The sequence below is a fragment of the Somniosus microcephalus genome, chromosome 1 (genome assembly GCF_052327205.1).
Source record: "Somniosus microcephalus isolate GS21.2 chromosome 1, FLI_Smic_1.0, whole genome shotgun sequence".
NCBI lineage: Eukaryota > Metazoa > Chordata > Chondrichthyes > Squaliformes > Somniosidae > Somniosus > Somniosus microcephalus.
The window spans coordinates 234,293,340-234,365,428 of NC_140987.1; positions in this window are offsets into that span (position 1 = coordinate 234,293,340).

A 72,089-nucleotide genomic window follows, 5' to 3' on the forward strand; every position below is an offset into this window, starting at 1 on the left:
AGTAGAAACTGTTCAGACGTCACCTGTGGCGCCGGGGAACAACTCGGTTGGGCAGCAGGAGGGACAAGCAATCTGTAGGGAGGACAGGGAGGAGTGCACACCACCACCACCTGTGGCGCCGGGTTTTGACTCGGTTTGGCAGCAGGGTGAAGTGGGCAAACAAATGCAGGAAAGGTCGTAGCTGGGGCCGATGTGCCCAGCTTGACAGCAAAAGTTTGGCCCACCCGGGGTTGGTGGGGGCCAGGGGCCCCTTGAAAGCCAATTCGTGATTAACCAAGGGACCCAACAGCTTAGGGCTATGGTAAGCCACTTGAGTAAGCTCACCCACAAGGGAGACCCCTCAGTCCACTTTATGGAAGTGGAACAAGCAGCAGGCATTAATAAGTGCGACGACTCAGAAATGGCCAAGATGCTTCTGTTCACCTTAGATGGCAAGCTGTACCAGTCCCTCTCTGCTGAGTGGAAGAAGGGACAGGGAGGGTACGCTGCCATCCGGGATCAAGTTCTGGAGGCGATGGAGATGAATAATGGTAGTCTGTTCTCCCAGGTGGAGAAAACTATCCAGTTAGCAGGGGAGAACCCACAGGCTTTTGCAGACAGGCTGTGGCCTGTGTACAGGAGTGCCTGTAATGGGGATCTCGACCGGGCTAACCTGAACCAGGATGAGCTGGCTCACTGGCTCCGAAGTCTGGTGGCAAACAGTTTGCCACGGATCAGAGCCAAGGCCGAGCTGTGGTTCGACCCAAAAGGCCCCCAAGTCACCGAGGAGACAGTGGTCAGACAACTGACCCTGGCGTTTCGTAACGGTAGAGTGGTGGAAGAACCACACAGTAAAGGGAAGGTTCACGAGTTGAAACCTAGCCAAGGTAAGAAGGAATGGCACCAGGAAGGGGGTATCTCTTCCGATACGAGGCGTAACTGCTTCGGGTGCGGGAAGAGTGGGCATTGAAGAAAGGACTGTAGAAATCCTTGGAAGGATTGTGTGGGGAAGAATTCCCCAGCTCCTGCCCCAAAGGCAGAAACACCGACCTCTCCTCCCACGGTTGATTCGTTAGTAGCTGCACTTCGAGTTTTGTTGGCTGGCCCAGGGAGGGTAGCACAGCCACGGGTGCTTTAACTCCATCTGCCCCCGCAGTTAACACAGACTTATGACTAGAGCCAGCGCAGCCTGTCTCTCTGTGTCCCCTTGAGTAAGATGTATGGAAAAGACCGCTTGTTAAGATGGAAGTGGAAAAGGTAAAAGGGACCTATCTGTTGGACACGGGAGCTTCAAGCACCATAGTCTATTCCGATAACCCCGCTACCTCACCTCTGTCTAACGGGGTCCTGTACAGCTTAGTGGGGTTCACAGGTAACGAGCAGGTTGGCTCGTTCTCTATCTCGCTGTCCATTCATTTAGGAGCACTCCACACCAAGTGGACTTGTGTTTTAATGAATTGGGAGCAGGAAGGGAAGGGGATCCTGGGGGCTGATTTTATTATAGGCCAGAGGATTCTAGTGAATCTCAGGAAATACTGTCTGTGGGGAGCATGCACCGGCAAAGAGAGTGAAGTGGCAGGTATCCCAGAAAAACAGGGAAAGGGTGTAATGTATATACCTTTAAGGGGGGAACTATTTTTTACAGCTCATGTATACTGTAGTACCGGCAGTGACCACACCTGTATATAGCACTGAGTAGTAACCTGTACAGTCAGTTCCACTGTAAGCCACGTTGAGTAAACACCTGTTGTACCGTTTCTCCTGCAGTCTGTGTCTTATTATACACAGACACAACATTGGCGACGAGCCAAGTTCGAACCTACCTGCAACTCTGCAGCACCTCCCGGGGATTCGTTCCTGGAGATCAGTGGATTGGAGGTCAAGGCCAACGACTCGGGCGTCGACCACGGGCAACCGCCCAGTCATCCAGCAGAGACTCGAGAATTGCGGGGGAGGCTGTCGAGAGCCAGGCTTGGCTTTCCAGTCGAGGTGGTCCAGCGAAACGGGCTGGCAACAGGTAGTGTGCAGACACTTCCCGAACAGCGGCGGGCTAGAGCCCGACCGAGCGGCACAGCAAAGGGCCGAGCAACGTCAATGGGGGAGAGAGAGAGAGGGCAGAGCGCACAGGGCGTAGCCGGTGTTCAGCGGCCGAGCAGCGTCGAAGAGAGGGAGTGAGAGACGCGCAGAAACCCGCGAGGCGCCGCCATTGCCACGAGGACCACCGAGAGTGGAGTTGGCAGCAGTGCAGGAGAAGCGCGCGAAACCTACAGGGCGCCGCCATTGCCACAAGAACCGCCGGGAGCGGTGTTGGCAGCAGCGGGGAGGAAGGAAAGCGTGGGAGATGCCATTTTAAGCCATTGGGAGACGCCATTTTAAACCACACACAAAATGCCGAAGAGTGGCAGTATCACCGCATTTGACAATGAAGTCGAAGATTGGACTACATATGTCGAATGCATAGAGGTGTACTGCAAGGCAAATGAGGTGTCAGATGATAAGAAAGCATCGGTATTGTTAAATTTAATGGATGCAAAGGCGTATGGTTTATTACGAAATCTAGTAACCCCAACGAAGCCATGGAAAAGAGTTTTGAAGACATAGTAACGATACCACAGGGACATTTAAACCCCACACCGCTGCTGATAGCAGAAAGATTCCAGTTTCACAAACGGAACCAGCATAAAGATGAAAGTAATGCTGATTATTTAACAGAACTGCACAAACTATCGAAACACTGCCAGTTTGGAGCGGAACTGGCAGATACCTTAAGGGACAAGTTTGTGTGTGGGCTTCAAAGTCAAGGAACCCAGAAATGGCTTTTATCTGAAAAGGACCTTACGCTGAAAAAGGCTTTCAGCATTGCGGTATCATATGAAGCAGCAGCACGGGGCGCTGCAGAGATACAACAGAGACCGCAAGAATATGGCACAAACGAAATGTCATATGGAACAGAGAAATGCTATCGCTGCGGCAGAACAACACACGACCAGAATGATTGCTGGTTCAAAGACAAGTGTGCAGACAGTGTGGAAAAGTGGGACACATAGCACGAGTCTGCAGGTCGGGAAAGAAAACCAGCAATAAGAAACCTACCAAAGGAAAGTACAAGAAGGTACATAAGATGGCGGAGAATAGTTCAGACGAACAAAAGAGTGATAACGACTCCGAAAGCAGGGAACTGAGTTGTCTGAAACTACATAATGTTATCACAATGGAGGATCACTGAACCATTTGGGTCACTCTCAAGATAGCAGGAGTCCAGGTAAAGATGGAATTGGACACAGGATCAGCCCTAACATTCATAAACCGACGGGACTACGAGCAGCTATTCTCACACATACCTTTGAGAGACACAAAAATTATTTTGAAGACATACACGGGGCAAAAAGTCTACCCCAAAGGAAAATAAGGGTTACCGTTATATATAACAGTAAGGAAACACCAAAACTAGACCTGTATGTATTGCAAGATGGAGGACCACCATTACTGGGACGTGAATGGATCCGGAAAATACAACTGGATTGGCATTCCATACAAGCACTGACTGTGGCTGACAAAAAGGATGACGATATCAAACCTGGGTGACTGTCAAAGATCCTAACTGACGTGAAAGAAGTGTTCCAGCAAGGACTCGGAACACTAAAAGACATGACAGCGACGATTAAAATTGAAGAAAACGCAAGTCCAAAATTTTTTAAGGCCAGACCGATACCTTATGCGATCCGCCCAGCCGCCGAAGCAGAGCTGGAGAGTCTGGAATGTTCAGGTGTACTGTCTAAGGTAGACTGGAGCGAGTGGGCTACACCCATCGTCTCTGTGATGAAAAAGTCGTTGAGCAGCACGCCTGGGGAACCAAGGAAGGTTCGCATTTGTGGGGGCTTTAAGGTAACAGTGAACCCGGTCCTTCACACCGTACAATATCCACTTCCGCGGATTGAAGATATTTTCGCCTCGCTATCTGGAGGGAAACGCTTCACTAAGATTGATCTGGCCCAGGCATATCTGCAAATGGAGGTAGAAGAAGCATCAAAAAAAACCTCACAATCAACACCCGTAAAGGTCTCTACCAATACAACTGGCTGGTATTCGGGGTAGCATCGACTCCGGCTATTTGGCAGAGGGCAATGGAACAAATCCTGCAAGGGATCCCAGGGACCCAGTGTTATTAGGACGGCATCCTGGTCACGGGCGAAAATGACAGTGATCACCTTGCCAACCTGAAGCAGGTGCTCACTAGATTGCAGGAATATGGGCTCCGAGCTAACCACCCCAAATGTGAGTTTTTTAGAAAACAGATCTCGTATTGTGGCCACGTTATCAATAAAGAGGGGTTACATAAGTCCACAGAGAAGATTGAGGCAGTAGTCAAGGCTCCAGCACCGGAAAATGTGCCACAACTGAGGTCGTTCCTCGGGCTGGTAAACTACTACCATAAGTTCTTGCCAAATTTGTCTACAATACTACACCCACTGAACACCCTACTGCAAACTGAGGTGCCATGGAAGTGGAGTGACGTATGTAGACGAGCTTTCCAGGAGAGCAAAACACTAATCACATCGAAAGAGGCATTGGCCCATTGCAACCCAGCATTACCAATTCGGTTGGCATGTGATGCGTCACACTACGGCATTGGAGCGGTGCTGTCGCACAAATTCTCGGACGACTCAGAGAGGTCAATAGCCTTTGCGTCACGATCACTAACCTCAGCCGAGCGTAACTACGCCCAGATTGACAGGGAGGCCCTCAGCCTAGTGTGGGGAGTGAAAAAGTTCAATCACTATCTGCACGGGCAGAAATTCACCTTGCTGACTGATCACCAGCCTCTTGTCTCCATTTTTAATCCGAAGAAGGGCATTCCGGTGATGACGGCACAACGTATACTAAGATGGTCACTTTTTCTAGGGGCGCACCACTATGAAATTGAATATAAGGGCACGAAACAGCATGGAAATGCTGATGGGCTATCATGCCTGCCACTGCCTACTGCGGTGGAAGCACCAGCAGTGGATCCTGTCGAAATATTCTGTTCGACTATATTTGAATACCTACCGGTAACTAACGCTTGTATCGAAAAGGAAACCCGAAATGACCCGACACTGTCTCGGGTATATGATTTGATGGTGAAGGGATGGCCAGCACTTGGCGACTCACTGTTGACAGCATTCTCGACAAGGAGAGAACAGCTGTCAGTGTGCCGGGGGACCTTGATGTGTGGATCCCGAGTGGTAATTCCACCCAAGTTAAGGGATAGAGTGCTCAATGAGCTTCATGAGGGTCATATGGGAGGGGTAAAAATGAAAAGCCTAGCCAGGGCTTATGTGTGGTGGCCTGGAATCGATAAACATATCGAGGACCTGACCAAGAGCTGCTCAGGATGCCAGAAAGTCCAAAATGCACCACCACAGGCCCCTCTACACCCATGGGAGTGGCCCTCATCTCCATGGCAACGGGTGCATATTGATTTTGCTGATCCATTCGTGGACTCAATGTTTTTAATAGCCGTGGATGCGCACTCGAAATGGCTTGAGGTCATCAAAATGTCCTCCACCACCATGGAGAAAACTATTGCAGTCCTATGGACCATTTTTGCCAGGAATGGCTTGCCAGAACAGATTTGTTCCGACAACGGACAACAGTTTGTGTCCGAAGAGTTCCGGAGGTTCTTGAAAAAGAATGGGGTAAGGCATTACACATCCGCCCTGTATCATCTAGCCATAAATGGATTGGCTGAGAGGTTCGTACAAACCTTTAAGAAGGCAATAAAGGCTATGTACAATGACAACATTCCGCTGCAGCACAAGGTGGACAATTTCCTGTTCGCCTCACCAACCAGGCCCCAGCCATGATGTTCTTTAACCGAAGGTTAAGATCTCGCCTGGATTTGCTCAGACCAAACGTACGAAGAGATGTTGATAGTAAGCAATTCCAACACATCTATGAGAAGCCAACAAGGAGCTTCAATGTAGGGCAACCAGTCTTGGCCCGCGACTACCAAACAGAAAAATGGCAGCCAGGAACGATATGCACATGGCAGGGCCCACTAATGTACACAGTGGACGTTGGGGAGAGCATCGTGAGACGCCATGCTGACCAGATCCTAGAGTCACAGTACAAGTCAACCCCATGCCTCGCCCATACGTACCTGGTGATGAACCCGACGTACAGGTCGCATCTACCCCAGAAACAGTGGCATCGGAAGCTGATGAACCAATCGACGACAGGGGACCAGAATCGCCTCCGCACCAAGAGCAAGACACTCGGGAAAGGCGCTATCCAGAAAGGATCAGGAAGCCTCCCCAAAGACTGAATATATAAATAGACTATTTTCAGCTAATGTTGCATGTTAAAAGTGTTAATTGTAATTAGTTTGATATTTAATTGTTAAATGATTGTTATGGTACTGTTAATCTAAAAGGGGAGGAATTGTAATGTATATACCTTTAAGGGGGGAACTTCTTTTTACAGCTCATGTATACTGTAGTACCGGCAGTGACCACACCTGTATATAGCACTGAGTAGTAACCTGTACAGTTCCACTATGAGCCACGTTGAGTAAACACCTGTTGTACCGTTTCTCCTGCAGTCTGTGTCTTATTGTACACAGACACAAAAAAGGGGACCTTGTGTACCCTAAAACCCAAGGAGGGTTACGACCTCAAGCAAATGGTCAGTAACACTCCAGTGGAGTACCAGGCATTTGTGCGAGCACACCGCGGCGCATTTGCCACTCACAAGCATGATTATGGGAGGGTGAACGGGGTCGAAGTAAGTGTAGATGTGGACCCCATGACCCAACCACAAAAGCAGTATAATTTCCCCAAAGAGGCGGAGGCAGACATAGAAATGGCCATGACCTCTCTGGTCAAACAGGGGGTATTGAGACCAATAGCCACCCACGTAAGCTCTCCGCTGTGGCCGGTTAGGAAACCGGACAACTCCTGGAGAGCCACGGTGGACTATTGGGCACTCAATAGAAACATCCCCGCCTGTGCACCCACGGTCGCAGCTGTCACCGACCTCATTGGAAGTATTCCAGCCTCCGTGACCACCTTCACGGTGCTGGATATTTCCAACGGGTTTTGGTCCATCCCTCTATGGAGAGAGGACCAGTACAAGTTCGCCTTCACATTTAAAGGCCAACAATACACCTGGAACTGCCTACCACAGGGGTTCCACAATAGCCCCAGCATCTTCCACCAGTGTACGGCAGATTGCTTATAAAGCTTCAGCCGACCCCGACAGTTAGTCTAGTATGTAGGTGACCTGCTCCTATTCACTGATGAAGGAGAGGAACATGGTCCACTACTGGCTGAACTGCTGGAGTATCTCAAGCAGGAAGGTTTCAAGGTAAACCCCAAGAAGGTACAGATCGGCCAAAAGGAAGTAAAGTTCCTAGGGCTGGCTGTACGAGCAGGGGAAAGGGCCATAGAAGGGAAGCAGTGCAGGAGTTATCAGCCCCCAATACATTTACAGGAGTGAGATCTTTTCTAGGGCTAACTGGGTAGTGCCGAGATTTTATTGGGAATTACGCAGCCACTGCAGCCCCTCTGCTCCGGCTCCTACACAAGGGAGTGGAGTGGGATTGGGATGAGGGTTGCGAGGCAGCATTTGTAAGCCTCAAGCAAAATCTGCAGACCTCACCAGCTCTAGGGGCCATTGTTGGGGAGAAAGAGTTTTTCTTGGAGGTAGCAGCCAGCGGGGACAGTCTGAGTGCAGTGCTGCTCCAGGAGCGGCACAGTCAGCTGAGGCCGGTGGTTTACTCCTCCAGGATACTCACGGATGTGGAAAAAGGCTATTCCAACTGTGAGAGGCACCTCCTCGCCACTCACTGGGCTGTGAAAAGATCATTGATCTTCACCGGCACCTCTCCCATCACCCTCCTCACTCATCGCACGCCCACCTAGAAGCTCCTAGATGGGAGAATTAAAGATGGGACAGTGAGCAGTGCCCACATTGCTTGCTGGACCCTACTTCTCTCCCAGATGAACCTAAGGGTGAAAGGTCTCTGCAAGCCCAAGCTCGCAGCCAACATGATTTATCCAGGGACAGCCCACTGTATGGGAGTATGGGAAATCAACATAGGTTTTTGGGCCGGGATACACCCCACAGGCCGCAAAATCTATGTGGTTGGTTCCAGCACAGTATCTGCTGGGAAATGACTCACAGAGTGTAGAGTTTATGACCCAGGGGCAGACATTGCCCTGGCAATTAAACTCCCCAGCACTATGAGCGCCCAGCAGACTGAACTGTCCGCGGTAGTGTACGTGGTTACACACCCAGAGAAATTCCCTACCCCATACATAATTTGCTCGGACAGCATGTTCACGTGCAATTCGTGTACGGAATACCTGGCCATTTGGTCCCGTCGGGGAAACACCTCCGCTGCCGGGAGACCCCTGGCAATCAAGCCTCTGCTGGAGAAAATCATGACAGCTGTAGGGGAGGAAGGGAAGGTCTATATCCATAAGGTTGAGGCCCATTCGAAGACAGAACCCATGAGGGAGGGCAATCAAAGGGCAGATGAATTGGCCAAGCAGGGAGCTAGGGAAGGAGAGTTTTGGGACCCTTACCAGACAAGTTCAGTCGCTGCAATCCGGGACAAGTGAGGTACACAAGGGGTAGCCTTCGTCCCGGACCTAAAGCAGGCCCAGGTACAGGATCCCATCCTCAGAGCCGTCCTGAATGCGCTCACAAAAGGGGATAAAGTAGAGGGCCCATACGGTGCAGCAGCCATTACCGTCAAGCAAGGCATGCTGTTCACGGGGGGGCAATGGGTAGTGCCGCAGCAGCGCCAAAGGGAATTCCTCCAACTGGCCCATGAGGGTCCAGGAGCAGGGCATCCCTGGCCTGAGGCCACCTGGCAGCAGGTGGAGCAGGCAGCATGGTGGCCAGGACTGAGGGAACAGGTCCGCGAGTTCTGTGCCAGCTGTCTGGTGTGTGCTGCCAATAACCCTGACCCCCAGAAAAGGAAGGTATCTTTGGGACACACCAGGATGGCCGAGGGACCGTGGCAGTCGATCCAGATCGATTACATCGGGCCCCTACACACCGCCCAGGGAGGCTATAAGTACTGCCTAGTCCTGGTGGATGTGTTGTCAAAGTGGGTAGAAGCTTTTCCCTGCCGTACAGCTACCGCATTGGGTACAGCTTAGATCCTGGTCAGGGAAGTTTTCTCATGATGGGGACTCCCACATGTAAGATTTGCAAAATTTGTGCATCTACCCGAAGGTTATTATCCATAAAAGGGACCCTGCATGGACATTTTTGAAATTATAAAGGGTACCCAAGATAGCGTCCGTGCCTCGTGGCAGAAAGCCTACAGGTCTCCAAAATGGATTCTGCAGCACAGACAGTTTGGGAAAATCAAAACTAAGGCTGCAGGTTTCCTGTGAAAAGAACTTTTTGTTTTGGGACCCAGACAAAACTGTGAATTATGTATTAGGCCGAATTGGAGGCAGATCTAAATTCAATGAGGCCTACAGTTAAAGCCATCAAACAGTCTGCATACATAATTGTAAACAGATTAAACACACCCATCGAGGCTGGACAAGTCCATCAAGGATTTTCAGGACAATATGAGTCAATTATTGGGCCGGTAGATGTAATTACCGGCCATCTAAAAATCGTCAGTACAGATTGCTATCATTATTTTAACTAGCCCGCCAAAATTAAAACAAAGAACTAACCTGATTTGGCGCGCAGATAAGGGTTTTTCGACGAAGGTATAACTGAAGGGCCCCAGGTAGCAATCGGAAAAAAGAGAAGAAGGAACTCCTGCTCTGCTCTCCTGCCGCTCTGCTGCTGTCGGTACTGCCATTCCCCGGTTCTTCGGCCACTTGCCCTCGTGGCTGCCGCTCTTCCCCCGTCCCGCGCTTACCCCCTGGCCTTTGCCCGTGCCCTCTCCTACTCTATCTGGACTCACCCCGACACCGGGTCGGGCGAACACGGGAAATTCAGGCCAGGCGAAGCGGGACGTGATGAGGGAAGGAGGAGGGAAGACCACCCGGGGAAGGCCAACTGAGGGTAGGCTTCGAATCATCGGGCCTTCAGCCTCAGCCGACCTGCGACTGTCTTCATGCAAACTCAAGCTGTCGGCGAATAACCATCGCTGCAAGGTAAAGTACCCAAGCAGAGACTGTAACTTTGGGGTACTCTAACCTGGACAACGTCCTTGCAGCACCCGGAACCCACGTGATGACGGCAGGCTCCAGAGAGCACCAAGAGCGAACCCCGAACCCAACCGCTGTTTTGAGTCTAACAAACCCTTTTATTGGTGAGCATGAATTCTGACCCCTCATAGATTAACCTAGTTAGGTATAGGGGGTGGGATAAGGATAAGGGGATTGTTAAGATAGTTGTTTTCCCTCGATGTGCCGTGTGTTCCCCATTCCCTGTATAAGTATAGTATTATTATGACTCTCTTGTAATTTTTGCCTGTAGAAGTGTACACTAATAATTTTCCATAAGATTGTATTAAGTTTTCCTCTTCAATAAAAATCTTGGTTTTGTTTGCATCCAACCACCTGTCTACTCGAGTCTTCTCTGTATCGTTGCCTGTATCTAAGTCCGGTGTCCAGAACCCAGGGGGCGAGCGATTCGAACCGCTCAAAGAAGGTAGTCAGAGGCAAAGCTGACTGACCCGAACACGCCTGTGCAAAACCCCCTACACACAGTATGTGGGGTCTTACCAAGGGAGTCACTTTACCGGACAGGTCATGCAAGAGACCCTCATGGTACTCGGCATTGAAGGGAAATGGCACGTCGCCTACAACCCACAGTCACCGGGTCCTGTAGAGCGTTTAAACCATACTATAAAAGAAAAGCTGTGCAAGGAGATGGGAGACTCATCCAAGAAGTGGGTAGAAGTCTTACCATTGGTCCTAATGGGGATCCGAGCCAGCCAGTCAAAAGGCACGGGGTATTCCCCACACGAGCTGATGACTGGCAGGGTTATGCATACCCCCACCCATGTGCTAGCCCCAGAAGGCCAGCTCAGAGATTTGAACCGGGACAGCTTTGTCAGGAATCTGTTTGAACACCTTAAACGGGTTCACTGGCAGGCTGCTAGCAACATGGGAAAACAGCATCGAGTAACCGATTGCTGCTAGAACCCAACAGGCACCATGAGTGGGTGATAGGGGATCAGGTCATGGTAAGGAACTTTGCCCGGTTGGGAAGTTTCGAACCATTGTATATGGGGCCGTACAGCATTGTGGACCATATACAATGGTTCGAAACATTCCCACCAGGGCAAAGTTCCCTTACCATGACCTGATCCCCTATCACCCACTCATGGTGCCTGTAGGGTTCTAGCAGCAATCGGTTACTCGATGCTGTTTTCCCATGTTAGCTAGCAGCCTGCAGCTGTGGCAGACTCACAGACCACAAAGGTGGGGGCAGTGACATGTGTGACTGGAGAGGCCCTCCCACCAATTAAGTGGGACTCAGGTACACCCCCAGTAGCCAGAGCCTTAAGAAGGTCTCCTCGCACACCACAGCCTAGACTACCGTGGTCACCCAAGTATCATTTGAAACGGTCCAGCCTCAGGAGAACCCTTAACAGAAAGGGAAAAACCAAGGTCAGGGACAAGTCTAAGGATATGGATCCCCAGCCTGCCACCTTCAAAGGTGAGGGACTCACAGGAGAGGTAGTGTTGGGCAGAGAAAGAGACAAGGGTCCCCAGCCTGCGGCATCAGGCTGCGGGGAACCCACAGGACAGGATAAGGACTCGGCAGCCACACAGAAAGGGGTAGTGTGCTGTAGCACTGGAGGGCACACTCCCCCGATGAACTGGGATTCAGGGAAACTCCCAGGTCTTTTAAAGAGGACACTCCGAGTCCGGTGGCACAGGTCACCTTCCGTCCAGGCATACAAGCTGCCCAGATTCCACAAAAGGCAGAGGCCTTTCAGGAATTAGCCTGGCCGTCCGGAGATGGGCGGCGGATGTATATAGCTTTCTGAAGTATTTTAAGTGTGTTTTACAGTTTGGAAGTTTGGAAATGAAGGCCTAGAAATTCAGTGCCCTTAGCGCCGATTTTGCGGCGCTAGAGGGCCTAGCGCTGCAATTGGCGCCGGCGCCTAAATTGCCTGGGGCCCTTCCGCCGCGGTAGACCGGTAGCGCTGTGCCGGCACCGATGACGTCATCGGTGTGCGCAGCGTCCCGGTTGCCATGCCGACGGGCCCCAGCGCCGAAATTCAGTTGCGGCCGCCTCGCCCGTGGCAGCCGCAACTAAGACTCTGGCAACAGAGTCCAACATGTTTTTGCGCCGGCGCATTAAAGGCCCCGCGGCGGCCGGCCGCTTTCCCGCCGGCCGCCTGGCCGCAGCTCCCTCCCCGGACTTCCCCCCCCCGCCCCCCCCCCCGGAACAGAAGCAAGCCCGGCACTTGTCCGAGGTGCCGGGCTCATTTTTAAAAAGATTTTCGCGGGCCGCGGCCGGGTGCAGGCAGCTCCTCCTTAAGGGAAGGAGGAGGCCTGCACTTCCCGAACCTGCCGCACCGCAGCGGGCGCTGCAGCGCCGGAATAGCGCCGAAATTCAGCGCGTTGCGCCAGTTTTCAGGCGCAAACAGCTCTCAGCAGCGCCGGCAGCCGTTTGGGCGCAGAACTATTGAATTTTGGGCCCGACCAGCGCGACTTAGCTCCGGCACTAACTTCCGGCGCTAAAGCCCTGGCTGCGCCAAAACTCAATTTCTAGGCCGAATAGTTTAATTTTAGTTTAGGATAAGTTTAAGTTTTGGAAATTTTTGAAACTGTCAGGCCAGAGAACCTTTTCGGGACATGGCTATTTTGTTTGTGTGTCCCTACAGAGAGGAAATCGGGATGAGGAAGGTTCTGCTCCTGCTCACCCTGGTAGGGGTGAGCATCGGTGATTGAGGAGACGTGGAGGACTCCCAAATCTATGGGTGCTCAGGAGAGAGAGCAGCGATCGCTACCGCAGGGGGTGGCGAATGGGGTGAGGAGGAGCTCGCCATTTACTTCCATAAGGGAAGGTGGCCAGGGAGGCTGGGGTCTAACTCGACTCAGTACTCCAGCCAAACCTATTTCACGTACGGGGAGGCCTCCATCCCCTGCCCCAGAGTAGAGATCATTGCTACAGGGGTCAGTGTCACCGAGGGAAAACGTGTGTGTTTGACATGTAAGGGACAGATTCCTTTGGCTAGGTGGTGGTGGCTCAGAAAGCTGAGCAAAGATATAGGAAACCCCGCAGTCGATTGGGAATGATTGGGGAACAATACCCATCAGACGAATAGGGACACGAGGGGGAATGAGTGTGTGCTGGGGCAAGTGGTGGGAGCCGGATCAGGGGATTTATGTTTGTATGTGGGTGTTAGAGAAAGTCTGCCCCACAGGCGTATCCATCATTTTCCACCGGCAATGGCAAGAAGCCAGGGAGGGGATGGAGTGGGATTCCAGCCTGCATGCATGCGCGATCCCACACTCCCCGATCCCAGTCAATGCCACCAAACTCGTTACCTGCCCCCGGAAGCCCCTGCCCACAACCACGACATCACGGACTATAGTCCAGAGGTGTCCTACCACCACCAAGGGACCAGGGAATGGTTTAGTCCTTGTGCCTACCAACAAGTTACTGTACCGGGGGTACACTATGCAGTGGACTCAGTGATCCCGAACCTGACCGAGGTGCACTTACCTGAGTAGTGCCCTAAGGAGCCAGAACATTTGTACCAAGCCCTGCTGAAGGAAATGTTTAGAAAATTTTATGAATTTGACTTTGCCAGGGTAGACAAAGTGGAACTGTACAGTTTACATCCTGAGCATAATATGGACGCGGGGAGACAAAGAAGGGGGACCTGGAATGATATTTTCACTGCTTATAGTACAGGATCCTCAGTAATAAACAGCCTAGATGATATAGAGCTGCAAACACAGATAAATGGTTTAAAGACCCTGTAAAGAAAACTCCTAACAGAGGAGAACACAGTGGTAGGCTCAGAGCTACATAAGGACCAGGCTATGACGGTCCATTTAAAAGAAATATTAGCTGAGCTGGAGAGACACACCAAAAGAGTAAATGCACTCATACGGGAGGAACGGAATGCTTCAGATCAAGCTGCACAGAATGAGGTGTGCGTGCTTTACGGGGCATGGATGCTGGGCGAGGGCCGCAGAAACCTGGAGGATTTAAAACAAGGTTTAGTCCCCTCCTGGACTGGCAACAAGCACCTTGCAGCCCTCCACCCTGTGGGGAAACATGGTCTTGTGCCATTACCTCCATGGTACAGTTCACAGAATTTAGTAATTTGCTGAGCCTGTGTCAGCTCCACGTAGCCTCTGAAGCCTACCCTGTCGCCAGTGGATTGTGGACGTTCCAATCACACTATCATGGGGATAGTAGTGAGGATGCCGTTCATGGGTGGGACAGCCCGACCCACCCCGGTATACAGGGTGGAGAACATTGGGATCATTTAAGGGGGTGCACACGTCCGTTTCGCAGAGGTCCCACCTTATGTCATAAAGTGGGAGCACGCTATGACAGGTACAGACCTCTCCGGGTGCCGGAGCCAGGGAGCACACATAATACTGTGTCCCCAGCACTTGAATGCCTATTTGAGACCACAGTGCGGGTTTAAAGCTGCTGGCGCACAACCTGTGAACTGTACCATGGAGGTAATAGCACAAGACCATGTTTCCCCACAGGTAGCATTCATAGGGGGTGGGAAATATTGTGTCACCACAAGTGCACTCCACTACCGGCATGGACAGCACATCTGGTGTCCGGTGAGTGACAGCAGTTTCTGTTTTAAACCCGAGGCAGAAGTTCAAGTGGCCCAGGAACGGATTGTACCCATCCCTGAACCCTCAACTGTTCACCTCACTGTCAGGGAAAACATCACCAACCTGCAAAATTACGTAATGCTTTTCGGCTATGAAATCCCCCCTCTACCAGAACATCTTACTGCCCTATTAAAAGCAGTGGTCATCTCACAGAAACATTTCTATACATTAGAGCAGAAGACAGTCGAGATAGGGGCCAAAATCTTGGATATTGTAGTTCCACCCTGGTGGGATATTTTTGAAAATATAGAGGTCCCTTCTTGGATTCGACTGGCTTCACACATTTTAGTGGTTTGCCAGCTCGGTATAGTTTTCTACTTGCTGTGTACAAAGTGCAAGGGAAGGGATAGGATGCTCCACTCTCAACATGAGGGAGCATGGGCAAAAATAAAGTCTCTGACCAGGTATTAAACCAACCTTGACCGTTATTAAAATTAAAGTTTGATGAGTGTGTGTGTGTCATTATTTTTCCTATGTGTGTAATAATTTTTCCAAGTGGAGCAGGGGTGTTGGGCCCCCTCCGTGCTTGGATGTGAATGTAATAAAAAAATTTGTACCTTGCATATATCTGTTAAACACTACACCTAAATGGAACAGGAGAGTGTTTTTTTGGGGGGGTTTTTAATTTAGATAATACAGGGGAAGGTTGGCTCCCGAGGATCAGAACATTTTGCTCACAACTGCATGATACTATAGTATTTAAAGTATCACAGGGGTGTTTGTAAGGCTCGCAAAATTATCCAAATTCCCCCAAAGCAAGAAAAGAAGACTGTTTGAAATAATATTGGGCCAAAGGGGACCAAAAATCTAAACCCCAGGGTTTTGCTCATTTAAAAGGCATGTTCAGGCCTGCGGAAAAAGCTGCCACAAAAGGAGGTGGGATGTGTAGTGTATGTACCTTTAAGAGGAACTATGTTTTTGAAGCCCCTGTATACTGTAGTACCAGTAGTGACCACTCGGGTATATAAGCCTGTGTAGCGTCTTGTGTTGTTAGTTCACCTCCAGACTTTGTTCAGTAAACACTTGTTAAATCAACTCCTGCATTCCGTGTCTCCATTAACACACGGATCTAACAGGATGGGCCCCCGAAACACAGACAGTTTGAGTATTGGAAAGGCCAGATCATCTGGGAATGTTCTGGGCCATCCCAGCCATTCTACATAAAGACAATAAGCCCACGGAAAAGACTGTTCCTGCCGAAACCCACAAGTCCATTAAGAACATGAATAATATAATACATGCCAACAACCAACAATAAAGAACCGGGCACCAGCAGGAAGAAGACAATCAAACAACAGTTTAAAACCAATCAGAAAGATTTCCAAAACATTTTACACATTTTAAACTGATTTCAAGGCAATCCCAAAACCAGTTAAAAGCCAATTAAAAATAGATGGGACCATCTCCGAAACTCGATGAGAATTGAAACATATTAAAAATAACGAGCCCGCCAAAATTAACAAAGGACCAGAGATTTGGCAGTCAGATAAGCCAGGCCTCAAAACAGTATAATTGAGGTCTACTTGTGCAGTGAAACAGATCAGATCAGAAAGACATTGAAGATAGTTCGATTTGAGAGAGTCAGTTCAGGACACAGCTCAAGAAGGCTCAAGTTCAGTACAGGAGAGAAAGTACAGTTCAGAAAAAGATAACATCATCACCGTACTTAGTCAGAGGATCGGAGCCTTGAAGAAAGAAGAATGAAATGGAAGGAAAAGGAAATCACGGCAACCAAAGGCCTCAAGAAACCAACATCTAATAATATTACCACCAACTAGGTAATATTGGGCCACCACGACTAACAAGAAACCAACCAGCAAGAAGTCGAAAATTCACAAACCTGTTTCCACTCTACAGGCTAGTTTGACTTACCCCTGGGTAAGATTTGACAAAAAAAACTCTAAAACCTATACCTAACCAAAGAAAATTGGGCAATCACCTGATAAATCCAACTACGCATCTAACCGCATCAGTGGACAGGCGAAGACTGAAAACCCAACGCAGGTGCAGTCTTCCACCACGTCCGGGGTACGGCAGGCCCCAACCACCACAACTAGAGAGAACCCCGAAATCATGAACCTCTACAATCTGTCAAGAAAGTCGTTTGGTGAGCATTTCCTGGTCCTCTGGAATTCAGCCTAGATAGGATAGTGGGATTGGGAGGGTAAGGTATTTTGTCTATTGTAATTCTCCCTCGCATATTCCGAAGTGTTCCCACTTTTAGAGTATAAGATTTATTGTATTGTATATTTTCCTGTCTCAAAAATATAAATCCTAATTCTTTTGACCAACTCAGGTGTCTGTTGCAATTTCATTACAATCCCCAAATAGGTCCAAAGTCCAGAACCAAGGGAATGGGAGCGATTCGAACTGCTCAGGGAATCAGAGGTGAAGCTGACCACACACACCACCCCTTACACCTCCGAGCAATTTTCCCACATGCGTGTTTTCTGACCCCGTTTCCATCCCAAATCCAAGAGGCGAGACAGGCCCTTAAGGCCCTTAACAACCACTTAATTGTCTCTAATATCCTATTTTGAGAGGCCTTTCCGGTTTTTAGACATTTCCCCCATCCTGCACACCTCCTCTGGAACATGCCAGGTAATCCTGGTGGCCTCACATTTGGATTGCGTACTAACAGCTGCAGCTCCACCATTACAAAGTTGTTTTCACCGATGATCATTTGCAGGTGGCAGAACTTTGTTGTCTCAGGTCTGGGTGAATTTTTAGCAGGCCTACCCATTGTTGTGGAAGTTTGGAGCCTGACACCCATCTCCAGTTTGACCTGCTGGGAAACCCCTCTCCCCACCTTGACTGAGTGCTTCCTCAACTGAGGCATATACCAGAAGCATGGCGACCATTCAATTCCTTTCCTCCTGGACATCAGATTCGGACGAAGACCAGCCGCGGCAGCAGCAGAACCATGAACAACAGCAGCACCAACAACAGGAGCGCCAAGCTGCTAGTCACCCACCTGAAGCTGCACAGGCCAGAAGGCGCCAGCGTGCGACCACATTGCTGCCCGGGATGCAAGGAATGCACTCATCTTGGCCAGATTTGCTTAGCCTGCACAATCAAACACTTTTGTCTCACACCTTCTTACCAGAGCATCGACAATGGACAAGAACCTACGGATTCCTATCGCTCTGACCACCATACTGACAATTGCAAGGCACCCTAAGCCCTCAATGTGAATGTCCCATTTGCAAAATGACATAGGCCACAACTTCAACAGTTTGCCATCAAATCTGTTTATAATACAATGAAAATGATGGTTGGTCCAACTGCAAAACATCACAGCACCCAGGTGACTACCATTGTGACTACTTGTGCTTTATCTTCCTCTTACGCGTGCTCCTACGAGGTGCATCCCTGTGGCTTCAGCAGATGTGGAGGCCCCTTGCTCACTTTCTTGCTGCTCCTGTCTCGATGCCGTTGGCGGCCGTCCTCTGGGGTGGCGAACCTTTGCGGGCTCACCAACAGTCTGCTGCTCCTACGGCTGTGCAGGGGCTGAGACGCCCATCTCAGTTGGGTGAGGACTCTGGTGGGGCTCTGACCGAGGGCTCTGCAGCGGCATGGTTGTTTGAGTGCTTGGAGAGGAGCTCCCACTTCCTTGTTGTCTGCCACCAACATCCCTCTCATGGGTCAGCCCCACTTCAGAGTTAGCAAGTGGCTTGACAGCACCTTGCTGCACTTCAGGGGGGCCATGAGGACCCGTTTCTGCACTGGAAGTCCTACTCCAGAGGACTTCCATGAAGGTCTGGTTTCTATGCTCAATAGCTAGCCATCGCTCCTCAAGTGATGTCATTCTATTCTGAACAATGACCATGTTTTCCATACCCTGGTGATTAAGCTCCTCCATGGCCGTAGCCATCCTCTCCTCTACTGTAGCCATCCTCTCCTCTACGGTAGCCAGCTTTACCATGGAGTTATCCATCCTTTCCACAGAGGTTGTCATCCTTTCCGCGGTGATGCGTTCATCCGCCAATGCCTCCACAAAGGCTCTGCTCATGTTCGCGATGGACTCCTCCATTCGCTCCACACTCGTAGCGACCCTGGAGACAAAACCTGCTGGAGACTCCTGCACCTGTTCCTGGAGTTCCAGCACTGCTCTCCTTTTGGATGGACCCGGAGACACAGCTGTGCCGAGCTGGCAGAGTCCTGCGCCTTCCGACGAGGACTCTCCACTGTTGACCCTGTCTCCACCATCTGCTGATGCTCACTTGTGAGCTGTGATACACCAGGTACCAACACTACTCTATCTCGAGAAGGTCCCACTGAGGTGTGAGTGTCTGCGCTGGTGCTGGGTGCACTTAATTCTGCTGACGCTGTGCCCTCAGAAGTTGCAGCTTCCTCTGAGGAGTCTGGAGGCTGTTCCTCCTGGACAGTGGGGACAGGGGCTTTCGATGGTCCTGTGGGGAAGTAAAGGAAAGAGTTAGAGATGTGAGGTCAAGGTTACATGCACATTGCATAGTGCAGATGATCATAAGCCAATCTGTTAGAGCATCAGATTCATTATCAGTGACTCATGCAATGTCAATGAGAGAGATGCCAAACTATTCTGTCACCAGCTTGCTGTGATGCGCCCATCTGTCTGTCCCACACTTGGGAATGGTCCTCGATCCCGGCGATTTCCAGGCCGCCTCCTCCCAGGCGGTGAGCTGGGCTACTGAGGGTTGTCCTCCTCCTGTCATGGCTCTTTCCCTCTTATTGTGGGCTCTGTTTTCCGGCAATGAGGGACACATGTGGGGTTTGAGTGAGAATGAAGGAGTGAGTGTAGAGAATCCATAGCATAGATGCTTAGAAGGAGACAAAGGATCATCCCTGTGTGTTGTAAGTTGTTGTCATTGCATCACAGTGATAGATAGTGTGAGGGCTGCATGATCGAATAGTTAAGTGAATGTCACCATAGAGAGCGAGGGAATGGGTAAGGGTGCAGGGATGTAAGTGTCAAGTGGGATGTGGAGGAAGAGGTTGGCAAAGCAGAGTGTTGGTGAGGAGAGGCGATGGGGATCAGATTGAGGGTGATGGGAAAGTCATACTCACTTTTCCTGTGCGGAGAAGTTCATGAAACCTCTTCCTGCATTGCAGCCAGGTTCTGCGGCTCATTGATATGGAGTTGACCTCCTGGGCCACTTGCAGCCACACAGCTTTAGTCTGCTGGGGTGGTTTTTTCTCCCTGAGGAAAGGGAGAGCATCTCCTTATTAGATCTTGCTCCCTCCACCAGTGCTTGGAGGGAGGGTTCATCAAAGTGAGGTGCGCACTTGCTGGTGGACATAGTCGGTAAATTAAGTCCTTCATACAATTTCCAAAGCGGTTCCAGTCTCTAGACGAAGCAAGGCTGCTTGCAGGCCTTAAATCCAGCAGCATTGATGATGTCATCGGAGGCGACTTTCTGTATGAGAAGACTCATTGGGCCAGGGGTTGCCACATGCTGGAAATCAATTGCCTAATTAGGGGAAAATCACAATTTTTCAAAACTTCACTTCGGATTCAGGGTCCTGACATGAATCCCACCTGACATGTCCCAGCCTGCCCACTCTGGCAAAATCGAATGGGTGAGCATTACTCGCTTGGCATTAAGGAGACAGAAATGGGTGGAAAGTTGTGTCTGTGTGATGCTTCACAGGGATGTCAGAATGACAGTGCAGTTGCTCAGTCAGTAACCTGCCACCTGCAAGATGCTGCCAATGTCACTATTTCCCAATGTAAGAGCTGAGTGCCTCCCCACAAGCTCCATGGCCTTCTCCTTGAAGGGGGTGAGTTAGTTAAGGTTGGTAAGCTGCCACCGGTGTCCTGCTAGTGGCAGGCACTCTCTACCAATTTGTCCTGCAAGATGATACACCGTGAATGATGTAGGTTTTCAGTCTGTTACCTTGCCTGTCTTCCTTATGATGTGGAACTTTTTGCGTCACTTCTGCAGTCTGGGAGCGAGGGAGTTGGCACTCATCCTCCAGGTAGCATGTGTGATATTTTTGTGTGGCTTGGTGGTACCCACACTCAGAAGTCTGTTCTTCCTGCCTAAATTGCCTCTAGGAGGGCTTGCAGGTTGGAATGAGTGATGTTCTGCATTCCACTGCATTGCCCTTGTGCACTCTGTTACTTCTTCAAATAACTCATTCAGAATGGTTAAACATGACCTAATTTTAGAGATTCATGCTATTTTTATATTATATTCTCTGGGCTTGAAATTCATTATAGCCCAGGAATGGGCGGTATCTTTGAGAATTAGCGCCAGGTGCTAATGCTTTAGACTGCACGCAAAATTCATTCTCACTGCTCAAAGAAATGATTGGCGCACTAATTCAAGTCTTAAAGGCCTAGCTCAGTGGTGTTACACTCAAAGAGTGGACCAATATCGGGCGCAGTCTAATCGCAACTCATCATTGCCACAGGCTTTTCCCAGTACTTAAAGGGGAGTTTCATTGATACTGCAGCACCTCATTCTCAGCATTGCTGGCTGTGCAGCGACCTCAGCAAGGAGAAACACAACAAGGAGAAGGAGCCGGAGGACTGAAGCAGGTGTGCTCATGGCAGATCCACCTCAGTCGGGTGGTCATGAAATGCTTCAACAAATGCTACATACTACCATCTGTACCACAAGCTTCACACACCGTCCAAAGCACCACACCCCCAGCACTCACCCACCAACAATCTCTACCTACCAACACTCACAGCCACATCTCACACCACACACACAATGACAGCTATTCAACAACGGCAGGCACAAGTATCATTAGTTATTAGAATGAATGTGATATGTGTGATATGTTTATGTATAAATTTATTAATTAAGTTTAAAATATTTTGTGGTCTCTCTCATTTCACCTTTGCACCCAGGAGTATGCTATGATATGGCATGACACATGATGGGCATGTGGTGAGCAAAAGTGATCTGGGGTTTAAGTCACCCTGGTGTGAGGCTGGAGGTCTGTTTGGAGGAGGTGGCAGAGTTCTGTGACCACCTCCTTGGTAATGCGGAGACATCTAATACACTGCTCCTCGCTTAATTGAAGGTAGGTGAAGTGCTATCGGAATACCCTTGGCAGGTATAAGGCCTTCTGGTGAGAGGTCTGATGTCCCTCCTCATCCCTCTGTGCACATGTTCCCGTATTTTTGGCTGCCTATGCTCCCTCTGCTGTAGATCCTGGAGGGCGAGGTGGCGTCAGTACAGCCCCCATTAATGTTGCCAAGTGTAGCAGTTTGAATCTTTGAACAATAAATGTGGCACTTTGCACTTGCTAGAACACTGCTAATAAAAAAGAACTTTGAAATTACTGATACAAAATGATCCACTTGCTGAAACTGACAAGAAACCACTGAAACTAACCTGCCCTGACAGCTGTGAGTGATTAATGTGGATGCCTTTAAATAACATCCCTGGAGCTGGCGTCCTGCAGCTGTGCGCCTCCTCTCCCTGTCGCTGTCTGGTCGAGGTGTAAAGGTAAGTGACGAAAATCAATTCTGCAGATCGGGACACCCAGTGACATCATGATCTGCCTGGTGTTGAAGTCCTTGGTTGTACCTCGTTCCAGTGGCGCAATGGGAGGACTGGATTTGCCTTGCGGCGCTGGATTCACCTCACCCCAGCACTACTGCATCAGCACCCCGTTAACGCTAATGGGAGAAGCTGACCAAGTGAATTTTTCCCCCTTAATCTCTAGATGTTTTGTTATCTCATCTTTTAGCAAAGATTCTAATATCTATCCGACCACTGATGTCTAGCTATCTGGTGTAAGTTGCCCTGAGTTAGTTCTATCTCCCTTAGAGTTTGCCAGTCCTCTGGCACTATTCTTTTCTCTACTGAATTTTTATGTATGCATGCTAGTGCCTCTGCTACCTCTTCCTTAGTTTCTTTCAGTATCCACAGGTGCAATTCATCTGGAACCTAGGGAGAAAAATTTGGCACCTTAGCACCTCCCGTTAGCTCCAGCAGATGGCACTAATGGGGTGCTAGAGCATTATCGCTGGGGCGGGGTGAATCCAACATAGCATGCCAAATCCCACCCCCACCCACAGTGCCACCACAAACAGATATCACCAGGAGCCTCAATGCCAGGTGGATCATGACATCAGTGAGTGTGCAATGCTCACTGACCGCCTGATCTGCAAAATTAATTGTCGCCACCTAATTTAGCGCTTGGAGTATACAGCAACAGGGAGAGCTGGCATGAAGCAATGGGAAGCCAGCTCCAGAGACGTTATTAAAAGGGATCATCAGTAATGAGTCGCAGCTGTAGGTTAGTGGAGTTTCAGTGCTTTCTTGTCAGTTTCACATAGTGCAACAGTCTCATTCCATAATTTCAATGTTAAGTAGTATCAGGAGCAATATGGAAACCAAAATGTAGCTACATTTATTCTTTTAAAAATCAAACTGCTACACTTGATCACATTAATGGGGGCAGTCGACCCCACCCTCCAAGATCTACGGTAGAGGAAGCAGATGCAGCGAGAAAGACAGGAACATGTGGCCAGAAGGAGGGGGAGAGCCATCAGGGCTCTCAACAGGAAGCTTTACCCCCTGAGGGTATTCCAAGAGTACTTCTCCTAAGTTCAATTAAGCAAGGAGCAGTGTATTAGAAGACTGCACTTCACCAAGGAGGTGGTCACCGAATTCTGCCACCTCCTGCAACCAGACCTCCAGCCTCAGCTCAGGATGACCACAGCTCTTTCAGTGGCAGTCAAGGTCACCGTGGCCCTCAATTTCTTCGCCAGTGGATCCTTCCAGTCTGCAATAGGAGACATAGCTAATATCTCACAGTTTGCCGTCCACTGGGAGGTCACAGAGGCTCTCTACATTAGGAGAAGGGACTACATTTCCTTCCCCAACACCAGAGAGAAGCAGGACGAGCATGCATGTGGCTTTGCCAGGATAGCAGGATTCACCATGGTGCAGGGCGCCATTGTTTGCATCCAAAATAACAACAGAAAATGCTGGAAAAACTCAGCAGGCCAGGCAACATCCGTGGAGAGAAATTAGAGTCGACATTTCGGGTCAAACCCTTTTTCAAAACTGGAAAGGAAATGAAATAAATCGAAAGGCAGGGCTGGGGAGGGAATAAAAGAAGTGAATAGACATTAAGAGGTATTCAAAACGAGACGAGATGGTGATAGGACTAGTAAAGAGACAAAAGACGGCTCAGATTAGGTGTGACATGCGCTGGCAGAATGAGAGACAGTTGCCATGTGGGAGAGAGAAAAAAAAAAGGAAAGAAGGGGAGGGAAAACCCAAAACAAAGGGTGGGGAAAAAAATGAGTAAAAATGTAATAGGGGCCGAGGTTATGATCTGAAATTGTTGAACTCGATATTGAGTCCGGAAGACTGCAAAGGGCCTAATCGGAAGATGAGGTGCTGCACCCACATGGCTTTGCAGGCACTGCATAACAATCCTTAGATCATCAGGAACCGCAAAGGCTACCATTCATTTAATGTGCAGTTGGTGTGCAACCATAGAAAGCTAATCTTCAATGTGAATGCCAACTATCCTGGCAGCAGCCACAATGCCTTCATCCAGTGCTAGACCGATGTGCCAGCACTCTTCCAGCCAACACGTCGAGCTCGCAGTTGGCTGGTCGGAGACAAGGACTATCCGCTCTCCACATGGCTCATGAGTCCCCTCTGCAACCCCAACACTCCTGCTGTAAGATTTGCAAAATTTCTACATTTCCCCAAAGCTTATTATTAATAAAAGTGACCCTGCGTGGACATTTTAAATCAAAAAGGGTACACAAGATGGCGTCCACGCCTCTTGGCAGAAAGCCTGTGAGATTTTACAACTTGGACTCTGCGACGCAGGCAGCTTGTGGAGAAATCGAAACCAAAGCTACAGTTTCTATGAAGAGAGACTTTGCATTTTGAAAACCAGACAGGAGTTTGAATTATGTATTAGATCAAATTGGAGACAAATCTAAACCCAGTTAGGCCTATAGTTAAGGCCATCAAGCAGTTTGCATAAATAATCGGCAACAGATTAAGGAAGCCATTGAGGCTGGACAGGCCCATCAAGGTGCATTCATAACAAAACAAGTCAATTATCAGGCCGGTAGATGCGATTGATGGTCATCTAAAAACAGTTAGTATAGATTGCTGCCATTATTTAAAATAGCCCGCCAAGATTAAGACAAAGAACTAACCTGATTTGGCGCGCAGATAAGGGTTTTCAAAAGGAGTATAATTGAATGCCCCGGGTAGCAATCGCTCTCTTCTCTTCTCTCTGGCCTCTCCTTGCTCCTTGCCCTCATGGCTGTTGCTCTTCCCCCGTACCGCGCTTACCCTCTGGCCTTTACCCATGCTTTTCCCCACTCCATCTGGAATCGCCCAGGCACTACATCGGGCGGACAGGGACAATCCAGGCCAGGTGAGGCGGTACGCGACGAGGCGAGGAGGCAAGACGAACTGAGGAAGACAACTGAGGAGACGAACTGAGGAAGACAACTGAGGAGATGAACTGAGGAAGACGATTGAAGACAAGCTTCGAATAATCGGGCCTTCAGTCTCAGCTAACCTGTGACTATCTTCATATAAACTTCAACTGCCGACCGAGGAAGAGGAACCATCATTCCTGCAAGGCAAAGTACCCAATCAGAGACTTTAACTTTGGGGTACTCGAACCTGGACAACGCCCTTGCAGCACCCGGAGACCACGTGACGACAGCAGGCTCCAGAGAGCACCAATAGCGAACCCCGAAGCCCACCACTGTTTTGCGTTCAGTAGACCCTTTTGATTGGTGAGCATAAATTCTGGCCCCTCATAGCTTAATCTAGTTAGGTATCGGGGGTGGGATAAGGACAAGGGGATTGTTAATATAGTTGTTTTCCCTCGATGTGCCATATGTTCCCCATTCCCTGTATAAGTATATAGTTATTTGTATTTGCCTGTAATTTTTATACTGGTAACTTCTCGTAAGACCATGTTAATTCTTCTGTTTAATAAAATATGGAGTTTTGCTTACATCCAAACCACCTGTCTACTCGAGTCTTTTCTGTATCGCCGCCTGTGCCTAAGTCATAAACATTCAGAGGTATAACTGACTGGGCATACGCGCCAAACACCACCACACACCACCCCCTACAGAAATGGCAACCACGGCAGGACACCGGCAACAGGGTTGCGATACAGTAGACAATGGTTCGGATGAGCAAACCATGATGGAGGAAAAGATTTCTGATTATGTGTTTAGCAAGGTGAATATCACTAAGAAGTGGATCACCACTCTGTAAAAGGCTGGGCGTCCGATAGATGCAGCAGCTAAGTGGACAGAGGGAAAGGAACACAAGAAGTCCTTAGAGAAGGCAGTTTGGCTGATGTGTTTTAAAAAGCAGGTCCAGCTTTTGGACAGGCTCGTTGCAGCACAGGCAGTCGAGTTAAGGGAGTCAGCCCTGGAGATCCAGGATAAGGCTCTCGCAGGGGAGAAGTTATTAGTAGATTTGCAGGCTTTGAATCAGGGGAGAGTGCATTTAGTGTGAGAACACAAGGCCCAGTTGGAATACCTACGGTGCCAAGTCACCGAGGCCAAGGGAAATGAGTTAAGGTTGCGGAAGAAAAACGCCCGCTTGACAAGGCAGATTAGGGAACAGGAAGAGAAAATACAGGAGGTAAAAGCCGCTTTCAAGCTAGCGAGCGAACAGGGGTTTGAGGAGGCAGACCACGGCCCCTGCAAAGAGAGGATAGAAAATCTGAGCCGGGCCCTCCGGAAGGCAAAAGGCATGGTATGCCTCATAAGCACAAAGGCAGGCCAGGCAGATTTTATGGGGAACGAGGGGAGGACAGATCCAACATCACCGGTAGTGCTTAGGGACGGCCTGGTCGAGAGAGTGGAGACCTCACGGCCACCACCCGTAGCGCCAAGTTTCAGCGAGGTTTGGCAGCAAGGGGGGTGGAACCTGGAGTGGAGCCAGAGGTGGAGGCGGAGGTAGAGCAAACCCCGCCAGAGAGGTCGGAACTGTGGCCGATGTGCCCAGCACGGCATCAGATGTTCGGCCCACCCGTCAATGGCGACAATGAGGGACCCCTCCAAAACCAATTCGTATTACCCTTTAACACCCAACAGCTTAGGGTTATGGTCAACCATATCCCGAGGCTCTCCGAAAAGGGAGACCCCTCGATCCACTTCAGGGAAGTAGAGCAGGCAGCCAGCATCAACGACTGCGATGACGCTGAGAAGGCCACAATGCTGCTATTCTCCCTGGAGAGTAGTCTCCTCCAATCCCTCTCTGACGAGTGTAAAAGGGGGCAGAGCGGGTACGAGGAGCTTAGAGATGCGGTTCTGGAGGCCATGGGGATGGATGAGGGAAGTCCTTTCTCCCACGTGGAGAAGACGATCCAGCTCCCAGGGGAAACCCCACAGGTTTTTGCGGACCAGCTGTGGCCGGTGTACTGGAGGCCCTGCCCGGGTACGCCGGACCGAGCGTTCCTGAACAGGGATTCCCTGGCCCATTGGCTCCGTTGCCTGGTGGCGAACAGGTTGCCACAGGTCCGGGCCAAGGCAGAAGCCTGGTTCGACCCCAAAAATCCCCAGACCACCGAACTCACGGTGATTAGGCAGCTCACTCTGGCCTATAAAAACGGTAGGGGAGCCGATGCTCACCCACCCAAGGGAAAGGTGCATGAGATAAAACCCGGACCGGGTAGGAAAGAGTGGCACCAGGAAGGGAATAACCCCCCCAACCCAAAGGCGAATTGTTACGGGTGTGGGAAGGATGGTTACTGGCAGAAGGAGTGCAAATACCCTTGGAAAGATAACAAGGGAAAGAATTCCACAGCCCCAGTCCAAAAGGCGGGGACAGGAATCCCTCCCGCAGAGATCTAATCATTTTTGGACGCCATGAGGTCCATTTTGACTGGCCAAGGGAGGATAGCAGCCACCACCGGTGCTCTGACCCCGTTAGCCCCATCCAACCCACAGCCCTGACTAGAACCAGCGCAGCCTGTCGACCTGTGTCCCTTTGAAAACAACGAGGGGAGCAGGCCCTGTGTTAAGATGCGGGTGGAGACGGTGCAGGGGAGATATTCAGTGGACACTGGAGCTTCCAGCACAGTGGTCCATTCGGAAAACCCGACCAATCCACCTGAATCTAACGAGGTCCCATTTCGCCTAATGGGAGCCACAGGGAACGAGTAGGCTGGGGAAATGGCCAAACCTTTGGCCATAGTTTTAGGATCCCTCCCTACCACGTGGGAGGGTAACCAAAGGACCAACGAGGTGGCCGAGCAGAGGGCCAGGGAAGGAAAGTTATGGGATCCCTGTAGAGCAGGCCCAGTAGCCGCAGTCCGGGACAAGGGAGGCACACAGGGGGTAGCTTTGGCCCCGGACCTAAAGCATGTCCAAGCCCAAGATCCCATCTGTAGGGCCGTCCCGGTAAGGGAAGAGAACGGGGAGTCCCTAGAAGGCCCGTTCGGGGCAGTGGGCGAGGTTTTAAAACAGGCTGCTGGTTACATCAACCAGTGCAAGCTGTTTACCCCTGAAAGGGGAAAACAGCCAGTTGGGGTAAGGTCTGAGGATAAAGTGTTGTGTATGTACCTTTAAGGGAATAATTGGTCTCAGACTGCAGCACCGGCAGTGACCACCCCTGTATAAAAGACCCTAGCAGGCTTCTGTAGTTTCAGTTTCCAGGTTGTCTCCATTCAGTAAAGGCTTGTTATAATCAACTCCTGCAGTCCGTGTCTCAATTATACACAGACATAATACTGGCGACGAGTAATAAACAAACTTACCTGCAACTCGGCAGCAACTCAGACGACGTTATTGAAGGTCGAAGCCAGAAGAAAGAAAAAAAAATAATCCAAAGGAACTCGAGAAACGGGCGTCGACCGTGGGCAACCGCCCTCCAAATCATCGAAATGAAAAGTTGCAGGAGAGACTGTCGAGAGCCAGGCTTGGTTCTCCAGTCTGTGGTTTCCCAGCTAATCGGGCTGGTGGCAGGTAGTGCACTGATCCTTCCTGGGCTGCGGCAGGCTAGAGCTCGATCGGGTGGCTCTGCAACGGGGCCGGGCAGCGAGTCGGGAAGCAAAGAGAGAGAGAGAGGGTGCAGCACACAGGGCACGGCCGGTGCTTCGAAGCCGGGCAGCGTTCGGACCTAAGAAGAGGGAGGAAAGTGTCCCAGAGGGTCCGCTCCACAACGGGAACGGTTCTTCAATTAACGGAGCAAATATTGAAGCGCGATAGAAAAAGAAAAATACCGCGGAGAGCGGCGTTGGCAGCAGCAATCGGGGAGGCGCGAAGACCATAGGGCGTCGCCATTACAGGAGAGTAAAATAAATATAATCGCCAGCAACAGCGTTGGCAGCAGCGGCAGCGGCGGGAAAGTGTGGGAGGCGCCATCTTAACTCGGCGGGGAAGAAGGAAAAGCGCGGGAGGCGCCATTTTGATCCATCGGGGACGAAGGAAAAGCGCGGGAGGCACCATCTTAGATTTTCAAGATGCCAAAGACTGGTGATATCACTGCCTTCGATAATGCAATAGAAGACTGGACCACGTATGTGGAAAGAGTTGAGGTATATTGCGAGGCAAACAAAATAGCCGATGAGAAAAAGGCATTGGTATTGCTAAATTTAATGGGCGCAAGAACGTATGGCCTATTGCGGGACCTGATTACTCCAGCCAAACCGAAGGCGAAGAGTTTTAACGAAATTGTTGCTATCCTACAGGAACACCTAAATCCTACATCGCTGCTGATAGCAGAAAGAGTTAAATTCCACATGAGAAATCAGCATAAAAATGAGAGCAATGCTGATTACCTTACGGAACTACGCAAGCTATCAAAGCACTGCCAGTTTGGAGCAGGACTGGCAGATACCTTATGGGACAAATTTGTCTGTGGACTCCTGAGTGAAAGAATCCAGAAGAGGTTACTCTCAGAGAAAGAGCTGACGCTAGATAAGGCTTTCAGCGTGGCAGTATCATACGAAGCAGCAGCAAGGGGAGCTGCAGAAATACAAGAAAAGCCACAGGAATACGGCACCCACGAAATGACACGGGGATTTGCAAAATGTTATCGCTGCGGCAGAACAAACCATGTCCAGAAGGACTGCTGGTCCAAGGACAAAATATGCAGGCAATGCGGAAAGATGGGACACATTGCACGAGTTTGCAGGTCTGGGAAGAAGACCAACGACAACAAAAAGGCTACTAAGGAACCGTACAGGAAAGTACAAAAGATGACGGACAGTAGTTCCGAAGACCAGATGAGCGATAGTGAATCCGGGAACAAGAGACTAAGCTGTCTCAAACTTCACAACGTAATCGCAAAAGAGGATCACCGAACCATTTGGGTCACCCTCACGATAGCAGGATCCCAAGTCAAAATGGAATTGGATACAGGATCAGCTCTAACCGTCATGAATCGACGAGACTATGAGCGGCTATTCTCACACATAACCTTGAGAGAGACATCCATTGTCTTGAGGACGTATACGGGGCAAAAAGTATACCCCAGAGGAAAAATAAGGGTGCCTGTTGAATACAACGGCAAGAAAATACGGAAATTGTATCTCTACATTCTGCAAGATGGTGGACCACCGTTATTGGGACGTGAATGGATCAGAAAGATAAGTTTAGACTGGCACTCCATTCAGGCACTGATGGTGGCTGGTAAAAAGGATGACGACGTCACTCCTGGACGATTGTCAACAATCTTAGCTGACGCCAAAGTGGTATTTCAACAAGAACTGGGCACTCTTAAAGGCGTAACCGCCTCGATAAAAATAGAGGAGAATGCAATTCCCAAGCTTTTCAAAGCAAGACCGGTACCATATGCAATTCGCCCAGCCGTCGAGGCAGAGCTGGAGAATCTGGAGAATGCAGGCGTGTTATCTAAGGTAGACTGGAGCGAGTGAGCGACACCCATCATTCCTGTCATGAAGAAAACGTTAAACAATAAGTCTGAGGAGCCAAGGAAGGTTCGCATCTGTGGGGACTTCAAGGTGACAGTGAACCCAGTCCTTCACACAGTACAATATCCTCTTCCAAGGATAGAAGATATCTTCGCCCCACTATCTGGAGGGAAGCGTTTTACAAAAATTGACCAAGCACAAGCATATTTGCAGATGGAGGTTGAAGAATCCTCTAGGAAGCATCTCAGGATAAACACTCACAAAGGTCTTTACTAGTATAATCGACTGGTATTCGGAATAGCAGCAGCTCCGGCGATATGGCAAAGAGCAATGGAACAAGTCCTGCAAGGGATTCCGGGGACTCAGTGTTACTTGGACGACATCCTAGTGACAGGTGAAGATGACAGTGAACACCTTGCCAACCGAGAGCAGGTGCTCACTAGACTACGTGAACATGGGCTACGAGCCAATCGCCCCAAGTGCGAGTTTTTTAAGAAACGGATATCGTATTGTGGCCACGTGATTGATGAAGAGGGGTTGCATAAGTCCCCTGACAAAATTGAAGCGGTAGTTAAGGCTCCAGCGCCTGAAAATGTGTCGCAACTGAGGTCATTCCTCGGATTGGTGAATTACTACCATAAGTTTTTGCCGAATTTGTCCACAATTCTGCATCCGCTGAACGCCCTACTACGAACGAGAGTAGCATGGAAATGGAGCGATGAATGTAAGCGGGCCTTTCAGAAGAGTAAGGACCTAATCACTTCAAGAGAAGTATTGGCTCACTACAACCCATCACTACCGATAAGACTGGCGTGTGATGCGTCTCCCTACGGCATTAGGGCGGTACTGTCACATAAATTCCTTGATGGTTCAGAGAGGCCGATAGCTTTTGCGTCACGCTCATTAACTTCAGCCGGGCGTAACTACGCCCAGATTGACAGAGAGGCCCTCAGCCTGGTGTCGGGGGGGGGTAAAGAAGTTCAATCACTACCTGCACGGTCAGAAATTTACTCTACTAACTGATCATCAACCTCGCGTCTCCATTTTCAACCCTCAGAAGGGCGTACCGACAATGACGGCACAACGGCTACAGAGGTGGTCCCTTTTCCTAGGGGCACACCAATATGACATCGAGTACAAAGGAACTAAAAAGCATGGGAATGCTGATGGATTATCGCACCTACCGTTGCTGATGGTGGAAGAAGAACTGGCAGTGGATCCGGTGGAGTTAGTCCACTCGACTATAGTCGAATGTCTCCCTGTGACGAATGCAAACATAGAAAAGGAAACACGAAATGACCCGGCACTCTCCTGGGTCTATGATTTAACGGTGAAGGGATGGCCAGCACATGGCGAACCACTGCTGCCAGCATTCTCGCCGAGAAGAGAACAGCTGTCAGTGTGCAGAGGAACCTTGATGTGTGGATCCAGAGTAGTAATTCCACCCAAATTGAAGGATAGAGTGCTCAATGAGCTTCATGAGGGTCATCTGGGAGGGGTAAAAATGAAGAACTTAGCCAGAGCGTTTGTGTGGTGGCTGGGAATCGATAGAGAAATCGAAGAGATGACCAAGAGCTGTACAGGATGCCAGAAGGTCCAAAACGCCCCACCACAAGCCCCTCTACATCCATGGGAGTGGCCCTCATCTCCATGGCAAAGGGTGCACATTGATTTTGCTGGTCCCCTTATGGACTCGATGTTTTTAATTGCGGTGGATGCACATTCAAAGTGGCCAGAGGTAATAAAAATGTCCTCAACCACCACAGAAAAAACTATCACAGTCTTACGAACCATATTCGCCAGGAATGGGCTGTCTGAACTGATTTGCTCTGACAATGGACCACAGTTTGTGTCTGAAGAGTTCCGGAGGTTCTTAAAGAACAATGGTGTTAAGCATTACACATCCGCCCCATATCATCCAGCCACTAATGGATTGGCCGAGAGGTTTGTTCAAACATTCAAGAAGGCTATCAAGGCAACGTGTAATGAAGATATACCCCTACAACACAAGGTGGATAACTTCTTGTTTGCCTACCGGAATGCGACACATGCGGTTACCAACCAAACTCCAGCCATGATGTTCTTCAATCGAAGACTACGATGCCACTTGGATTTGGTTAAGCCAAACGTCAGAAGAGATGTGGAGAATAGGCAGTTTCAGAATATGAATGAAAGGCCGACCAGGAGTTTTATGATAGGTCAACCAGTTTTGGCCCGGGACTACCGCACAGAGAAATGGAAGCCAGGAACGATCTGTACACGGCAAGGACCTCTAATGTATACCGTGGACATTGGAGAGAGCATTGTAAGATGCCATGCTGACCAGATTCTAGAGTCACTGGAAAACGTCAACTCCACACCACGATCTGATACACCTGGCGATGAAACCGAAGTACCAATTGCATCTACCGCAGAATCGGTGATATTGGAAGCAGACGAACCAAACAACGACATTGATCCCGACTCAACCTTGCCAGAAGAACCTGATATCCCAAAGAGGCATTATCCAGACAGAATCAGGAAGCCTCCTCAAAGACTGAACTTATAATTGCTTAACTTCAACCAATGTATCTAGCAACCGTAATTGTAATTGTAATTAGTTATTATTTAGTTGTTAAATGAATGTTATGTACTGTTTATCTAAAAGGGGAGGAATTGTTGTGTATGTACCTTTAAGGGAATAACTGATCTCAGACTGCAGTACCGGCAGTGACCACCCCTGTATAAAAGGCCCTAGCAGGCTTCTGTAGTTTCAGTTTCCAGGCTGTCTCCATTCAGTAAAGACTTGTTATAATCAACTCCTGCAGTCCGTGTCTCAATTATACATGGACATAATATAAAGATCCTCAGCCTGCAGCAGGAGCGAGTTCACAGACTGCACAGGCAGGCGCTGTGGCTTGCTTGAAGGGAGGGGCCATCCCGCCCATCGATTGGGGCACTCCCCCGCTCTTCTGGGATCCAGACGAGGGGGAGGGACCTGAGGGCGAAAACCCCACCCCTAACACAGGTGTAGAGAAGGAGGGACCTGAGGTCGAAAACCCCGCCCCGGACCCAGCCATAGGACCTAGGGGTGGAGACTCTCAGCTCGCAGCAGCAGGCTGGGAAAAGTTACCTGCACCCAGCCCAATTTTGGGAAGTGTCAAACCTGAGGGAGCAGAGGTTCGGGTTAAAGGCCCAGCGGCCAAGAAAGCACCACCCGTGGAGGCCCCCAGAAGGTCCCCACGGATGCCCCAGCCGAGAAAGTCATGGTCACCAGCCCTCCAGTTACCAAGGGCCGCCCCTCGAGTCAGGGAGAGGTCCAAGGACAAAGGTCCTCAGCCAGCAGCCACGGGCTGCGAGGGACCAACAGTGAAGGACGGTGCGGTCACGCTGGGGGTGGCGGTGAGCCGCAGTCCAATCAGGGATTAGCCTGGCTGCACGGAGACGGGCGGCGGATGTATATAGTTTTAGTTTAAGTTTTAGTTTAAGTAAAGCTTAATTATTTAGCTTAAGTTTGGGTGTTTTTATTTTAAGTTAAATAAGGTGATGGGTAGTTTTGAGTAAGTAATCTGCTAAGAGTGTGTATATTTGGGGTTGAGGTCGCGGGACCCAACCATGCTTCACCAAGCCAGAGAATCTCTTGGGGACCTGGCTGCCTCTTTTTGTATCTTTTTGCAGAAAGACTTTCAGGATGAAGGGGGTCGTGATCCTATTCGCCCTGATTGGGATGAGTGTGGGAAGACGAGGCGACGCCCAGGATTCCCACATCTATGGGTGCTTGGGAGACAGGGCGCCCATAGCGATCGATGGAAGCGGTGAACGGGATGCGGAGGAAACCGCCGTCTACGTCCACGAGGGAAGGTGGCCAGGATGGCTGGGGTCCAATTCATCTCAGTACTCCAGCCAAACCGGATTCACGTACGGGGAAGCCTCCCTCCTGTGCCCCAGGGTACGGGTCGTTACAATGAGGTTCAGCGTCGCTGTTGGAAAGCGAATATGTTTAACATGCAAAGGACACATTCCACTGGATAGGTGGTGGTGGCTCAGAAAGCTGAGCAAGGACATGAGGAACCCCGAAGTCGAGTGGGAACGTTTGGGGAACAACACCCACCGGATGATTACAGGGGCTCATGGGGTATTAAGCGTGTGTTGGGACAAGTGGTGGGAACCGGACCAAGGGATTTTTATCTGTATGTGGGGGTCAGAGAAGGTCTGCCCCGCAGGCATATCCATTATTTTCCACCGGCAGTGGCACGACACCGGGGAGGGGATGAGGTGGGATACCAGCCTGAAGGCGTGCACAGTCCCATTCTCCCTGATCCCAGTCAATGCCACTGAGCTGGTAACCCGCCCCTGTAAGTCCCTGCCCACAGCGCAGGCGGCGAGGTTATCCAGGGAAGGTTGCCCCACCGCCACCAAGGGACCAGGGAATGGGTTGGTACTAATCCCCACCGATCAGATGCTGTACCTGGGGGTACATTACGCGGTAGCCTCCGTGATTTTAAATCTCACCGAGGCACATTTACCGGAGTGGTGTCCCAAAGAAACAGAGCAGCTATACCAGGACCTATTAAAGGACATGTTCAAGAAGTTTTACGAGTTTGATTTTGCCCACGTGGACAAAACCGAACTGTACATCACACACCGAGAATCTTTGGGTAACCCAGGGAGGCAAAGGAGGGGAGTATGGAATGATGATTTTACTGCGTTTAATACTGGGTCCTCTGTCATCAACAGTTTGGATGACATAGAGCGGCAGACCCAGATAAACGGTTTAAAAACACAGTTAAAGAAAATACTACTGGATGAGAACAAGGTAGTGGGCTCGGAGTTGCATAAGGACCAGGCCATGATGGTCCATTTAAAGGAAATCATTGCGGAGTTGGAAAAGCATGCAAAGACGGTAAATGCTCTCATAAGGGAGGACAGAAATGCTTCTGACCAGGCTGCGCAGAATGAGGTGTACGTGTTATACGGGGCGTGGTTACTGGGCGAGGGCCGCAGTAATCTGGAGAATTTAAAACAGGGTTTGGTCCCCTCCTGGATTAGCAACAAGCATCTTGCAGCCCTCCACCCTTTTGAGAATGCATTGAGCCTGTGCCAACTCCGGCTAGCCTCCGAAGCCTACCCAGTCCCCGTGGATTGTGGGCGGTCCACGCACAGAATCATGGGAGTAGTAGTTAGGATGCCGGTCATGGGTAGGACAGACCGACCCGCACCGGTATACAGGGTGGAGAACATTGGAGTCATTCAAGGGGGTGCACACACATTCGTTTCACAGCGGTCCCGCCTTACGTCATTAAGTGGGAGCACACTATGACAGGTACTGACCTCTCAGGGTGCCGGAGCCGGGGAGCACACTTCATCAGACTGCAGGTCCAATGAATTAAACCCCAGATTCCCGTTGCTCACCACATCCCCATCATTCCATCTCTGTGGCAGGCCACATCACAGTGCAAAGCTGAAATGAGACACACCACTAAAGAATCCAAACTGAATTCATACATTTATCAAAAATCACTGAACATGTATTTACAACAAAAGTATTAACTATTCACCCTTGTGCAATCCCTTAGTGCCTCTCATCACTGTAGCTTTGCTTATTCTAGTGCTCCTATTAAGGCTGCTGAGTGTCCATGAGGGAGACTTCAGATGGCCTTGCAGGATGCCCTCGACCAGCTCTGGGACTGGAAAGCCTGGCTGTAGACTGCACCACCTCAGCATGGGTGGCAGCAGTCTGTGTAGTGTATGTAACCTGTACTACCTTAAGAGGACACCTTAAGGTGATGGACTACTTTTTGATGGCTCCTGTACATTGTAGTACCGGTGGTGACCGCACCGGTATATAAACCCTGCGGAGCAAAGTGTATCTCAGTTCAACCCTGACCCTCAATCACTAAAGACCTGTTTACTTACTTCTGTAGTCTGTGTTCTGTTATTCAGTATAACTGCATTTGAAAACACAGACTCAACAGTGGCGACGAGTCTGATCTTACCTAGCGGCAGTTTTGCATCAAAGGAAGCTTCGTCCTCAGAAACGGGCGTCGAAAAAGGGCATCCGCCCTCAACATCCTGCTGAGCACTGCATCGCACGGGAGGCCATCGGGAACCCGGGTTGGTTTTCTGGCCAAGAAGTCAAACATCAGGAGCATCCCTTCTACAACAGCGGCGGGTAAGCCCGATCGAGCGGCATGGGGGGGAAGTCGGCCGAGTTGTCAGTGGGAGAAGGGAAGGGAAAACGACGAAAAGGGTGGAGAACATGACCGCAGCCGGTGTCAGGGGCCGGACTGCAATCGGGGCAGAGACGCGCAGCAGCCAGAAAAGCGTTTATGGCCACAAGGACCGCGGGAGCGGTGGGGAACAAGAGCAGCAGTGCAGGGGAAAATAAAGGACTGCTGGGAGGCGTGGACGGCAACAGTGCGGGAATCGCCATTTTGACTCGGCGGGGGAAGAAGACAAGCGCGGGAAAAGCCGCCAAGCGCGGGAAAAGCCGCCATCTTAAATTTTAAAAAAATTTAAAAAACTAATAATATCCGAAGGGAAAGGAGAAACTCAGCAAGGATGCCAAAAACGGGTAACATCACTGCTTTTGATAACGATGTGGAAGATTGGGTCACTTATGTGGAACGCATCAAAGTTTACTGTACAACGAATGAGGTACCGGATGATAAGAAAGCACTAACCCTATTAAACTCGATGGGTGCGAAGACGTACGGGTTATTAAGTAACCTTGTAACCCCAGACAAACCGGTAGGGAAGAGTTTCGCGGATATTGTTATTATCCTGCAAGAGCATTTAAACCCCACGCCACTGCTGATAGCGGAACGATTTAAATTCTACAAAAGAATTCAACTTAGAAGAAAGCAACGCTGAATTCCGAACAGAACTGCGCAAGTTATCAAAGTACTGCCAGTTTGGAACAGGACTAGCAGACGCACTGAGAGATAAGTTTGTGTGTGGGCTCCTAAGGGAAGGAACCCAGAAGCGACTGCTAGAGGAAAAGGACCTTATGCTGGACAAAGCTTTCAGCATTGCAGCATCCCACGAGGCAGCAGCACGGGGCGCTGCTGAGATACAGCAAAGGCCATTGGAATTCAGCACCAATGAAATGGCATTGGGCGCAGTAAAGTGCTATCGTTGCGGAAGGACAACGCATGACCAGAACCATCAAAGACAAAGAATGCAGGCAATGTGGCAAACTTGGTCACATAGCGAGAGTATGCCGGTCAGGAAAGAAGACCAGCAGCAAAAAGTCACCGCAGGAGAAGTACAAAAAAGTACACAAGGTGACAGAGAACAGTTCGGATGAACAGAAGACGGATTCAGACTCCAGCAGTAAGGAACTGGGTTGTCTGAAAATACATAATGTGGGTAACACAGCAGACCACCAAACTATCTGGGTCATGCTTCGGATAGCAGGAGTCCAAGTGAAGATGGAATTGAACACTGGGTCGGCATTAACGGTCATGAATAAGCAAGATTACAAAAGATTATTCTCGGACATTCCCCTGAGGGATACGGAGATTGTATTGAAAACATACACGGGGCAAATAGTATACCTCAAAGGAAAGATAAAAGTAAATGTGGTCTACAATGGTAAAGAAAGTCAGAAAATGGACTTGTATGTGTTACCTGATGGAGGTCCGCCACGACTGGGATGGGAATGGATCCGGAGAATAAATGTGGACTGGCATTCCATACAAGCACTGACTGTAGATGCCTGTAAGGAGGACGACGTCAAACCTAAACGACTGTCCAAAATATTAGATGATGCTAAGGAGGTGTTCCAACAGGGACTTGGAACACTGAAAGGAATTACAGCAACCATCAAGGTTGAAGAACATGCAAACCCAAAATTTTTCAAAGCCAGACAGGTGCCTTATGCGATACGACCTGCTGTGGAAGCAGAACTGGAAGGGCTAGAACGTTCAGGGGTACTTTACAAGGTGGACTGGAGCGAATGGGCTACACCCATTGTTCCTGTCATGAAGCGTTCGTTGAGCAACAAGCTGGGGGAACATGGGAAGGTTCGCTGCTGTGGCGATTTCAAGATCACTGTTAATCCGGTTCCTCACACGGTGCAATATCCGCTTCCGCGGATTGAAGATATCTTCGCTTCGCTGTCTGGCGGGAAACACTTCACCAAGATAGACCTGGCGCAGGCGTACCTACAGATGGAAGTTGATGAAGCGTCACGTCAGTATCTCACGATCAACACACATAAAGGCTTATATCGGTATAATAGACTGGTTTTTGGAGTGGCATCGGCTCCAGCGATTTGGCAAAGAGCCATGGAGCAGGTATTGCAGGGAACCCCAGGCACACAATGCTACCTGGATGACATCCTGATTACAGGAGATAACGATAAGGATCACCTTGCGAATTTGGAGCAGGTGCTCATCAGATTGAAAGAATATGGGCTCAGAGTTAATCGCCAGAAATGCGAGTTCTTTCAAAAGCGAATCTCGTACTGCGGCCACGTCATTGACCAGGAGGGGCTCCATAAGTCACCTGACAAGATCGAAGCTGTTGTCAAAGCTCCTGCACCGGAAAATGTAGCCCAGTTGAGGTCGTTCCTCGGGTTGGTTAACTATTACCACAAGTTTCTTCCAAATTTATCCACGGTGTTACACCCACTAAACACTCTTTTGCAAATTGGAATGCCATGGAAGTGGAGCGATGATTGTAAGCGGGCTTTTCAAAAGAGCAAGGCACTGATCACCTCTAAGGAAGTGTTGGCTCACTTTAACCCAACGCTGCCTATTCACTTAGCTTGTGATGCTTCTCCATATGGTATCGGGGCAGTGCTCTCACATAAGTTTCCAGATGGCTCGGAAAGGCCAGTCGCTTTCGCATCCAGATCATTGACCTCTGCTGAGCGCAACTATGCTCAGATAGAGAGGGAGGCTGTCAGCCTCGTGTGGGGAGTTAAGAAATTTAACCATTACCTGCAAGGCCAAAAGTTTACGCTGTTGACAGATCACCAGCCGTTGGTTTCCATTTTCAACCCTAAGAAGGGTGTTCCGGTAATGACGGCGCAGAGGCTTCAGAGATGGTCCCTTTTCCTAGGGGCACATCAACATGATATCGAATTCAAAGGTACAAAGCAACATGGTAATGCTGATGGGCTGTCACGCCTGCCACTACCTACAGCGGAAGAGGCACCAGCAGTTCACCCTGTCGAGATATTTCACTCGACCATCATCGAATGCTTACCAGTCACCAATGCGGGTATTGAGAGAGAGACCCGAAATGGCCCGACACTGTCTCGGGTCTACGACTTGACACTGAAGGGATGGCCAGCACATGGCGAACCACTGTTACCAGCATTCTCAGCCAGACGAGAACAGCTGTCCGTATGTCAAGGAACATTGATGTATGGAACAAGGGTGATTATTCCTCCTAAATTAAGGGAGAGAGTTCTGAAAGAATTGCACGAAGGTCATCTGGGGGAGTCAAGATGAAAAGCCTTGCTAGGGCTTATGTGTGGTGGCCAGGTATCGACAAACAAATAGAGGATCTGACTAAAAGCTGCTCAGGGTGCCAAAAAGTTCAAAATGCACCTCCAATTGCACCGCTGCATCCGTGGGAATGGCCTTCAGCTCCATGGCAACGTGTGCATATCGACTTTGCAGGTCCATTCATGGATTCCATGTTTTTGATAGCAGTAGACGCATATTCTAAATGGCCAGAAGTGATTAAGATGTCGAACACTACCTCTGAGAAGACGATCGCAGTTCTAAGAACCATATTTGCAAGGAATGGGTTGCCGGAGCAAATATGTTCAGACAACGGACCACAGTTCGTGTCAGAAGAATTCCAGAAATTCATGAAAAAGAATGGGGTGAAACACTATACATCTGCCCCATATCATCCGGCTACAAATGGGTTGGCCGAGAGATTTGTACAAACGTTCAAAAAGGCGATAAAGGCCATGAGTGAAGATCATATTCCACTACAACACAAGGTGGACAATTTCCTAATGGCGTATCGAAACGCCACGCATGCAGTGACAAATCAAAGCCCTGCCATAATGTTCTATAACAGAAGGTTGCGGTCCCGGTTGGATTTGTTAAAACCCAATGTGCGACGGGAAGTCGAAAACAAGCAATTCCAGCATGTAAATAAAAAGGCCACTCGTAGTTTTGAAATAGGACAACCAGTGTTGGCCAGGGACTATAGGGATGATAAATGGCAACCTGGAACAATTCGTGCACGACAAGGACCCTTGATGTACACGGTAGACGTTGGAGAGAATGTAAGATGACGTCATGCTGACCAACTTGTGGAATCGAGAACAAGGGTCGACCCCATGTCTACGGCAGAGACACCAGTTGAAGAACTTATTGAGCCTGTAGCATCTACCTCAGACTCGAACGTATTGGATGATGTTAAATCCATAGGAGATCAAGTGGATGAGTCACCCCAGCAACGAGAACCAGAGACCCCTGAAAGGCGTTATCCGGGCCGGATCAGGAGGCCTCCTCAGAGACTGAATCTTTGAACAGTTCTTGTGTGTAAATTGTATATATGTTATCCATGTAATGTTTTAATTTGGGGTGTACACTGTTAAGCTAAAAAGGGAGGAATTGTAGTGTATGTAACCTGAACTACCTTAAGAGGATACCTTAAGGTGATGGACTACTTTTTGATGGCTCCTGTACATTGTAGTACCGGTGGTGACCACACCGGTATATAAACCCTGCGGAGCAAAGTGTATCTCAGTTCAGCCCTGACCCTCAATCACTAAAGACCTGTTTACTTACTTCTGTAGTCTGTGTCCTGTTATTCAGTATAACTGCATTTGAAAACACAGACTCAACAGTCTGGGCTGGCTGGATATCAGGCAGTGACAAGAGCAATGGCGGAGTGCCAGTGGTAGGAGCAGGAATGCAGTCATCCTGAGAGAGGACAGCAGGTTCCTGCTCCCCTGAACCACTGTCACTCCCCCGGGGCAGCATCTCAGCATCCCTAGCAATCTACTGGAGCATAGATTACTGGCCTGCTGCGACACCGTGAAAGCCCTGGTCAATGGTGTTAGATCCAGCTACAATGGCAGCTGTCAGAGCTTGCTTGGCATCAAGCTGAGACTGCATGGGAGCAGTCTGAGATTGGAGGCCATCAAGCATAGACTGCATTACAGCACTAAAACGTTGCATCGCTTTCGCTTGTGCTGCAATGGAAGCTGACAGATTGCCCATCACATGTGGCATCATGTCTGGGTCGCTACGGTGTCTCTGGGAGTCTTTTGCAGACTGGAAATGATGGCATCCATGGTGTGCGCAGAGCCTTGTGCAATGCTGGAGGTGGACTCCTCCATGCTCCTTACCATTGCCAAGAGGCTCTCGAGCACCATTGCCATTGCATCTATCATCTCAGTGTGCATGTCCATCACCCTTCTTCTAAAGGCCTCCCCATCAAGGTCTTCATCTGAGTCCTGTGCAGCAGAATTTGTACGCAAACTCGCCCTCTGGGGAGCTGGCCCCCGAGCTACCCTTTCCCCCTGGCCTTGCTGCAGCCTTTTTGTCCCTGGTGCCTCACCCTGTGCAGATCCCGCTACTATTCCAGCCTCTAAAGAACGTGTAGTGCCAGTATCTGAGCTGGTGCCTGTGGGTGAGACGTGCAGTGACGTGGTGTGTTCTTCCTCCTCCTCTTCTCCCGCCTCGCTCTCAATGGTGCCTTCAGGGACAGGCTACTCAGGTGCTTGCTCATTATCTGAAAGCATAAAAGCACAAGAGTCGGGTTAAGTTGAGGGGACCGAGGGAGGGGGCGAGGAAGGGAGAAATGCATGCATACATCATGATTAGTTGTAAAGTGCAAAACTCTTGTGGGGTGAGGGGGAAGTGGAATGTGAGAAGAAGGAGTAGGGATGCATACCATTGCTGTCCCTAAGGGGGTCGACCTTGCCAGTGGCCACTGCGCCCACCACCTGGCGCCCAATGATTTGCAGCACTCTATTTTCCAGCGCAGACAGTGTTTGGGTGTTGGTTTGTCCCCAGCCTGTGCGCTCCTGCTCCCTCCTGTTGTGAGCCACCTTGGCCTGCAAGAGAAAGGAAAGTGTGTGAGTGAATGTGGAGCAATGTGTTTTTTGGTGATGTGCCTGCCATAGTTGAATAGCTGTCATTGTGTGCAAGGTGTGAGATGTGGGTGTGAGTGTTGGTAGGTACAGATGGTTGGGTGAGTGCTGGGGGTGTGGTGCTTTGGGCAGTGTGTGAAGCTTGTGGATCAGATGGTGGTATGTAGCATTTGTTGAAGCATTCACCCACCATGACGACCCGATTGAGTTTATTAAATTTCTTCCTGCACTGTGTGTAGGTCCTGGGGACCACAGTGCTGTCCCAAGACATGCTGCGCTATCTCCCTCCACATGGTGCGGAAGACTTGCGGTGAGGGCCTCCTGCCACTTGCCAGGTAGAGCACCGCCCTCCGTCTCTCCACAGCGAACACCAACGCCGCCAATGCTTGGTTGCAGAATCTGCGGGCTCTTTCCCTGGGGCATGGATCTGCCATGAGTACAGCTGCTTCAGTCCTCCGCCTCCTTCTCCTTGACCTGCTGCTACTTGCTGAGGCAGCTGTACCGATAGCAATGCTGGGCATGAGGTTCTGCAGCATCAATGAATCTCCCTTTTAAGAACTGAAAACAGCCTGTGGCAAACATGACTTGTGATTAGACTGCACCTGATATTGGTCCACCCTCTGAGTGTAACATCAATGAGCTTGGGCTTAAAATCTTGATTTAGTGCCCTAATCATTTCTTTCAGCGGTGAGAATTAATTTTGCATGCAATCTAAAGCATTAGCACCTGGCACTAATTCTCCAACTTTTCTAATGATACCGCCCATTCCTGGGCTATAATGAATTTCTAGCCCCTAGAGTCTTGTCCTCCTTAGTGGTCCTCTCCCTCTCTTAATTCTCCTTTTGTTACTTATATGCCTATAGAAGACTATTCTTTTCATATATTTTGATATTTTCATTTCATATTTAGTCTTTGCCTTCCTAATTGTCATTTTCACCTCCTTCCTAAGCTCACCATATTCCTTTTTGTCATCCTCAGCATCATTGTTTCTGTATTTTGCGCATATATTCAATTTTATTTTCACCTCTTTATTTATGCATGGCATCTCATTCTTAGCTAGTTTGTTCTTACTTTTTATATTTCTCCTGAACTCTAGTGATCTTGCCTATACATATTGCCCACTGATTTGCTCATCCTTTGTTAATATTTTTCTCCAATTTATCTTCTTTAGTTCCAGCATCATTCCCTCATAGTTGGCTTTTCTCCAATCTATTATCTTGATCTTTGCACTATCTATATCTCTCTCAATCATTACCTTAAACCTTATTAAATAGTGATCACTACTCCCTAGATGTTTGACTGAGTTTGGCTCAAAGCCTGTATCTATCTTCATATATAAATGGAAAAAAAACTTTGAGAAAAACACTCCATATACCCTTTGTTCCCTCATTTATGCATGAAATCATGTACTAAAAAGATTGTCATTTTTGGTTTCATTATGGGTGAGAAATGGTTTCTATATCTGTTTTTGAGATAGCTTCATTTTATGTTTTACTTGGCTGATTTTAGGAAGTAATTGAAGATGCTCTAGAGGTAAGTCATTATCTGTTGCAGTCTGTGATAGTTCTCCTCTTTTAGTTCTGCAGCGAATATAGTTTCTAACAAGTCAACGTCAAAATCAAAGGAAACAGAATTTCTTCCCAGTTCTGTGGTGATTATCTATGGAGTTACAGTGTTTATTTTTCTATATAGTCTGCATTTTGTTGCTGCTATCAGAAAGTAAAATTAGATTTAAAAAAGAATAGTTTGATACAATTGAAGTGAGGGGGCAGCAGGACTGACAGCATTTTTGAATTTGGAAGGTAATTGCTGATATCGCGTTCTGAGGGTGTTTGCAAATGATAGCTGGTACCCTTTTACAGTGTATCTGGGGCAATTGTTTGTGTTTCACTAAGGGAATGTTTGTCAGTCACAGCTGTCGATGAAGAAGCTTTTACTGGTGGACACATTTTGCCGTACTAGGGACTCATGGTTGAGATGTTATTAAAAAAATGAATAATAAAAACATATTGGGCTTGAATTTGCTGTCAAAGTAAAGGTGATGCTAATGGCGTGCATCATTATTTATGTGCAAATGCCACAGCAACTTCAAGGGAGGAGCAGATGCAAGATTAAACGTGGTGCGTGGGTCAGGGGGAGATCGGAGTGTTGGGAATGGAGAGATCGGAGTGTGGATCGGGTGGGGGGTGTGGGGGGTAACCGCCAGTTGGGGCGATTGAAGCTTGAATTTGGGGGGCTGATTGTGGGTCAGGGGATATCACGGGTCGGGGGATGATATGAGCGTTGGTCGGAGGGAGATTGCAGGTCGGGGGGGGATGATCAGAGCATGGATCGGGAAGCAGGTTTGCTTGAGGGGCCAAGAGAAAGCACTCCTGCTCCTCCTTGTCCACAAACAGTGCTGGAAAGGCACTTACCTTTTGGATCCGACCCTTCTAGCCTCCCTTCAGCTTTTGGTTTTCCTGATGCCTGGGAAACCCGGCCCTCAGACATTCAACTTAACCACCTGTTAAAATTTGTGGCACACAGCCTCATTAACAGTTAAATAACAGACCCGCATCTCAAGAGCCACCTGCCCCCCAACCTGCCTGCGTTAAAACAGGTAGTGGGCGCGTTGAAGGCGGGTTGGTGTCAGGTTTCAGATTTCTGATATTTTAACCTACCCCCTGCCTCTCTCCCGCCCATATGGGGGGTTAAAGTTACCCCCCTAAGTATTACTCTGTGGCCTCTTTAGAATGGATCCAGGGTACTACACATTTTTACGCTATATAAAGATCGCCATCGGCTGCACTCCATAATGGAAACAAGCCTAGCTCCCGTATCACACTAGCATTGCAGGAATTTACTATTCTGCTGTTGAGATAAGGGAGCTAACCACAGATCAGTAAATGTAGGGATCGAGCACTTAATCGCCCACAACTGAATTCTGGCTGTATTGCCATAAATAGGGGGCATTGATGCACTGCATAGGACTGAGAATGCAACAACAAGGAAGATTCAGAGCTATGTGAGTCAAAGAACTGAATTGATTGTCCTTGGGAAGTGGCATGATCTGCATTTTTAAAATGCTGAGATGAATGGCTAATGTAAATGCAAGTTATGTAATTTGGTATGTTTCTGCAAAACTAGACAATAGGAATATAAGATCAATAATCCGTGAGCCAGATCTTGCTGGAGCGGGATACTTCAAGGCATATGCCATTAGTTAGAATTCTTCCTGCATCCTTCAGCTCGAATATAACTGTGCGCTGCAAAAGCTCCTTGGGATGTTTTACTACGTTAAAGGTGCTATATAAATACAAGATGTTGTTGTTGCATTAACAACTATCACGTCGTTAAGAAGGTACTTACGCAGATAAGTATGAACCCTAACTTTCTGCGACAAGTTTAATGGGCAATTAAGGTGCAAATCCAGCAAGTTCTTAAAAATAATGGGGAGGTTGATGATGAGCTGCCGTTCATGTGAGGCAAACTGCGGCGTTGCCTAAATCAGACAGCAATAATTGGACATTCGCAACTCACTATTTCTTCTTCCCTTGAACTTGCTGGCCATTTTGTACATTACCAATGGTGTGCTTCGTGAACCTGCCATTATTTGTTCAGGAAGATTTGGCCCATAAAGTCACGTCTGAGATTGCAGAATAATGGGCATATGGCAAGATTCTCAACTAAAACAATTAATACAGTTTTGACAGATTCCTTTAAGATAAAGCTGGTTATAATGATAAGTAAAGATAGGCATTATTGAATGTTAATTGGAAGAGGATGGAGATAATATAGGATGCACAACAATTAGTACATAGTTGGTGTACATTTCACATTTCAGTTATGCTTATGTCCTTACAATACTGTAAGTCTATATAACTACAAGTTGTTGTTGTAGGCTGATTTAAAGCTGTGCACTTTGGTGGACTAAAAAGTTGCAAATGACTATATTTGTTATTCTATTCAACAGTCTGTTGATCTAAGAATTGAATGGTGATCTGAATTTTTCAAAGAAAATATAAAACATCAAAGATGAAAAACTAAGGTTTTGTCAGATTTGCTGTCTTTGAAATGGACTCTTCCAAACACCACAGGTGTAAATACTAACTCATGAAAACAGTGTGCAAGTTTCGGAAGTTGTTCTGCTCCATCTGCTTTCATGAACCAACAGTGAAGACAGAGAAAAGGGACGGAATTTTACCAGCACAGAGAGGATGGGATCAGAGGCGAATCCGCTGTGAAATTTGAAATGATTGACAGTGGGTCGGAAATCCGCTGTCAACCCACTTTCACGCTAGTCTCCCAGGTGTCGGGTCTGTCAGCGCTGACACCAAGCGGCGGGGAGGCTATTTAGATCATTAGCTGGATTGTTAAGGGGCAATTAAGCATTATTTTAAGCTCACCTTTAGATTTTTAGAGCTCGCCAACAGCTTCCCCGCTGCTCGGGGATCACGTCAGATAAGGAGGTCGGATGTTGTGTCAGCATAGGATGATTTACTAACTTGACAGCTGCAAATGGTCTATAAAAGCTTTCATTTCATAGGTCTTCACTTTCCAAGCTCAGAAGCTGTTGCTTACTGCATTTAGAAGATAGATTCAGCTTAAGGCAACTTGCAAGTGTTTGGAGCAAACTATCAATCCAGTGTCGCCTCATTGGAACAACCTCTCTCACCATTGACAGATTGCTTTTGTCATCTCAACATCACCTGCCATCTATTCCATCAGCATTGGTGCCCTTGAAAAAATGTCACCTTTGTCCTCAGAATCCCACCACGATCAGCCGACACACCAGCAGCACCAGGCACACCAACAGCACCAACAACAACACCAACCTTCTCTGCAATCATTTGATGCTGCACAGCACAGACGGCATCAGCACCCGAGCAAATTGCTCCCCGGGAAGCCAGGGATGGCCTCACGATGGCCGATTTACTTCACTTGATGCTGCACACCCTGGCTGCCACATGATCACAGAATCACAGAATCACAGAAACCCCACAGTGCAGATAGAGGCCATTTCGGCCCATCGAGCCTGCACCGACACATATCCCACCTGATCCCCGTAACCCCTACACCAACACATATCCCACCCTATCCCCGTAACCCCATGTATTTAATCCCCCTAACACTAAGGGTCAATTTATCATAGCCAATCAACCTAACCCGCACATCTTTGGACTGTGGGAGGAAACCGGAGCACCCGGAGGAAACCCACGCAAACACGGGGAGAATGTGCAAACTCCACACAGACAGTCACCCGAGGCCAGATTCGAACCCGGGTCCCTGGCGCTGTGAGGTAACAGTGCTAACCACTATGCCACCGTGCGCCAGGTTGCACCACCCCACACCAATGCCATGAAGCATCCCAACAATGCCCAAGCCATTCCTTTCACACTCGTCACCATTATCCTTAAGTCTCACCATTTACTGCAACTCACTAAGCCACTTCCAAAGGTGCCCAAATTTGTCCAAGAATGCAGTGTTGAAAATGAAGATTTCAATGTTTGACAACACATTAACAGAAACTTTACATGAACATTGGTGAAAACACCCAAGTGCCTACCCTTGTGTGTTGTTAGTTAGCATGATTGCACTAGGATGAGTGTGCGTGTGAGATGGGGAAGTGATAATGTAGATAGAGAGGGATGGGTGGAGGTGCAAGGTAAGTTGTGAGTAAGGATGTGCAGGAGTAGGGTAGAGAAGGCAGAGTGATACGGATGTGATGAGTGGCACAGCAGGATGAGTTTGAGTGGCTTTGCAGTAACGTTTCATGATCTACGGAGATCATTGCAGCCTGGTCCCCCTGATGACATCCCTGCTTGTGTCCTCCTATGCAATGTGCAACCAGGCTGCGTTGGTCTCCTGGGGAGGTCTTTTCCACCCATTGCGTGCTGTGACTCCCTCCATAAGCATATGCCATGCACCTTTGTGCAGTGCTTGTCAGTGTTTGCAGCACTTCAATGCTGTAGAACACTGACAGTACAACTGTCAAATTAAATTTGGACATGGCCCCTTTAAGGAAACTGGCTGATGATGTGTCATCAAATTACTTCATCAGACCCGCTTCTTTTTAATTGGCTGAGAGCCTCATAGGGCGAGCTTAGCAAGCCCAATCATCGTAACTTCACTTCAACAGAGCAGGATGGAGCCAGCAGCGGGGTCAAGACCTGCCTCAGTAGGTGTATCTGCGGCCAAAGAAACAGAAAATGCTGGAAATACTGAGCACATCAGGCAGCTTTTGTGGAGAGAGATACAGAGTTAACATTTCAGGTCATTGACCTATCATCAGAACTGACAAGGGTTAACGATGTAACAGGTTTTAAGCAAGCACAGGTGCAGGGAAAGCCGGGAGGCGAGGAAAGAACAAAAGGGAAGGTCTGTGATAGGGTGGAAGGCAGGAGTGAATAAATGACAGAAGGGATGATGGGTCAAGGAAAAAGGGGATGCTAATGGAACAAGTAAAGAAACAAAAGGTGGGTCTGCAGGAGGTGTAAATGGCAACAGCAGAACCAATTCCAGAACCTGCTGTCCAAAAAAATGGGAGCAATGGTCATTCTGTCCAGTTCATTCTTGAGCCGGTCACGCAGGGGTGCTGGAACTCTTCGTGGAGCATGTACCACTGGCTGAGCATCCTCCTTTAGCTGGATCTTGTAAGTGAATGGTAGAACTCCAAATCCTTTGAACACATCCTGGATATTATTCACTACAGAATCCACCGAGTCATTCCAGAATGACAGGTTACTGATCATTACACCACCCACTTCCAGTTTTAACAGAGGTGCAATGTGGGGGGTGGGGTCGCCCATTTAACTATTATAATGAGGCTGGCATGCCTCATTGTGATCCACCATTCTAAATTTAACTCTGGCTGGTTGGGTTTGACGGGCCTTTGATACCCCCTGCCCCTACCGAGCTCCCCACGACCTCCTCCGGAGGCCTCTGATCTCTCCCTGACCTTCCCCCATGAGGCCTCCGATAATCCCTCAACCTACCCCCACGAGGCCGCCGAATCCCCTCCGGCCCAGATTGCCTTCCCAGCCTACTCCCTCTGGCTCCAATCCTCCTCCAGCCCCGACCACCCCCACAAGCCTCATCCAGCCCCAATCCTCCTCTAGCCCTGATCCTCTTCCTACTTTGATTCACCCCCGATCCTCCTCTGGCCCCAAAACACCAGCCCCACCCCTCCCTCCCTCATCTGTGCAGCCTGGTGTCGCAGGCCTACCTACCCGACAGCCAGCCAGCTGCTCCATCTAGCTGACTGCAGGTGGAAACAAAGCTTTGAAATGTTAATCAGGCTCTGACATTGAATTTGGCAGGGCCTGTGGGAAACCTATTCCCCTGGGTTTCCCGATAACTTTCTAGCCCCCACACTCACTACCCACCTCCAGATTAAAATTCTGATCAATGAATGGAATGAAAAGTAAAGGGGGCAAATTCAACGGTAACCAATTTAGCAGAGCAGAGGCCCATGCCAGATCTACACGGGTGTTGAGGCCACTGTTAAATTGTCTGGGGCCTTTTTTTTAGGCAGCTCTGTTGTCTGCCTGAAATGAGGCTCCTGCACCCATTTCTAAACCGGATTCTTCAATTCGAATGGAACAGTTGGAGTTTGTGTTGTGCCAGAACTTTGAGCAGCTTAACCATCAGTTAAAAGCCACAAAACTTTGAGAAATCTCATTTCCTGTTGAGTCAGTAGCAGCAGGACTGCTCTTCCTGGCTCCACAAAACAATTTCTGGCCACTGCAGGCCCACGTTTGCCCCCTCCTGAACTTCTCCCCGCCCCCCAACTTAACTGGAGCCTCGGCATTGGCCGAAATTGGTTAGACTAAAAGAGTTGTGTCGGCATGCCTGACTGATGCCTGCAGATTGCCAGAATTATGATGTTGAGGCCCAAGGATGAATTTAAGATGGTTTACGGGCCTCTTTCATCTGGCACGTGAGTCCAACATATCAGCCAGCTAGCAGACACTATCGAATATAGGCTGCTCCAGGATGCTGCTGGGCAAAACTCTGAACATGCACACCCATGCAAGTAGCTCACTGTCAGTCTCATCATCAAATATGAGGGACCCAGCAGCACGAATGGTGAGGCCCTAAAGAGATCCTAAGCAGTCAGATTGGATCAATTGCAAGCACTCTCACTTCAGAGTCAAAAGGTTGTGCTTCCAGCCCCACTCTGAGATTTAAGCACACAGTCTAAGCTATTCTGAAGGAGCACTGCATTGTTAGGGACAGCTGGCCGCAAAATTCAGCTCCTTAACGCCTGTTTTTTCAATGTTAGGAGTGCCCTTTTGGCTCCAAAATAATGTCTGTGGCGCGCAGACTTCTGGTGTGAGTCGCGCCGGATGCCATATTGGTGAGGCCGTTAGCATGCGTGCAGTGAGCATCAAACCGGAAGTATGCAAAGTAGGCAGATCATGACGTCAATCAGTGTGTCACCCTGATTTGACGTCAGCACTGTCACTTTGGAGTTCAACACTCCAGCTATCATCCTCACTTGAACTCGCACAGCTGAACACACGTTCAGCAGCAGGAAGGACCCCCAGCCTGCGCTATTTAAAGGGATCAGCAACTATTTACAGGTTAGTTGCTGATTGATTTCTGCTGGCTGTTGCTATGATTGTAGTAGTGTTTGGTGCTTTCTAGAATTCCTTAACATTGCTAAAATCTACAGGGAGTCCTGTGGGGTGTGGGAGGTGCTGAAGAACTTTGTCCTGACTTCAAGGCTTCTGGACAAAGCACCTGCTGCCAGACATGAGTGCAGTAGTCGGTCTTCCCCTTAGACTATAGCATGAGTGGGAGAATGAGCAGAGGCGACACAGAGCAGGGCAAGCTGCTAGAAGAGGGAGGAGGGGGGAAAGGGCTCTCAACAGGTGGCAATATCAGCCCAGGGTGTTCAGGGAGCAATGTCCCTACCTGAACCTCAGCGAGGAATTGTGTCAGGCACCTATGTTTCAGTAAAGAGATAATCATTGAAATCTGCCACCTGCTGCAGCCACAACTGCAACCTCAGAGCAGATCAAGGGCAGCATTGCCAGTGGCTGTGAGAGTGAGCGTGGCCATGAACTTTTATGCATCTGGTTCCTTCCGGACTGGAACAGGAGATATTTGCAACATCTCCCAGTTTGTTGTTCACTATTGCATAAGGGAAGTCACTGAGGCTCTCTATTCCAAGAGAACTGATGGCATTTCATTCTCCCTTGCCAGAGAGCAGCAGGCAGAGTGATCATGCAGTTTTGCGAGGATTGCAAGCTTCCCCATGGTGCAGGGTGTCCTTGACTGCACGTATGTCACTTTGCAGGCGCTGTGGTCAAATCTGAGATGCACAGCAACCGAAAGGGATTCCACTCCCTCAATGTTCAGCTGGTGTGCGACCATACCCAGTGAATTATGCACATCAATGCCTGGTATTGTTGGCGGCAGTCATAATGCTTTCATTCTGTGGCAGTCACTGTGCCATCTGCATTTGATCCACTACGGCAAACCAAAGGGTGGCTACTTGTCAGCAAGGACTACCATTGACAACATGGCTCTTGACTCCAGTGCACAATCCACACAAATGTGGGCAGCATGCAGATAACTAAATGTCATAGAGCACATCAATTTGCGTGCGGAAACAATACTTATGTTGCCTCTAAGGGATAATTACAAGTTGTGGTGATTATTCCTTGTTTAGTAAAAGTATTGTGATTGGTTGTTTGTTAACTGCCTTGGGATATATGTTGTAATCTCATTGGTAGTTGATGATCACATGCTGTGTTGTGGCCACCTTACATTCAGTTCTTTTCCAGCTTTGGTTGGGACCGGATGTGGGAAGATGTGCTGCAGATTTTAAAGTTAATAAAGCCTAGCTTTGGAAGGCAAATCTATTCTTTATTTCAAGTTATTAACTTTATGTTAGAATGGAGCGATATCTTCAACCAGAACGATTCAAGGCTGACCCCAATTCTGCTGGAGTGGATGATAAATGGAAACATTGGTATTGTACATTTAAAAACTTTTTGGGCGTGTTGGATCAAGAGTCTCTAAATAAGCTGAATATGCTGATCAACTACATTGCTCCGGATGTATATAAATATATTTTGGACTGTAAAACTTATGAAGTGGCTATTTCTACATTGGAAAAGATTTTTGTTAAACCAAAGAATGAGGTATTTGCACGTCACCTTCTATCTGCCCGTAGGCAGCAGGTGGGAGAATCTTTGGATACTTATTTACAAGCACTTCAGTGCCTTAGTGTTAACTGTAATTATAAGGCCGTGACGGCTGAAGAATATAAGGAAGAATCGGTACGGGATGCTTTTATTAATGGATTACTGTCTAGATCAATTCGTCAGCGGTTGTTAGAAAATAAGACTTTGGATCATAAAAGTGCTTTTGAGCAAGCTTCTACATTGGATGTGGCTCAGAGAAGTTCGGATTCTTATGCTCTTTTTAATCTGCCTGCGACTATGGTTTCGGCAGTTTCGGATGAAAAGGAATTATGTGGACATAATGGGAGTGGTTTACTAGATTCTGAAACAGTTTCTACTTCGGCGGCTGTTGCCTCTAGGATTCAGAAGTGTTATTTTTGTGGGAATATCCGGCACCCTCGTCTGAAGTGTCCTGCTCGGGAGGCTGTGTGTAGTAAATGCGGCAAGAGAGGTCATTATGCACGCGTGTGCAAATCATCAGGTTCAATTACCTCCTCCTCTCCTGGTGTGGGAGGGCCCTCCTCCACTACCTCCTCTGTGACTATTCAGCCTTTAGATAGGGCGTTTATTGCATCAATTTCTGCTGCATTTGCTCATGGCCTAAACAAAGCTATAGTTACGGCTCAAGTTAATGGGTTGGAAGTGAAGGCCCTTATAGATACGGGCAGTACTGAGAGTTTTATAAGTCTTCAGTTTGCGAAGGAGAAGCATTTGAAAATTTTGCCTGTTACGTATCAGGTGTGTATGGCTCAGACGACCCTTACTTCACAAATATCTGGTTGTTGCTTTGTGAAAATGATTCTTCTAGGTAATATGTATACTGATATACGCCTATATGTTTTGCCTAATCTCTGTGCGGATATTTTGATTGGACATGATGTGCTTCAGTTACACGAGTCTCTTAGTCTTTCATTTGGAGGGACTAAGCCACCTTTATCTATTTGTGGATTAACCTCTTTATCTATTTCTCCATTATCACTTTTTTCCAATTTGATGTTGGATTGTAAGCCAATTGCTACCAAGTCAAGAAGATATAGTAGTCAGGATAGAGAATTTATTAATTCTGAAGTTCAACGTCTCTTATTGGAAGGAATCATTGAACCTAGTTGTTTGCCTTGGCGAGCACAGGTAGTTGTCACGACTAACGAGAGACACAAGAAACGAATGGTGATAGACTATTCCCAAACTATTAATAGTTATACTCAATTAGATGCGTACCCTTTGCCTAAGATTGATGAGCTTATCAACAAAGTATCTCAGTATAAGGTTTTTGCACTATTGATTTAAAGAGTGCTTATCATCAGATTCCTATTGTTAAGAAGGATCAACCATATACGGCCTTTGAGGCTGGTGGAAAGCTGTATCGGTTTTGCCGAATACCATTTGGTGTTACTAATGGTGTTGCTTGTTTTCAACAGGCAATGGATGCTTTTACTAAGTGATAACTCCCTCTCTGACACCTTTTCATACTTAGATGACATCACAGTGTGTGGCAAATCAAGGGTGGAGCATGATTCTAATTTAAAAAGATTCCTTCAAGCTGCGGAAAAAGTTGGTTTAACTTTTAACAAAGAGAAATGTATCTTTTCGACTACTGAGGTAAATCTATTGGCGTATATTATCTCAGGAAACAAGATTAAACCAGATCCAGAACGTCTGCGACCATTGATTGATTTACCTTGTCCTACTAATTCTAAGGCTTTGCAACGAGTTGTTGGACTGTTTTCTTATTATTCTAATTGGATTGCAAATTTTTCACGGAAGATCTGGCCTCTTATTCGGGTTACGACATATCCTCTATCATGGGAGGCCAGGACATGTTTTGAGAATTTTAAAAAGGATATTTTAGGAGCAGTTGTGCATTCTATTGATGAGCAGGTTCCCTTTGTGATCGAGACGGATGCTTCGGATTTTGCAATTGGGGCTACTCTGAACCAAAATGGAAGACCTGTGGCCTTTTTCTCACGTACTTTGAACAATAGTGAAAAAAGACATTCTTCAATAGAGAAAGAGGCATACGCAATAGTAGAAGCATTGCGTAAATGGAGACATTATTTATCGGGGCGACATTTCACATTGGTAACTGATCAAAAACCTGTGTCCTTTATGTTTGATGTTAAACATTTTGGAAAGATCAAAAATGATAAAATAATGAGATGGAGGATTGAGTTGGCATGTTATCATTTTGACATAGTTTATCGTCCGGGGAAGGATAATGTTGCTGCTGATGCACTGTCGAGGGCTTATTGTTCTGTGATTCATGGAGATACGCTTATTAATCTTCACAATGCCTTATGTCATCCTGGTTTTACGAGGATGATACACTTTGTACGCAGTAAGAACTTGCCTTTTTCAGTTGAAGACGTCAAGCGGATGATTTCATCATGTTCTATCCGTGCTCGGTGTAAACCAAATTTCTTTAAGCCTCAACGAGCGCATCTTATAAAGGCTACATCTCCTTTTGAACGTTTGAGCGTCAATTTTAAGGGGCCTCTTCCTTCAACTACTCAAAACCGTTATATATTTACTGTTGTGGATGAGTTTTCAAGGTTCCCTTTTGCTTTTCCTTGTGCAGATGTATCAGCTGCTACAGTTATTAAATGTCTGACTCAACTTTTTGTCATCTTTGGGATGCCTGCGTATATCCATTCAGATCAGGGAAGTTCTTTTATGTCTTCCCAGTTGAAGGAATACCTTCAGAGTCGGGGAATTTCTACTAGTAGAACTACCCCGTATAATCCCCAGGGTAATGGACAGTGCGAATGATAAAATGGGGTGATCTGGAAGGCAGTTATGTTGGCTTTGACATCCCGGAACCTTAAGAATACACAGTGGGAAATGGTACTGCCTGATGCCCTGCATTCCATTAGATCATTGCTTTCAACGGCTACTAATGTGACCCCCCATGAAAGGCTCTTTAACTATCCGCGGCGATCTACTACGGGATATTCGGTACCTTCATGGCTTACTATGCAGGGACCTGTGCTGCTTCGACGCCATGTTAGATTGTCAAAATATGATCCTTTGGTGGAGGAGGTGGAGCTGTTGGAGGCAAATTCCCAATATGCTCATATTCGATTCCAAGATGGGAAAGAAAGTACTGTTTCAATTAAAGACTTGGCTCCTTGTGGGGGCCAGCCCTCTTCTGAGGATTTTAACAATAGTCATGATTCAGATAATGTGGATGCTGTTACAGATACTACGAATATTTCCAATCCGATTGCAGATAATTATACTTCTATTAGTCAGCCCTTGATAGATGTTTATGACCGTCCCAGTTTACCTTCTGATGGGATTTCTAATCCGGAAACCGTTGAAAATCGGGATATGGATAGCCTTCCTGCTGAAGATACTTCTGTGCCTTCTGGTGTGGGAGGGCAAGGAATTTCACCAAGGTTAAGAAGGTCGACACGAACAAGATATCCGGTTGACCAATTGAAAATGGACTTTTAAATTGATAGTAATGTTTTAAAATTGTTGAAATATTATAGTATATTGTTTTAGTTGAGAGATACTTAATACTTATGTGCAATGTTACTATTTGTTGTTGTTCACTTAGTATTGTGTCATGTGAACAGTTTTATTCTTGTTGTGCATAGTTTTAGTTGTAAATAATTAATTATAAATTGTAAAGGTTATTTAGGTTGGAGTATATTTTAAAAGGAGGGGTGAATGTGGTGATTATTCCTTGTTTAGTAAAAGTATTGTGATTGGTTGTTTGTTAACTGCCTTGGGATATATGTTGTAATCTCATTGGTAGTTGATGATCACATGATGTGTTGTGGCCACCTTAAATTCAGTTCTTTTCCAGCTTTGGTTGGGACTGGATGTGGGAAGATGTGCTGCATATTTTAAAGTTAATAAAGCCTAGCTTTGGAAGGCAAATCTATTCTTTATTTCACATGTCCTAGCCCTTTTCAGGTTACCCAGATCAGGCGTATTCCCCAGACATTCACCTTCAACCAAAGTTAGAGATAGCCGAATTGTATAAAATGCTTAAATGTCTCTAAAGGTTCAGGCTATCTCTCCCTAAAGGAAAGGAATGACTGAAGATGTTACCGTCCTCCGGATAGCACTTTTAATAAGTTTAACTAGACTATTACCTTCCAGATATTATGAGGGTCCGGAATACCCCCCAGAATTCTGCAACTCCTTACAAAAGAGTGTACAGAAATTGGGTTCGCGAGATTGATACAGAAATACTCTGTGAGACAATTCTAAAAATATAAAGTTTTTTTAAGTGCCGACATTCATTTAACAGCTGTTGAATCAGTCGCAACATTAACAATTCAAAATACAAATAGCTTACATTTCTTATCAGAGATCCTTATTCTCAAATCTTAACTTTGTTACATTTCCTTACTTCTACTTATTCTTAATCCAGAATATCCACCAAAATCAAATACCTTGATTACCCGAGACTCAGGGTTTTACGCTTACAGAATGGTTCTGAAGCCGAGAATCGCTTGCCCATTTCCCGCGACTTCTGTTTTCCCATTTGAAAATCCTGTCTTTTATACTCTTTTTTAGTGGTTTATTCTTTGAAGTTTTCTGCTGATGTAAACTAATTATCTTATTCATTCTCTGTTGAATTCTTACTGATCTTGTCAATTTATCTGCTGCATGCATAATTATGTCTTTACCGTTAGGTGTTCCAAAAACCATCATAAAATGGCTACAACAGATTTATCTCTTTGATGTCATTCTTATCGAAGATTTTCCATTCAATTCTTAATATTGGCTTAACTGGTTATAACCAGATGTTCTGACTCCGTGCTGTTCCAAGTTCAATGCAAAAACCATGTGATTGCTTGGTGCATCTTTTGAAGTCATATCTTCAAAGTGTTCTGCAGGTATCATATTTACTACATGTAAGTTAAAGACACTTCAACTAGGGTGGTTGCTTGTTTTCTAGCTATCTCAATTGGTTGCATATTTAATTGTGTTTCCTGTCTTATCTGATGTTACTTTTACAAAGGCACATGGTTTTTTAATATTCTGTGTTTCTGTTTCACGTGTTAGTTCTTAACACTTTACTTGGGTCATTCCATTGTGTTTCTCCCAAACTCCAGACCTCCTGGAAGCACCAAACTGCTATTTCAATAGGGCCATTGTTTTAGCATATTTAACCAATTCCCAGTTCAAAAGCTTGTGGTGTTTACAACTTTGTTAACAACTGATCTTTATCTCAGAAGCCTGTATTTATGTCTACAACTTGTGTCTCTGAGGTTATAGAGTTTTAAACTGAGTATATCATGTATTAATAATGTCAGAAATCTGTTCATATTATGGTGTATCTCTTGGAATATGGCTTATTCCGTCATACCTGGACTGCTCTGGAGGAGCCCTGCAGCAATTGGCATAATGGGTGTCAAGTTTTGAGGTGGTCTGCTGCATGCTGCACAACCTCACCACCATGAGGGCACAGCCCTTGCCACCAACTATAAGGTGAACAGCTGAGGAGCAGGGGGAACAGGAGGAGGAGAAGGAGGACGACGGGGAGGAAGAGGAAGGGAGAAGTCAAGCTAGACAGCCCCATTCTGGCCTAGCTATCCGTGAATGACTCATCCGACTGCTATACCAGTAAAGGCAACCCCACTTCCCCATTCACCAACACTTTGTTACCTTAACTTTCCTCAGTCACTGACCATCACAGCATCTGCTTGGCCACAATTCAAAAACAAAAATCAACGCAAAATAAACATAGCAAACCAAATTTTAAAATCAAACCATGCCATATTGAATATAAATGTCAACTAATTACCCTTGTGCATTCCCTTAGAGCCTGCCTTCCATGAGCATTTGCCTGTCCTAGTGCTCCTACGCAGTGCTACCCCAGTGGCTCCAGCATGGCTGGTGGAAGGCTGCTGACTTTCAGTGGGGGAGACTGCAAATGGCCTTGGAGGATGACCTCAAGCATCTCTAGGCCTAAAAGGCCCAGCTGTAGACTGCATCATCTCAGTATGGGCAGCAGCAGTCTGGACTAGCTGACTGACAGGCAACAACAAGGGCACTGGTGGAGTGGCAGTGGTGGGAGGACAAATGCTGTCATCCTGAGAGAGGACAGCAGGATCATGCTCCAGGGAGCCACTGCCACTCCCCCGGGATGACGCCTCAGCAATCTTCGTAATATGGTGGAGGACAGATTGCTAGACTGCTGTGGCACCCTGCGAGCCTCTTTGAACACTGGAATCCACAGCCATGATGGCAGCAGTTTGAGCTTCCATGTCAGCAAGCTGACCTTGCATGACAGAAGTCTAAGCCTCCATTGCAGCACCCAAATACTGGGTGGCTTCTTCTTGTGCTGCAATGGAAGCTGAGACACCGACCATCAGATGCTGCATCATGGTTGGTTCCACAAGTGCGTTAATGGAGATGGCCATCACTTCCACGCTGGAAAGGATGGGCTCCAAGTTCTGCACAAAGCCATGTGCCAAGTTAGTGCTGGACTCCTCCAAGCTCTTTGACATTGCACGCAGGCTTTCGGAGTGTTCAGCTGATTCCTGTGCTGCAGAACTCGTGGTCAACCTCGACCTCCGTGGAGCTGGCACCTGCATTACCCTTGCCCCCTGCCCTGGCTGCAGGCCACTCATGCCCAGTGTCTCATCACATGCAGATCTCACCTCTAAGCTATTCTCTAAATTATGCAGTGTCAGTATCTAAGCTGGTGGCTGCGAGTGTGAAATCGAGTGACAGTGTTTATTCTTCATCACTGCCTTCTTCACCTTCCACCTGTTGCTCTTCCACCACTGCCTGGCCAAGTTGCAGTTCTTCAGTATCTTAAAGGAGAAAGGCACAAGGATAAGGTTGCAATGTAGGGAGGGGGTTGGGGTGGAAATAAGAGGTGCATGCTTACAGCATCTTTGGCTTGTAAATCAGAAGAGACTGTGGAATGAGGGGAAAATGGGATGTGAGAAGAAGGATTATGTATAGGGATACCGTCATCTTTTCTCATTTCACTCCCACCGCTGTCCACGGCCTCAGCGATGGCCACTCCAATGATTGTGAGCACCGCCTCCTCCATGGGGGTGAGGAAATGCAGCCATGCCTGTCCCTTGCCGGTTAGCTCCTGCTGCCTCTGGTGATGTGTCACCTTGTCCTGCAAGAGAGAGGGAAGTATGGTGCAATCTGTTTGGGTGATGTGGCTGTCATGGTTCAGTAGCTGGCGCTGTGTGCCAGCTGTGAGATGTGGGTGTGGGGCTTGCAGTAGTGGTAAGTGTGTGAGGGTGAGGTGAAGCTTGAATGTTAGGTATGAGTCATGATAGCGATTGTTGGTAGGTGAGTGATGGGGTGTGGAGTATTGAGCAGTGTGTGAGGCTAGTGGTGCAGTTGGTGGGATATGGCATTTGAAGATACATTCACTGAATTTGACCACTCGTGTGAGGTCTTTGAACTTTTTGCAGCTCTGCATCAAGATCCTCGGGGCTTGATTCCTGGCATTGCCCAGCACGGCTATCTGGTCCCACAGCTTTCGCAATGTTTTCTAGAGGGCCTCCTGGACCCCTGTGGATAGAGTACATCTCTCCTCCTAGCCACCTCCTTCACCAAGACCTCCAGAAAATCTTGGAACCCGCTCTCTTCCCTGTTGTGCAATTAGTACATCTTCTTCCAGGTTAGAATGTCTTCCCCAGCTACTTCCAGCACCTGCTCCAGCCACAATCCACCTCCCCTTTTAAAGGTGCACGCTGGCCTTAATTAATGCAGGCTAGCTTTAATTGGTGCTAGCCTCGCACAATCTTGGGCCCCCTGCTCAGCGTGCAACCACTCAATAGCACGGTTAGTGCTGGCTGCATGCAGCAATCATGTAAATTAGCAGACAGCAAAAAATTGGCGTGCTGCCTGCATCGGAAGTAATGGGCACAGGTTAATCATGATCCCCGCACCCGTTTTAGAGGGCTATTTAGCTCCCACTATCTTTTAGAGATATTAAACAGAGGCCTCAGGCCTGTTCAGTTGGACTTAAAATGAGCCCATTCGGGGAAGCGCAAGGTATCTTACCAAAAACATTTGTCCCTTATCCAACAACACAGGAGCTGATTCATTGGAAATTCTTCTCATTTGCTGTTTGTCACATTTGTCAACATAAACAACAGTGACTGCAAATCAAAATTAATTCAAGGGAAGTGCTTCGGGGATCCAGATGAATGCAAGTTCTTTCTTCCTATTCTAATAATTAATGTGCTGTGAATAGCAATTTGGATGAGAGTTTAATTTGATTGTGACGTGCTAGTTCAGTCTCTCAACTTTCACTCAATGCAAATTGACTTATCTAGCACACTGACTCTCTGTAAATTAAATAAATATACAAAAGCACAACTTCCAACTGAGGTTTGTACATTGTGTTCCTGATCTATATACTGTCTTGATAATGAACTAAAACGATAAAATAATATTCTGAAGGGATATTCTGATCAAATTTTTTAAATTTTTTTATTCATTGATGGGATGTGGGCATCGCTGGCTAGGCCTGCATTTAGTGCCCATCCCTAATTGCCCTTGAGAAGATGGTGATGAGCTGCCTTCTTGAACCGCTGCAGTCCATATGGTGTAGGTACACCCACAATGCTGTTAGGAAGGGAGTTCCAGGATTTTGGCCCAGCGACAGTGAAGGAACGGCGATACAGGTCCAAGTCAGGATGGTGTGTGGCTTGGAGGAGAACTTGTAGGTGGTGATGCTCCCATGCGTCTGCTGCCCTTGTCCTTCTAAGTGGTAGAGGTCGCGGGTTTGGAAGGTGCTGTTGATGGAGCTTTGGCGAGTTGCTGCAGTGCATCTTGTAGATGGTACACACTGCAGCCACAGTGCGCCGGTGGTGGAGGGAGTGAATGTTGAAGGTGGTGGATGGAGTGCCAATCAAGTGGGCTGCTTTATCCTGAATGGTGTCAAGCTTTTTGAGTGTTGTTGGAGCTGCACTCATCCAGGCAAGTGGAGAGTATACCATCACACTCCTGACTTGTTCCTTGTAGATGGTGGAAAGGCTTTGGGGAGTCAGGAGGTGAGACACTCGCCGCAGAATTCCCAGCCTCTGGCCTGCTCGTGTAGCCACAGTATTTATATGGCTGGTCCAGTTCAGTTTCTGATCAATGGTAACCCCCAGGATGTTGATAGTGGGGGATTCAGCGATGGTAATGCCATTGAATGTCAAGGGGAGATGGTTAGATTCTCGCTTGTTGGAGATGGTCATTGCCTGGCACTTGTGTGGTGCGAATGTTACTTGCCACTTGTCAGCTCAAGTCTGAATGTTGTCCAGGTCTTGCTGCATATGGACACGGACTGCGTCAGTATCTGACGAGTCTCGAATGGTGCTGAACAGTGTGCAATCATCAGCGAACTTCCCCACTTCTGACCTTATGATGGAGGGAAGGTCATTGATGAAACAGCTGAAGATGGTTGGGCCTAGGACACTGCCCTGAGGAACTCCTGCAGTGATGTCATGTGATTGAGATGAATGACCTCCAACAACCACAGCCAACTTCCAATTTAAAATTACAATTTATTGTAATAATGTTTAAAGATAAAATAAATTTAAATAAACTAAGATTATGCAACCATACCTTCCAACTGTTGGTGTTTCCCACAAAATCTCCACTTGTAAACATTTGCTGATAATAGCATGGGACTTCAAATGTACTTCACGACCCCAACGCCAGCCAGAATGCAGCATGACACTTGAAGAGGTGTCACCCACACTGAAGAGGTACTCCGATCACTGCAGTTCCACACACAAAATGGCCTAGAAATTCGGGTTGGGGGCTTCCCGCGGGTAAAAGCCCCCGACCTGCACTTAGCTAGCGCGCCAGCCGTTGAGCTGTGGGCCCGCATGGGATTCCGATCCTGGGCCTCCTTCAACTGCCGGCGCGCAGTGCTTGCGTATCCCAAGGGCGCAGATAGTTTGATGTGTCCCCTGGGATCACGTTGGCCATGGAGAGCCAATGGTAGCAGGGAATGCTTTATTCATAAGTTTGACAGGAAGAGCTATCAAACCTATAAATACTATAAGCCCCAAAACATCACTAAAACTTCAAATCATTTTTTTTTTATATCACATTTTTAAAATAACAATAAATTACATGAAATAACTATTTTAAACAATAATTTAAATTTTGGAAAAAGTTAATTACATTTTCTAACGGGGCTAAAAATAAACTTATCTTTCTTCAAAGTATTTAAAAATAATAAACCTGTGGAAAAAATGTTTTAATTTTAATTAATTCACCACTTACCTTGTTAAAAGCAGGCCTTGCACCTGCTTTTTAAAAGTGTAACTGCTGGAGACTTACCCTCCCGGAGAAACCTGCAAAAAAAAACTAAGTTCAATGAGCACGCGCTGCCTCTCCGGCGCACGCATTCGACCACTGAACCCCTTCTTTCAGGGGAACGGAAGTGCTGGTTTCCCACACATGCGCAGTGCATGCACGAAACCGGCACTTTCGTTGGGCCTACGCGTGAGTGCCCCGTGCGTACTCACGCGTTGAGACCCAAATTTCTGGGCCATTGATGTATAAGATCAGTGGGGTGGGCGGTATAGGCCACTCCATTGATTCCCAAAAGCCACCAGATGGGCCTGTTTCCAGCATGAAGCTGCTTAAATATATGGTAATAGGACCTTGAATGCAATTTTCAGGTACAAAGTAATGGAGCATATGCTGTGAATGCTTTGCCCATTTGTACCAACCATTGACTAGCCTCACCAACAGTACTTAAAGGGATCACCGGAGACCCCACACAAAGTGGTCAAATAAATATTTTATTTTTATTTTTGTGGGGCCAGGAGTTGCAGGACTAATTTTGAAGTGTGGTCACTGTTGTAATGTAGGAAACACAGCAACCAATTTGAGCACAGCAAGGTCCCATGAACAACAATGTGATAATGTTTTAGTGATGTTTGTTGAGGGATAACCATTGGCCTAGACACCAGGGACAACTCTGCTCTTCTTTGAAATAGTGCCATGGGATCTTTTAGGTCCAACCAAGAGGCTGCGGTTTAATGTTACCTTTGAAGCATAGCATCACTGACAGTGCAGCACTCCCTCAGTACTGCACTGAAGTGTCAGCCTAGATTTTGTGCTCAAAGTCTCTGGAGTGGGACTTGAATGCACAACCTTCTGACTTAGAGGCAGGTGTGCTGCTGACTGAGGCATGGCTGACACCTAATTTTTGAACCTGAATATAGTTTGGGTCTCCCAATGCAGGCTTCATGCAGAAGTCAAAGATCAGCCCATCCCCCAACCCCGCCCCCGGGGTTCCACATTTCTATTCACTGCATTGCACAATATCTTTGAGTCGGCAGGTTCCGAATTGTGCAGAAACTTTCCGTGAGAGATGAAACAGGTCAGATAATCAAGTTACATTTTAATATCTACCTTATCTTGCAAGTTACGTTGTTCAATCCCAGCTAATTGTTTTCCACATATGAGCCTCATTATCTTGTTAAACAGAGTTTTATGCAGAGAGTCAGCAATTGAACACTTAGGGGGAAACATTCAGTATCACCCCGTTTGGGGCGCCATTATCGGCCGTGCGCAAAGTTTAGCGCCTGGTGCTAATTAACGCCTCCGACGGCAAACTTGGCTTTTATCACCCCTGGAGGTGATTGGAGCGCTAAATCAGGTGCTTCACACCTATCTTAAGGCGCAAAGGCCGAGAAGCGAGGCGCTACCTCAGAGCGCTGGTGAAGCAAGGAAGGGCAAATCAAAATGAACCTGCAAGGTGCTGCTCAGTACCCAAAACTCCTTCACACAGCGTTGAATCTCTCCAGAAGTCTCTCTCTCTCTCAGAATGCGTGGTGCAAAAGTGTCACCAACATAAAAAGGCAGGAAGTGGTCACCTTTAAATAATGCTTCCCCAGTCCCTTTCTGACTGCAAAATGCTCCCCTCAACCTGTCGTTGCTAGCAGCAGGCAGTAAGGCAGGGGGCACCACTCAATATCCGGTTTGGGGTGCTACCGGGGCATTGCGCACTCGACTGATGTCACGATCTGCCGGCACAGGAGATCGTGGTGGTAGTGTTTAGCGCCACCGCAAAATGTCTAGTTAATTTCACGAGCAGCGCAAACATCGCCGCATCCGGGCACTAATGGCTTTGCGCACCATTAGCATCCTCTTAAAGCACTAGTGGGAGGCTCAAACAACTGAATTTTCCCCCCTTAATCTGCTCTATTTCATTAATACTTGAAAATCAGGGCAGATTTCTAAAACCTGTTATATCTCTAACTTTTTCCAGTTCTGACGATAGGTCGTCAACCTAAAAAGTTAACTCTCTTTCTCGCTCCATAGATGCTGCCTGCCCTGCTGAGTATTTCCAGCATTTTCTTTTTTTATACCAGATTTCCAGCATCCGCAGTATTTTGCTTTTGTATTCTGGCAGATTATTTCATTGATGTGTCACAGCTCTGGAGACCAAGCACTAGGCTGTAGTGACAAAAGTTTGAGTATGAGAATTTAAAGATGTTACCTTAACACCAGTAATTAGAAATGTTTTAATTAAGCAGCAGGTTACAGAAATGCCAAGCTAGAAACTTAGCAACCAATGCAAAAAAGCCGACAACGCAAAAACAGCCCTGAAGATAAACCCACGATATATGCAATGCTATTGAAAGTGCAGTGGAATTTGGGCTTCCTGCAACTTAAATTGGGCTATACCCAATATTTCTTCACTCACATTGGAGGAATTTCACCATAATATAAGAAAGGGTGAAGGGATAATTTCAAGTCCTAGCCTTGTCTCGGGCTACCCTCGATCAGGCGTATTCCACAGACGTTCACCTTCAACTTAAGTTAGAGATAGCCAAATTCCACAAAACGCTTAAATGGGTCTAAAGGTTCAGGCTATCTCTCCCTAAAGGAAAGGAACAACTGAAGATGTTACCGTCCTCCAGATAGCACTTTTAATAAGTTTAACTAGACTGTAACCTTCCGGACATTATGAGGGTCCGGAATACCCCCCAGAATTCTGCAACTCCTTACAAAAGAGTGTATAGAATTTGGGTTTGTGAGTTTATACAGAAATACTCTGAGACAATTCTAAAAATATATAGTTTTATTTAAGAGCTGACATTCAGTTAACAGCTGTTGAATCAGTCGCAACATTAACAATTCAAAATACAAATAGCTTACATTGTAGGAATCGTCAGATCCCTAGCTGAAATATTGAGGTCGAGTCAGTCCGATAATTAAACAAAGTTTAATGTAAACTAAAGAACAAACAATGGAATGCAGGAGAAACAATCAACAGGTTTTTTCTTAAGGCTGGCTTCACGAGGTCTAACCTGGGAACCTCCCAGCCTGACGTCATGATGTTTCCCGCTGTTCGGGATGTCACGTGACCAACGTGATGACGTCATCGCGCTGGTTCTGGAACTTACCGAGAACAGGTTATTTACAAACAGTAAACAAACATAGGTGCTGTAGCACTCTGTTAAAGGCAGTTTATATAGTCATAAAGGAGTCCCTTGGTGGCTTTGCCACATGCACCCCCCCAGAAGTGTCTTTAACCACAAAAGTCAATCGCAGAGGAGGTCGGACAAGCCTGTTCGAATGACTCCGATATTCCCGGAGAGGAATGGGCTGGGCAGACGATGAGCTGGCCTGCGGAACAGTCCGGTCAGGTGTGGCGGCAGTGGGCGGCCGCCCACGACGCGGTGGCTGCGCTGCCTCGACCGGTCGCTCGAGGTCCAGGTGTGCGGCCTTGAGGCAGTCCATGGAAATGTGGTCAGGCTTGTCCCCGACGTCCACTAAAAAACTCTTGGCACCCGCCTGCAGTACCTGGAAATGGCCTGCATATGGAGGTGTGAGAGGACTACGGTGGGCGTCATGCCTGACAAAAACAAATTTAGCTTGCATAAGCTCCGGCGGAACGTGTGACGCGGGCAAACCGCGATGTGACATCGGAATTGGCCTAAAAGATTGAGCTGCATCCCGGAGGGCCTCCAGTTGTTTGGCTGCCGACCAAGGTCGCGTTGGTGATGGAAGAAACTTGCCTGGCACCCGGAGTGGCTGTCCATAAACCAGCTCGGCAGCCAATGCCTGCAGGTCCTCTTTGGGCGCTGTGCATAACCCGAGCATCACCCAAGGCAGCCTGTCTATCCATGCGGCCCCCTGGAGGCTGGCCCGCAGCGACGCCTTCAAGGACCGATGAAAGCGCTCACATAGTCCATTTGCCTGTGGATAGTAAACAGTGGTCCGATGGAGCTTGGTGCCCAAACCCAAGGCTATGGCATTCCACAGTGCAGATCAGAATTGCGGCCTGCGGTCCGACGAAATATCAGACGGAATGCCGAAACGTGCAACCCAGGAGGAAAGAAAAGCCCGGGCGACATCCGCGGAGGTGGTGGACGTCAAGGGAATGGCCTCCGGCCACCTGGTGGTACGGTTGACAATAGTCAAGCGATGTGTGAAACGCTGTGATGGCGGTAGTGGGCCAACGAGATCGACATGGACGTGACTGAAACGTCGCTCCGGTACTTCGAAAATGGCTACGGGAGCTTTGACGTGCCGCTGCACCTTAGCCCGCTGTCAGACGACGCAGGTGTTGGCCCAGTCGCGGACATTCTTGCGCATCCCTCTCCAGACGAACTTGGACGCCAGTAGTTTTTGTGAAGCCCTCACGCCAGGGTGCGCAAGCCCGTGGATCGCATCGAAAACGTTCCTACGCCAGGATAGCAGAACGATCGGGTGGGGGTCCCCCAAGGAGACGTCGCAGAGCAAGGAGGTGCCGGCCGAGTGGAAAAGCACATCCGCTGGCTGAAGGCAGGAGGAGTCAGTACGGAAAGCTTGCGTTTCCAGATCAGCCGCTTGGTCAGCAGCCATGAGTGAATAATCGAGTCCCAGCTGGACGGCCTGGACCATTGCATGCGAGAGGCAATCGGCAACCACGTTGTCCTTGCCGGCCACGTGCCGGATGTCGGTGGTGAACTCAGAAATAAAGGTGAGCTGTCATTGCTGTCGAGCCAACCACGGCTCAGCAGTCTTGGCCATGGCAAACGTCAGGGGCTTGTGATCCACAAACGCAGTGAATTGGCGTCCCCCCAACAGAAAACGAAAATGGCGGATGGCCAGAAACCACGCCAACAACCCCCCGTCGAACGTGCTGTAGCTGCATTTGTTACGACGCAATTGGCGACTAAAAAACGCCAGCGGTTGCCACGTCCCATCGACCCATTGCTCCTGCACGGCGCCTATGGTGTAGTCCGAAGCATCAGTCGTAAGCGCGATGGTGGTGCCAAGCAGCGGGTGCGCCAACATCATTGCGTTTGCGAGAGCATCTTTCGTGTCCACAAAAGCGCTATCCATCTCTGGTGTCCAGACCACAGGTTCCTTCCCCAGTTTCCCTCTGAGTGCCACGTAGAGTGGCCGCATAAGCTGCGCGGCCCGGGGAACAAACCGATGGTAAAAATTTACCATACCGAGGAACTCCTGGAGCGCTTTAATGGATTGCGGGCGTGGAAAAGCAGCAATCGCCTCCACCTTCGACCGAAGTGGCACTGCTCCTTCCGCAGTGATGCGGTGGCCCAAAAAGTCGATCTGTTGCAGCCCGAATTGGCATTTGGCTGGGTTAATTATGAGGCCATGCTGATGAAGGCGGCGAAAAAGGAGGCACAGGTGGCTGAGATGTTCCTCTTTCGAAGTACTGGCGACCAGGATGTCATCGAGATACACAAACAGGAACTTAAGATCCTGCAGCACTGAATCCATAAGGCGCTGGAGCGCCTGCGCCGCATTCTTGAGCCCGAATGGCATTCAGAGAATTCAAAAAGTCCAAACGGGGTAATGACCGCCGTCTTCTGGATGTCCTGGGGGTGGACGGGCACTTGATGGTACCCCCCGGACAAGGTCGATTTTGGAAAAAAACGAATTGCTCGCCAAATGTGCGGAGAAAACTTGGATGTACGGTATTGGGTAACGGTCAGGCATCGTGACCTTGTTGAGGCGCCGATAATCGCCGCAGGGCCGCCAACCACTGCCGGGCTTAGGGACGATATGAAGTGGCGAAGACCAGGGACTATCCGACCGGCGAACAATCCCCAGCCTCTCCATGGTGGCGAACTCTGCCTTCATGTCCTCGAGTTTACTGGGTTCCAGCCGCCGAGGCCGGGCATAGACCGAAGGGCCGGTCGTTGCGATGTGGTGCTCCACATCATGTTTAGCGGTCGTTGCCGAGAAGGTGGGCCGAGTTAGATCTGGAAATTCCCCGAGAAGGCGGGCGAAGTCATCGGGCACCGGCAAGGTGCAGGAAACCATGTGAGTCGCGCCTAAGCCCCGAAAGCACGGGATGGAGGCAAACGTGGCGGCATGAATCAGGCGGCGATTTCGTAAATCAACCAATAGGCCATTGGCACAGAAGAAGTCAGCGCCGAGGATTGCCTGTGCGATTTGGGCGGTGATAAACTCCCATAGGAAACGTTGCCCGCTGAAACACACCTGGATCCGCCGCTTCCCGAACGTACGAATAGCACTGCCGTTGGCGGCCTGGAATGGAGAACTGCGCCTCCCGGCCCTGACATCGAGGAGCGAAGTGGGGAGGATGCTGCACTGGGCGCCCGTGCCACACAAAAACAGCTGGCCCTAAATGGAGTCGGTGATATAAAGTAACTTCCCGGAATCTCCAACCGCCATCGTAGATGCGAAACCGACCTCGGGGTCATTCTTCCGTTTACGCAGTCGGTGCTGTTGCTTTCTCTTTGCATTAGGCACAAAACTACAGGGAGGACGGCAGCATCTGGCTTTTGGGCCGAAACGGGCGTGATAGTAACAGAGACCGGATGATGGAGGCGCCAAGGCAGGGTTCTTCGGGGCGGGACGCTTCGAGGTGGTGCAGTACTGCTGCATCACAGCATAAATAGTGTCGGCTTTGGCCGCGAGTGCTACACCGTCCGTAGCCTTCGACCTGGTGAGGGCTGCTTGCATCTGCTCGGGGAGCTGGCTCATGAACAGTTCCCGGAACAGAAAACACTGCGGCTCAGAACCAAGGAGCGTGAGCATCTGGCTCATCAACTCAGACGTCGCCTAACCCGGGCAGTGTGAGTAAACGTCGGGCGTGCTCCGCTTTCGTGAGGCCGAAAACCTGTGTTAGTCGCGCCTTAAGCGTATCATACTTGTTATCCACAGGCGGGTTTCCCAGCAGGCTGATGATCCTCGAAGTCGTCGAGCTGTCCAGTGCGGAGACCACGTAAAGATAACGGGTCTGATCCAGCACGATGTTCCGAAGTTGGAACTGAGCCTCCGCTTGGACGAACCAGGAGGCCGCCTATTGTTCCCAAAATTGAGGGAGCTTCAAGGTCACTGCATTAACATCCATCGTGCTGCTTCGCGCTTCCTCCGCGAAAATCATCCGCGAAGCTTCAGGGTCACCACTGTAGGAATCATCAGATCCCTAGCTGAAATACTGAGGTCGAGTCAGTCCGATAATTAAACGATGTTTAATGTAAACTAAAGAACAAACAATGGAATGCAGGAGAAACAATCAACAGGTCTTTTCTTAAGGCTGGCTTCACGAGGTCTGACCTGGGAACCTCCCAGCCTGACGTCACATTTCCCGCCGTTCGGGATGTCATGTGACCAACGTGATGACGTCATCGCGCTGGTTCTGGAACTTACCGAGAACGGGTTATTTACAAACAGTAAACAAACATAGGTGCTGTAGCACTCTGTTAAAGGCAGTTATATAATCATACAGGAGTCCCTTGGTGGCTTTGCCACAACATTTCTTATTTCTCAAAGATCCTTATTCTCAAATCTTTACTTCTTTACATTTCTACATTTCTTACTTATTTCTAAATCCAAATTATCCACCAAAATCAATTAATTTGATTACCCGAGACTCAAAGTTAAAAACTTACAGATGGTGCCTGTAAAGTTGAAAAATGCTTGGCCCGTTCAGCAAGCTCTGACTTTCTGTTTGAAAAGGTCATTCTTTTGTACCCTTTTTGCAGTGGTTTATTCTTTGAAGTTCTCTGTTGATGTAAGCTAATTGTCTTTATTGATACCTCTGTTGAATGCTTTCTATCTTACTGTCAATTCACCTATTGCATACATAATGATGTCTCTACCTTTAGGTGTTCCAAAACCTATCGTAAAAACAATATGACTGTAAGGTTCACAAATTTTCGGCAGCCCCCGAAGATTATTTGATTAAAGAAAACCTGGTTGGAATGTACTTTAAAAACCCAGGACATCAAAGATGGCTGTAGCCGGCCCCGTGGCAAAAGAGAAAGACAGCCTGTAGGAATATGAAAGGAGGATCTCCCAGCACTTGCTGACGAAAGGATTGAAAAAAAACAGCTTCTGAGTACTTAAGCACTAGAAGCTGTCAATCAACTGTGGTTAGGAAGTTTCAACATGGAACAAAGGACTTTGTTTGCACAAGTGTAAGGGGTTTTCCTTCCTCGAGAGGTTTCCCAGAGGTTTCTCTCTCTAGAGGCCTCTCTCTCTCTTGCACAGTAAACCTTGAGTGGCTCGACCCACTTGCCCCTTAGATTCTGTACTCTGGACTTAGGCGCAGGAACGACAATGTAGAGAAAACTTGTGTAGACCAAGTTTGATGAATCAAAATGAAATTTTATTGCAAATGGAAAAATATATCAAATCAAATGCAACACAGATAAGAGTACGGTACATGGGAGGGAAAAACAAACACAAACAAATCATAATGACACAGCACTAACTAAGGCAACTACAGGCATCTTATACTCTACAAAGATCATCATGAAATAAGGAAACACACGGAACATCGAGGGACAACAACTCATGTTAATTGTACCCTTAAATCCACCCCCTTATTAAACCTATCTAGATCTGATTGTGAAGGGCCAGAAACATGCTCACCAATCCCACTAGGAAGTGTAAGGTTTTGAAATCGAGTCTGTGTTTGGTCCTTTCAGGCGTCTCCTCTCCACGTGGATCGTGGAGCCCCTGCGAGCTGCGCCACACCTCTCTCCTGAGGTGGGGGTCGGGGGCGGCTGGACACCGGCAGGCCTGGATGTCGGCGAGGTTGAGGATTGTCGGCTCGACCCTGGTCAGGGGAGTCTTGGGCTGGTGTGGCCCCTTCTACCTTCAGCTACGGCCCGGGGATGGTCGATGATCTCCCGATAGTTTTCCCCGGAGCGGGACGCTGGTTTCGAGCGACTTTCTTTATACAGTCATAATTATCTTTCTCCTCCGACGGTGGAGAGGAGTCCGCTGATCTTTCCCCAAGCCAGCTCCTCTTCGCCCAGCTCAAAAGCTGGACCGGCTGCTGGGGCTGCAACGACTGTCCGA